Source organism: Schistocerca gregaria, chromosome 3 (assembly GCF_023897955.1).
Source record: "Schistocerca gregaria isolate iqSchGreg1 chromosome 3, iqSchGreg1.2, whole genome shotgun sequence".
Classification (NCBI taxonomy): Eukaryota; Metazoa; Arthropoda; class Insecta; order Orthoptera; family Acrididae; genus Schistocerca; species Schistocerca gregaria.
Genome location: NC_064922.1, coordinates 399660935 through 399733023, shown reverse-complemented (window position 1 = coordinate 399733023; position 72089 = coordinate 399660935).

Sequence of the window (72089 nt, the reverse complement as noted above, 5' to 3'; positions counted from 1 at the left end):
TCGGAATTTACACAATATATCGGGTTTTAAAAGGTACTGAGTCGGTACAACATGTCAAACCATTATGGATAGAGGTGGACAAAATTTAAATTGCCTTTTTCGTCTCCTCTGATTTCCTCCAACAGCGCACAGAAATCATCTTAGGTGGTGTCGAACGTCATGTCTAGAGACAATGTTCCATTTCAATATTGTTGTGATTAAGAGATCGGATATACTGGCACCACTCTTCTCCTTTGACACATGGTGACATCCAAATAGCGGACCACTCACTGAAATGCATTTTGCGGAAGATGGTGTCTTTGCACGATTGGGGATCTCGCACTTGGTCAGCCACTGGGTAAGTTTCTTTACCTCTCATTTGTCTACGGAAGTCAGTATTACTGATATCGTGTTTCTTTAGTATAGCCTTCTGTGTTCCTGGACAAGACGGCTGAAGCGATCATTTGCAATGGTGAAGTCTGCTTAAGAACATCCACAATATTTACCAACGAGGATATGTTCTCAGCTTACGGTTTCGGCATTATGATAATGGGGCCGCTACTGAAACAGAATACCGAGAAATTTTCTGCTATTTCAAGTACTTCAACAGAAACGTTACAACCCACGCATCGTGTTGGTCGAGCAGGACATGCCTCAGATCGTGAAGAAGAAATTCTTGACACTGAAGAAGCATGTCCATTTATGAGGACAAGGCATCGTGGGCGGTGTAGCTTACTCCCTCGCTCATTTATCTGGTGGGTGCCTCATCGCATGGTCTTCATCCGTACCATCGGAACCCTGGGGAAAAATTAAAGCCACAAGATCATGGAAGTTGTTTGGAATACAGTCAGTCATTATTACATAAGGTTAATGACCAACCAGATTTCGTGAACCATGTCTCATGGTATGAGTTACAGTTCACAATATATTGTTTTATAAACAGACTCAACTTACACATCTGTGCTGTCGAGAATCCCAGTGCAGCTCGTTCCGCCTTATGCCAGACGAGATTCAGTGGTAATACATAGGCAGACATACTCGGGGCATACTGTTTCGTCCATTCATTCTGGAAGACAGAGTGGGAGGTACTGATTATCTGCATATCTTAGAAGATACGCTTACAACAATACTGTATGATATGCCCCTAAAGACAAGACAATAATTTTGGTATCAACTAGATGGTGCTTCAGCACATTTCCGATAACGAGTACAGTGGTTTGACGACAATTTCCCTGCTACATGGATTGGAAGAGGTGGTCCCATCCCTTGGCCAGCACTGTCTCCCGATGAGACCACAATATACTTTCTTTCTGGAGATTCCTCGAAGAGGAATAAATACTAGTTACAAAGTTTCACACGGTAGCAGTAGCAATGCGTCATCAGGGATTTGGTTACTTACAGCGAGAGAATAGGCGGCGTGCTGAAGCTTGTATTCGTGCGCTGCTTCGATAGGACTGACGCAGACCAAGGAAAATGAAATTATTAATGTAATTATTAATGGAATTAGAAGTTTAAAATGAAATGAATGACATAAGAAATGCTTTAATTGAGCCTGGCATTGAAAGAAAAGAGAAACTTCCCGTTTTGGGGTTACATATCTAACTACAAAACAGTGACAAATACGGAAAAATAGAATAAAGTTTTCTTTGTGTTAATGAAACCCTCTATCTTCTCATCAGTTTTTGATCTTACCTGTTGACACACAATGTGTACGAGTCTGAGTCCACAAACCTACAATTTAAATGACAATATAGAAGCAAACGTCATTGCGTCACAGCTAAAGTAGATTTAGATGAAGATCGACGTCGGGTTTCGGTAGTTTTAATCGGTCCAAGACATGTTGCTGTCCGTGTATACCGAACCAAGCTCAGTTACGATTTATTAATCACACATCCAGCGTCGGGTATGTGGTGTAAACGCGCTAACCAGTATAGGCTGCGGAGTATGTACCAGCTATCGTTCTACGTGTAGCACCGCTTCTGATGGGTGATCCTCTTAGCGCGCAATAGTCATACCGCAAACTGTTCAAAATTCCCATGGTGAAATGGAACTTCTTGGCAGAGTAAAACTATGTACTAGACTGGGAATCTAACCCGGGACCTTTGCCTTTCGCGGAAAAATGCTCTACCAACTGAGTTAATTGAGCATGACTCCGCCCTACGTTCACAGTTCTACCTCTTCCAGTACCTTATTTCCTATCTTCCAAACTTCACCTGCGTAACTTGCAGGACCAGCACTTCAGAAATGAAGGATGTTGTGAGGTACGCTGTAGTCACAGATTTGGGGACTATATCCAGAATGATTTTTTGCCTCTGCAGCGAAGTGTGCGTTGCTATTAAACTTCCTGGGAGATTAAAAGTGTGGACCGTACCGGGACTCGGAAACCGAGACACTTGTCTTTCGTAGGCAACTACTATTCCACTGAGCCACACTATCACAAGAGAAAATGCAAAAAGCGGCCAACTGGGATGCGTACAAGGGGTGGAGGGTGGGGAGCAAGATGTGTCGACAGTCAGGCATCCGGTCACCCTATAGTAGTAACGTTGTCAAATCCGGATTAACATGTTGAAGAAACGACATAAATGTAGGAGAAAGAATAACAGTGAAACACTTCCATTCTGGCATACTTTGAAGCAGATCTGTAAGTCATTTATCAGTTGTTCCCAGTAGCCGTATGATGCTTTCGCACTTCTAAGACTTGAAGAAAGAATACTTCTTAACGAATGATTGCTGAGAGGGAACGCAGCCAGCTACAGTTAGTTTTAGGTAGCTTCATTTCACTTGTTCAATGGAAGTATCAGAATTGTGAGCTGTATGTAATCTGATCCATTACTGCATAAGAACATTTAAGTACCGGGTGATCAAAAAGTCAGTATAAATTTGAAAACTGAATAAATCACGGAATAATGTAGATAGAGAGGTACAAATTGACACACATGCTTGGAATGACATGGGGTTTTATTAGAACCGAAAAGAAATACAAACGTTCAAAAAATGTCTGGCAGATGGCGATTCATCTGATCTGAATGGCAATAATTAGCTGGCTCTGAGCACTATGCAACTTAACTTCTGACGTCATCAGCCACCAGCAATAATTAGCAATACAAAGTAAGACAAAGCAAATATGATGTTCGTTACAGGAAATTCTCAATATGTCCACCATCATTCCTCAACAATAGCTGTAGACGAGGAATAATTTTGTGAACAGCACTGTAAAGCATGTCCGGAGTTATAGTGAAGCATTGGCGTCGGATGTAGTCTTTCAGCATACTTAGAGATGTCATTCCGTCACGATACACTTGCAACTTCAGGCAACCCCAATGCCAATAATCGCACGGAATGAGGTCTGCGGACCTGGGAGGCCAAGCATGTCGAAAGTGGCGGCTGAGCAATCACCACCAAATGACGTGCGCAAGAGATCTTTCACGTTTCTAGCAACATGGTGTTTTCTTGGTTCTAATAAAACTCCATGGCATTCCAAGCAAATGTGTCAATATTTACCTCTCTATCTACATTATTCCGTGGTTTGTTAAGTTTCCAAATTTATACTGACTTTTTGATCACCCGATACTACATTACTTTGGACATAGATCCTTCTGTGGGTCCGTGACCACGATTGGCTCAAGTAATTTACTCTTTTCTCAGTCACCAGATTTCTTCTATTTTTATTCCTGACAATATTCGTTATACAGCACCATCCGATATTAATGAATACACAGTATCGCGTCAACGCTGAACATCGTAATTTTACATCACTGGATGCGTCAGGAGTAACAATGAAAGAATCCTGGTGATAATGACAAGTGTAAATTATTTGAATGTTTTGGTAGTTAGTGCTACTTACTGTGCACATATTACTTGTAATTAAACCTTGCGGTTCGTTCTAGGAACGCATAACGACTGGGAGAAATGTAAGTGCACTGCACTGAAGAGTGTTTGAAGTTGTTGACGGAGCCACGACCTCACATCTGATTGCGTTACTTCACACTGTCGAAGCGAAGTCCTCGAAGGTGATCTTTAAGTTTTGTAAAGAGGTTAAAATCAAACTCGATGAGGCCGGATCGGGATTGTAATGAGAATGATGGTGAAATCAGGGCGTCGGATTGCCGACGTTGCAGCATGCATGTGTGGACTGCGCTCATCGTGTGAACGAACTCTTCGAATTCAAAACTCGATTACAGCACGCTGTTTCTTTAGCACCGACATATGGTGGTGGTGGTGGTGGTGGTGGTGGTTAGTCTTTAACGTACCGTCGACATCTAGGTCATTAGAGACGGAGCGCAAGCTCGGGTTAGGGAAGGATTGGAAAGGAAATCGGTCGTGACCTTTCAAAGGAACCATCCCTGCATTTGCCTGAAACGATTTAGGGAAATCACGCAAAACCTAAATCAGGATGGCCGGAGATGGGATTGAACCGTCGTCCTCCCGAATGCGAGTCCAGTGTGCTAACCACTGCGCCACCTCGCTCGGTAGCACCGACATAGTTACGTTACACACCGCCATATTAGACGCAACAATTCGGAGCCCTTTAGCGGCAGAGGGCTGCACATATCTATCTACAGGAGGAATAAAGATGTAGAATTTTCTCACTAAGAGAAAAGGGAATCTGTTTTAGTTTTTAAAAACCATTCAAAAGCCAAGGCAGCACAAAATATTTTTATGGAAGACAACCAGTTTCAACCGTCTTGGCTGACACCTTCAGGTCTTAAACATATTTCTTGTACGAGGTTCAGCGTAGAACATGTTTTACTACAAAAAGTGTTTAAGACCTGAAGATGACAATTAAGACTTTTGAAACCGGTTATCTTGAATAAAATATTTTGTGCTATCCAGACTTTTGAATGGGTTTTAAGAATGATAATCATTCCTTTATTTAAAAGCCTTAAAAATTTTCACACAAAATTTCGGAGGCATTACTTTTCAGCACGACCTCGTAAAGTGACTATACTTCTGTACGTAGTATGGAAGGTGGTGACGATCGTGACATTAGTGGCATTAGAGAAGCCACCTGAAGATCGGCATTGTTGGACTAAACCATTCATAATAATAGAATACAGCTTCTTAAAGATATCTGTGGCAGGTTGAGTTGTCACTTAATCGTCCTTAACAATCACAGATTTCTACAAGATCTAGAATGGATAAAGTAGCCTTGTAGCTTCCACGTATCACTACAATTTTTCGTGACGATGGCCCAGTTGATCAGTTCAGTCACTGGCTGACTATCCGCTTACATCCATTGGAGTGGCAGGCGGCCCAGGCAATACTCACGGAGCTTGGATCCCGCCGGCTCAGGGCTCACAAAAGGTCGGGCGCGCAGCGCCGCACCAAATCTCGCGAGAACAATAGAGGGCGCGGCGAGGCGGCGGCAGGAATCCGGCGCCGCGTTTCATCATCTCATTAAAGCGCCGGCCCCGTCGCGGGAATTAATCGGCATTCCTCTTGCTTATAATTCATGGCACAGCAGGATCTGTTGCGATTGGTGACGTCACGGGGTGCCGGCAGGTAGCCGGGAGTAATTGCCTGCCGCGGGCCAACCTTTGCATTAAACATAGCGCGGCTTGCATGCGGGGCACCCCTCCCGGGGCTACCTCCGCGTTAACCACCGCACCGCACCGCACCACACCACACAGCACAGGCCGCCTGCCTCGAGCCCTCTGCTGCGTAATTCGCGCCCCCCCCCCCCCCCCAGGCAGTCAAGCGTTGTACAAAATGCATTTTCCAGAACACATGTCGAGCTGTTCTTCGTGATGGAAACTTAGTATATGGAGCAGTCAAATGGAAACGAGACTGAAGGGAAAATCTATTACAGTTTGGTATGGCCGACTGCCTCAGGTTCAGTGTATGAATAAACGTATTTAAACGAACTACTAGTCAGTAAAATAATACTGAAGAAAAAAAATCGCAACGCCAAAAAGAGTTGCGTGACACAGGCGAAAGTTTCTACATCTGAAAAATGATGTTAACTCAAATTTCACGCCAGTTGAATAAGAGAGGCGCTCGTAGCGCCATTATAAGCATGCTAATAGGATTTCTTTAAATATAAGATGTAACGTTCGTGGGCGTTAGTTAACTTTGAGATTGACTGTGGTGAGGTGATGTTAAGCAAGAACGCCTTTAAAGCGATGGAGACGATATTATCAATACCTCACTGAACTGAACATCATTGTGCAATAGGACTACGAGAAGCTGGATGTTCCTTCTGCGATATTGAACAAAGAATTGGCAGGAATGTTGTCACTGTAGATGATTGGTGGCAGCATTGGTCACGGGAATGCAGAGTCACAAGAAGACTAGTCTCTGGACGGTCACGTGGCACTACCGAGAGGGAAGATCATCGCATTCGCCTCTAGACTTATTACGTATTTGTAGACGCATGCGATGGCGACGTTGACGATACACACGTCGACAAGGCACAGTGCTTCACTGCTGTTACAGATATAGCTCACAGCGGAATGATTCCGCTGGTCTGCGTTGGCCGCTTTTATACTGAGCGGATTTTTTCCGTGGATGTCGAGTTAATTTCCGTCTGGACGTTGACACAGGGAGTACTGGAAGTGGATGGCTTACTCTCGCTATCGTCCGATATGGGAATGCCTCTTTACCTGGATTGGAATCATTTGCTGACCGAGATGTCATCGCTTACAAGACCTGGCATTGTGGAATAGATGTTAATACCCAATCTAGACCTAGTTAAGTATATAGTAAAATGCCTTTTACATTGTATACCCGCCCCTATCGTAAAGTTAGTAATTATGAAAAAATACATGTATGCATGAAAGGACTTGGTGTACTTGCTCAGGGTGTAACTGTAACTGGTGATGTAACCCTGTACTATAATTATTAATAAAGTCTGATCTGTAGCGTCAGCCGCCAATCGCTAGATGTACATCCGGTCAACGGGGGCTCAACAATTTGAAAAAAATCGTAAACGTAGTGCCGCGTTGGCCGCTGAGCGCCTGCGAGGCTGCATGATGCAACCCGCTTGGGCCGGTTCGCCAGCGGGTACACGTGCAGCTAGTGAGACTATAGTACGCATACGGGATAACGTGCCAGCGTCGGCCCTCGCAGCGGCTAAGTCCGTTATCGGCGCAAGTATGTAATGAAGGTCACGCGCTCAGTATAAACGAGAGCTCACATTGCTGTGAGCAACTTGACTGGGACCACAGCGATACAACGAACTGTTACAAATAAGCTACAACGACAGCTCCGAACCTGCCCTGTAGCTTGCATTCTACTTACCCCAACCACTGTCATTTGTTACTTTAGTTGTGTAGAGCGAGTGATCACTGGAGAGCAAGGTGGAGGTGGTTGTGAAGTCTCACAGCTGGTTCTGCCTCGGTGACAGTGGTGGCCATATGTTGGTTAGAAGCCCAGTTGAGGGCCTGCAGTCAACCTGTCCGCATGCTGGACACACTGCACTTGCACCTGTAGTTATGGTCTGAGGTGCGATTTCATATGACACGAGGATTATTCTCGTGGTTATCCCACGAACCCTGACTCCTAAACTGTGCGTCAGTCTGGTGATTCGGTCTGATATGCTGCCGTTCTTTAACAGCAATCCAGGGCGTGTTTTCCAACGGGAAACACTCGCCCACTTACCGTTGTTGTAACCGAACATGCTCTGCACAGCGTCGACATGTAGCCTCTGCCTACTCGATCACCAGGTCTGTCTCCAATTGAGCACGTATGGGACATCATTGGACGACAACTCCAACGTCAATCATAAACAGCATTAAGAGTCCCTTTATTGACCAACCAGGTGCTACAGGTCCATCCCTCAAACTGATATCTAGCATCTTAGAACACAATGCAGGAACATATGGACGCTTGCCTCCAACATTCTTGCAGTTACGCCGGTGGTTAATACACCACAATCTCACATTTACATTGACTTATCACGCACTTACATTATCATACGGTATTGCAATGGAAATCGCTTAAATATGTTACCCAGACAAAAATATTTCCTACATTTGTTCTATTTTAACTACTTTTGGTGTGGCAATTTTTGTTTCAGTTATTGTCTTTCGTTATTCGTCGTACACAATACCATTTCTTAGTTTATTTCAGTACAGTAGCAACTAATTTACATTAATGGACATTAATTACTCTAGGTGTAGATTGAAAGAAAATACCTATCACTTTATTTCTCGCAGTTGTACTTCAAAGTTGGAGAGCGTTTCTGTTAAGCCAGTGTGGTACAACATTCATGTTTACGTCTCTCGTGGTATATAGGAGCCCCGAGACGAAAGGCCCTGTATCGTTGAGTTGTGCAGGGACCATACAAATAACGTACAGAAAGACGTTACGCATTACTCCCCGAAATGTGTATTACACACACATCAAAAGAAGTTTTGCATCACCACGGTTTCCCGAAGTCCTCAAAATAGACGTTGACTGTAGATACTGTACCACAGACACAGACCCTTTGACTGTTCAGAGTGTGACTACAGCCCCAACTCCCCCACCCCCAAAAGATATAAACAACCATTCATGAGTAGCGCCTATTAGACAGACCGGGTCCGACAGCCGACCAGCTCCAGTCATTCCACCAGGAAGAAGGTACATGGCTCGTGTTGTGTGTAGTTCAACCATGCCTAGACGGTCAATACCGCGGTTCGATCTCGTCCGCATTGTTACTTTGTGCCAGGAAGGGCTCTCAACAAGGGAAGTGTCCAGACGTCTCGGAGTGAACCAAAGTGATGTAGTTCGGACATGGAGAAGATACAGAGAGACAGAAACTGTCGATGACATGCCTCGCTCAGGCCGCCCAAGGGCTCCTACAGCAGTGGATGACCACTACCTACGGATTATGGCTCAGAGGAGCCCTGATAGCAACACCACCATGTTGGTTAATGCTTTTCGTGCAGCCACAGGACGTCGTGTAAAGACTCAAGCTGTCCGCAATAGGCTGCATGAGGCGCTACTTCACTCCCGACGTCCATGGCGAGGTCCATCTTTGCAACCACGACACCATGCAGCTCGGTACAGATGGGCCCAACAACATGCCGAATGGACCGCATAGGATTGGCATCACGTTCTCTTCACCGATGTCGCAATGTCACATATTCTCTCAACCAGACTAACGTCGCAGACGTGTTTGGAGGCAACCTGGTCACGATGATCATCTTAGACACACTGTCCAGCCAGTGCAGCAGGGTGGAGTTCTCAGCTGCTTTTGGGGTGGCATTATGTGGAGCCGACGTACGCCTCTAGTGGTCATGGAAGGCGCCATAACGGCTGTACGATACGTGAATGCCATCCTCCGATCGATAGTGCAACCATATCAGCAGGATATTGGCTAGGGATACATCTTTATGGACACAATTCGCCCCCCCCCCCCATAGTGCACATCTTGTGAACGAATTCCTTCAGGATAACGACATCTGTCGACTAGAGTGAAGTTCTCCAGACATGAACCCTATCGAACATGCCGGGATAGATTGAAAAGGGCTGTTTATGGACGAAGTGACACAACAATTACTCTGAGGGATCTACGCCGAATCTCCGTTGAGGAGTGGGACAATCTGGGTCAACAGTGCCTTGATGAACTTGTGCATAGTAAGGCACGACGAATACAGGCATGTATCAATGCAAGACAACGTACTACTGGGTATTAGAGTTACACGTGTGTACAGCAATCTGGACCAACATCTCTGAAGCTCTCGCTGTATGGTTGTACAGCATGCAATGCGTGGATTTCATGAGCAGATAAAAGGACGGAGATGATGTTTATGTTGATCTCCATTCCAATTTTCTGTACAGGTTCCGAACTCTCGGAACCGAGGTGATGCAAAACCTTTTTTTGGCGTGTTTACTATTCACAGTACGAATACCCATATTTCCATTTAAAATTTCAGAATGTGAATCTGTTATCCATTAGAGTATGACTGATAATGAATGATGTCACAGTCTCGTGAACTGTTAGTTCTTTTTATGAAAAGTATAAATCAAACAATGTGTGAGAAAAGGAGTTATGACAGACAATGGTAGGGAATGAGAACGTACTACTGAGATGCGGGTGGTAGGTTAGTAATTACAGACAACCGCTATATTATAACAGGGTATTTGATTGCTAGTGTTTAGCAGCAGACATTTATGTAGACAAGTACGACAAGGAAATTAACAATCAATAGCAAACAGCTGACCAAATGATTGTGAAAAATCTATGGCACAATTGCAGACACAAGTAAATCTTATTCTAGGTAAGCAGAGAGAGGTTCATGAAATATTCAAACGAATTGTCATCATGCTGATGTAATAAAGCTAAACAAAGCCAAAAAATAATGATAATAATATACAATAAAATAAAAAAGTGTTCATACGCTCACAAATTAAGTCAAAGATATCTGTCTAGCTTATTGCTGATCACGATCAGTCATGTACATGACACTTATTAGACCCCTGATGACGTACGCAGCCCCTGTCTGGGGATACGCTGCGCCAGCTCGCCTGCGCCGTCTGCAGCTCATACAGAACAAAGTGCTCAAAATCATAAGCAACGCTCCGCGCTACACACGTATCGCGGACCTTCATCGGGAATACCGGGTAGATACCATCTTGCAGGTATTCCAAAAACTCTCCACACGACTGTACAATAACACGAGACACTCGCGCAACCCGTTTATTCTTTCTCTGGGTAACTACGACCACAACCATAGATGGAAGCATAACAGACCAAAGACATTACTGGCTAGGAACTAAACATCTATGGTTCATAGAACGCTAACACGACAGTACTGGCGACCCCCTGCAACACAGTTATTACTGGTAACCCAGATGTGCAACCAGCCTAAAATCAGGCAACAGCAGGGAAACCATACTGTACACAGCACGCAAACCAGCCACACACACCGCCTACACCGTCTGTGAGCCGATCTATGACCAATCGCCCACTAATCTACAACGACCTTGAAATGTTGCAGGGACGCAGCAACCGCAGTAAGCGCCGCAACAAGCTCCAACAACGACAAAGGTAACGATGCACGATACCTCGAACTAACACAACCACACCTTGCACGCACTGTCGCAGATAGCAAGCCGCTACTGCCCTTACTACCCGTCCTACTGTCGCAGAGGTTTTTTTTTTTCCTTGGCTCTTGCCTAGGCACTTCTTTTCCTCTGCCCTTACAACCGCTACCCTTCAATCGTTTTCGACCACTTCTATCTCCCGATGGACCATGTTAATGAGTAATCTTACCGCATGGACAACATCACAGCCCTCATCCTGTGACGCCTGATTAAAAAAAAAACTAACATGTTTACGGAGATGACAGTAGAACTTTTGGTCTGGTCACCACGTTGGTGTGGGCGTGGAGGGGCCCCATCCTTTGTTTAAAAAAAGAACAGTCATAGAAATAGAGGAAGACAAAAAACGTAAGGCTGAAATACTCCCTCCTAACATATTTTCACCTACAGTGATCACATTGTTTCCGGCCGTTGTGGCCTAGTGGTTCTAGGCGCTTCAGTGTGGAACCGCGCAACTGCTACGGTCGTAGGTTCGAATCCTGCCTCGGGCATGGATGTGTGTGATGTCCTTAGCTCAGTTAGGTTTAAGTAGTTCTACGTTCAAGGGGACTGATGATTTCAGATGTTAAGTTCCATAGTGCTCAGAGCCATTTGAACCATTTGATCACATTGTTATTAGTTTCGACCGTCCGTCAGTGGTGAAAACGGTAGGTTTTGAAACAAGTCGCTTGGTACAGAAAATTTCACTTGACATGAAAGGTTCGTAGTTTAAATCAGTAAAGAATATTTACAGAAGAATTGCTTCCATGAGTAGGAACAGTTTGCCACAGGTCACTGAAAGTGTTCTCCGTGACATGAAAAATGGCAGGTAGTTTCAGTGTATAGTGAGGCACCATAGGATAAATGCGTAAAGAAATAAAGCACTATAAATGACGTCCGTATGTCGTAGAATATAGTTTCTATAACTGCCAGAGATGAGAATCTCAACTTATTCTCTTCGTACATCCATATTTAAATTCGATGATGGGACATCAACTGGTATTTTTTTTTATTAAAAATGAAGTTCCCCATCTGTACTTCAGATTTCATGTTTATTTGGCTACTATTTTCTACGTTGCGTCAACGCCATCTTCAGGCCCGTACACTTTGATGATGTCAATTGTGTGTGGTTGAGTACTAGAAGTCCGCGGTGAGACCAATACGTGCTACACATGGGTGGCTGGCATCTTGACACACAGCATCACCATTGGGAAACAAACATTGTATTCTGGAATTCGCTTGATGAGCCAAAATAGGTCACATAATTCTTCTACCTTACGTAGTAACCACGAGGCTCATGGAATACCACGATATGGCTGCCAAAATCATAACCGAACTCCTTCTCCCCTTCCAATGTATTACTGTTGGAAAAGAGAAACATGGGAAGATTAAGTAGTGTGCAAGCTTAGGGACCGATGACCTCAGCAGTCTGCTCCCATAAGATCTTACCAAAAAATTCCAAAAAATTTCCACGAATCCTGTAACCACAAAAACATGAAAGGAGCTCCATAAGCTGAGAACTGCAGGAGGAGCTGTAATTTTAATATCATTCCTCAGTGATCTAAATGCCCGTAACAGTAGAACGTGGAGCCGAAGCTATAAAACATAGACATTGGAGCAATGGATCTACGTCACTTCAATGGTTGAATCTGGCATCAATTTCTTTCCAACTTTTCCAAGACTGAATCATGGGAAGGGGAGAGGGAGTTCGGTTATGATTCTGGCAGCCATATCGTGGTATTCCATGTGCCTCGTGGTTACAATGTAATGTAAAATTTATTGCCAAGAATTATGGGACCATTTTGCCTCATCAGGCAAATTCCAGGGTACAATGTTTGTTTCCCAATGGTGATGCTGTGAGTGAACCTTTCAGAGCTCCTGTTCACACAGCTCGCATTGTCCAGGACTGGTTTTCTGAGCACGAGGATGAATTGTCGCTATCTCCCCTGACAACCTCAGTCACCAGATCTTAGTGTTACTCAGTCTCTGTGGCAAATTTGTAGATGGTTCAAAAGGCTCTGAGCACTATGGGACTCAACTGCTGTGGTCATCAGTCCCCTAGAACTTAGAACTACTTAAACATAACTAACCTAAGGACATCACACACATCCATGCCCGAGGCAGGATTCGAACCTGCGACCGTAGCAGTCGCACGGTTCCCGACTGCGCGCCTAGAACCGCGAGACCACCGCGGCCGGCGCAAATTTGTAGAGAAGGGTACGTTAGCATTTACCTGAAATAGCCTCAATTCTGAATAAATAATGGTATAACGTTCCCTTGAATATCAGTACGCATATTTATTCATTACCAGACGACTGGAAGGTGTTTTGAATGCCATCAAGCTTCCGAAACCATGTTACCCACAATAACTTGTTGTGTTTGTTATGTCTCCGTATTTTTGACCAGCCACAATACACCTCGTGAATAGTATACATCTTCAATTTTCAAAGGATGTCACTACCCGCATTGGTGCATGAGGCTTTACTGCCAGCCTTTCATCAACACTGCGCCTACCACGACATCCTCTGTGAAGGATACTGACAACATGGACGATACATGTCTGAATCTGGTAAAGGCCTCCGACAGAAGTCAAGGTCAGTGACCCTGTTGGGTTCTATTTTAGAAATTCAGTCCCATAAGGAAGACATAAAAATCAGACTCGGCTACATTTTGTGTTGCCACTCTAAGCAGGCGTTCCTACAGAAAGCTATGTCAGTCTTGCAAACGAGGTCTCTAGATCTGTTAAGATGTTATACACTGGTTGGTCCTTGCCGTTATCTACCGCCTAGGTAGGTGTGATGCCTGGGCCTCTGGTTTCCTCCTGCAAATGGAAGACGCCATCTAACACTCCCCACCTACTTGATTAACATGAATAATTATTGTTTATGATATGTTATTTCCGTCTCGCTCACATGTTGCCGACAAAAAGTTATAGGGGCAAGGTTTTTAATTCTAATCTACAACAGTGGTCCAGTTTCTCACCCATTTTATTTAATATGGTAGTCTTTTACTTGCATTTTTGTATATATCCCTTACAAATTTTGCACTGTATTCTGACAAACATTTTTAGTCAGTCATAATAAGAAGTTAACCTAGAAATCAAACTAGTGCCTAGAAAGACACGTTTAAATACTGTACTCTTTGCTCATGACCAAATAATGTTACGAAAGACAGATTATGACTCATAATTTGGTCTGCCTCTCTTGGACTCAATAGGCAAAATATAATTTGAAAATCTCAAAATATAAAATCAAACTTATGGTTTTTGTTACAAAATACCCAGTACATTCTAAAATAATGCTGAATGGAAAATCAGCTGAATAGCTATCTCTCTTTCAGCTATTAGCATGTTATATAACCTATGAATATGATAATGACATCTCCAAAAAGTCAAACAAGTTTCAATTTATGTCTGTCACTATACATAGAACATCAGCCAATAAAATCAGGAAAGCCACGAAGATAAAATTCTATGAAGTGATATCAACACGTATTTTCACATACGGAAGTGAGACCTGGATAATACCTAAGAAAGACGAAAATATGATACATTCTGCTGTAGTTGAAATTTTAAGGAAAATAAAAGGATGTACTCTGAGAGGTCAAATAACTAATTCGGAAATAAGGAAAGAATTAAATACATTTTACACCAATGAAAGGAAAGAATACAGGGGAACAAAATTGAACTATACTGAAAGAAAGGGGCAGAAATAATAGTCAGATGTGTACTAGACTACTGACGTAAAGGAAAGAGAGTTACAGGAAGAACACGAGAAAGGCGGTTTTCGTGAAGACAGAACAAGCAACTTCATCGAAGTGAAGGGGATGAAGCAAAAGAAGAATAATAAGAACAAGTTAATTCCACAACGAAAGAAATACACTGTCACGCCAGTCTAGAGGCTATATTTTCATTTCAAGGAGTATGTTTTTATTAAGCATTCCAAAAGACGAGCAGTAAACAAAAGTTCAAGAAGGGAACAACGTCAGAGCGTTAAGTTTAAATATGCAAATAACTTCAAGAGATTATCTGTTTGAACCAGAGCATTCATGTTATTTCATACAATACCTAATTAAGCTCCTGGTAGAGGAACATTCGTACTGACACATTCGTGAGGGAAGCCCACAGCAGCATATCCCCAGACGTCGAGACACTGAAATTCTCGCCGTTGGTCCCTTTTTTCCCCCCTTCGTGGAAACAAACAATAACAAAGGGGAGTTATCGGCAAGTTTGTTAAACGGTCCATTTGGGAGGACATTGGCCCAAGGCGGCCTACAAAGAGGTCCCCAGTCGCCGGCCGCGCTGCGATGCAAATGTCTGCCGCCGTGGCACAAAAAGCGGCGCCTTAATCAGCCGAGCACACGTCGCCGCCGCCAATTAAGCGTCCAATATAAATGTAAAGAGGGGACGGCGCCGCCCTCGCGTTCATAAGCGACGTAAAAACGAAGCGGCCTACGAAATTAAAACGCTTTCGGGATACACGAGCCGCGAATGTCCGCGTGTACAATAGCACTCTTTGTCATCATCCGCCAGTATTTCATTAATGTTTGCCCTTTCCACAGTATTTAAATTAAATACCAATGGATTTTTGTCATACACTGCAGCCATGCAGAAACGTAAACACGCAAAAAAACCTGTGTTGACAGTAGTATCTGCCTCGGAGGGTCATTCGGAAATAAGGGACACTGTCGTTACCCACCTATTTGTGTTTAATACCCTGTGTTTAAATTTCTGGAAAGGAAATTGATAGTAAATGAAAGGAAAATTTCACATTAAATTCTTGGAAGAAAGAAAGTGTTAGGTATATTATTTCAGCAAAATCCTCAATCGACTGGAATAACGTCTGACCAGTTTTAGTGTGTTTGAAGTCGCTATCACCTAGGCATGACTGCAAATATAAAATTGCTAACCGAACTCCACTGCCAAAATTTCAATGGTTGCTAACGGATATTTTGTTAGACTTTTTGTTCTAGGAAACCACGATTTCTGGTGGCTTGTTGGAGTGTACTAACGTACAGGGTGCTTAATAAAAATGACTGCGTTGCGAGGGCTGTTGTGCGGGATGCGTACATCACAGGAACCTCAAATATGATACCTGCGTTTACTAAGCGGTGTACTCGCGGAACATGGTAAAAATATAATAGTGTCACTGTAAGCAATTATAATGTGACATGTTTCTTGTTTTGACGTAATTTTGCCGTCTGCGCTTGGCTACTTTTGTTGATTTCTTTTGTGTGGAGACAGTGTAAAGGGGTATGAAGGTATAAGTTTTCCATACGAAACGCTGTGCTGTTGAGAAGAAAGATCGTGCATTATCGATAAGTTGTTTCAGCAGAATGGCCGTAGTAGCAGCGCTGCATTGCGAGAATATCGCCGAAAGAAACAGCAGCAAAAAGGCGTGTGTAAATAAATGGGCTAAAGCATATGATCAGTAAATATGAGGAAACAAATTAATTAGATGGTGGAGCAGGAGTGAGGCAGTCAGTTCCCATGGTTGTTATTGATAAAGTTGTTGTACATATAGCCGACCAAGCAACACAGGTATCATATTCTGCAGTCAGTGCTCGAGCTCTGTCACACGAACTCACTCTCCTCCGGTCAACAGTTCAAAAGATTTTTTGGCGCCAGCAAATGAAGCCCCAAGATGGACAGCATCGTTGTGACTTTGCCTAACGTTTGTGGCACGTATGGAAATGGATGACATGTGACTGGGAAATTTTATTTGGATGGAAGTGGCACATTGTACTCTGCACAGCGGTGTGAACGCACAGAAATGTCACATTCAAAGTTGTACTCCCCCGCATGTGCTTGAACATCCACTGAACTCAGCTTATGTGACTGCATGACGTCGTTACCCAAGCTCTTTTTTTTCCCGGTCCATTCTGCTCCGAGGGTATAACACCTCGCGGCCCTGTTAACTGTACAGAGGTATCTGCACGTTATAAGGACGTCCTTGTGCAACACGTGATTCCACCTTTGGAAGAATTCTGTCCACACCATCTAGGTATTTCAAGATGTATGGTGTTCAAGATCCCCTGAATAAATCCATGTGACACCTTCTTGTGGTGATATCTGAAAGATCGTGTCCATCAGAGATGTATCCATACTCTTCCTGATATGAAAGGTAGTATATGAGGAAACATCGCTCTGATGACAACGGATATACTGCAAGCAAATGCCGAAGGTAGTATATGAGGACACATCGCTCTGATGACAACGTATATGCTGCAAGCAAATGCCGACTATGCCGTGTTACGGATGCAACTTGTTACTGAGTCGAGAGACCATATTGAACATACGTTGTAACTTGCGACTATATCCTAATGAAAGCGTCAGAACCACCGTCCTCCCCTTTCCCTGCACCGACACCTCTGTCTAACTGTTTACAGCGCCATATTTTCACCTGATGGCAGAAAGTAGAACTATGATTAGTTCTGTATACCCTCAGAGCGTAACATTTAATGAACATACCTATACGATGTTTCAGTGCCCTGCGATGTATACAGCCCGCACTGCAGCATTCGGAACACACTCAGTTTATTTGTAGCCACCTGGCTATTGTGATTTATTTGATGTGTTGTCTCAGTATAACCTTGGTATAAGCACCTTCACAACAATGATAAGCCGGCCGGGGTGGCCGAGCGGTTCTAGGCGCTACAGTCAGGAACCGCGCGACCGCTGCGGTCGCAGGTTCGAATCCTGCCTCGGGCATGGATGTGTGTGATGTCCTTAGGTTGGTTAAGTTTAATTATTTCTAAGTTCGGGGGCCTGATGACCTTAGAAGTTAAGTCCCATAGTGCTCAGAGCCATTTGAACCATTTGAACAATGAAAAAAATTACACTCCTGGAAATGGAAAAAAGAACACATTGACACCGGTGTGTCAGACCCACCATACTTGCTCCGGACACTGCAAGAGGGCTGTACAAGCAATGATCACACGCACGGCACAGCGGACACACCAGGAACCGTGGTGTTGGCCGTCGAATGGCGCTAGCTGCGCAGCATTTGTGCAACGCCGCCGTCAGTGTCAGCCAGTTTGCCGTGGCATACGGAGCTCCATCGCAGTCTTTAACACTGGTAGCTAGCCGCGACAGCGTGGACGTGAACCGTATGTGCAGTTGACGGACTTTGAGCGAGGGCGTATAGTGGGCATGCGGGAGGCCGGGTGGACGTAACGCCGAATTGCTCAACAAGTGGGGCGTGAGGTCTCCACAGTACATCGATGTTGTCGCCAGTGGTCGGCGGAAGGTGCACGTGCCCGTCGACCTGGGACCGGACCGCAGCGACGCACGGATGCACGCCAAGACCGTAGGATCCTACGCAGTGCCGTAGGGGACCGCACCGCCACTTCCCAGCAAATTAGGGACTCGGTTGCTCCTGGGGTATCAGCGAGGACCATTCGCAACCGTCTCCATGAAGCTGGGCTACGGTCCCGCACACCGTTAGGCCGTCTTCCGCTCACGCCCCAACATCGTGCAGCCCGCCTCCAGTGGTGTCGCGACAGGCGTGAATGGAGGGACGAATGGAGACGTGTCGTCTTCAGCGATGAGAGTCGCTTCTGCCTTGGTGCCAATGATGGTGGTATGCGTGTTTGGCGCCGTGCAGGTGAGCGCCACAATCAGGACTGCATACTACCGAGGCACACAGGGCCAACACCCGACATCATGGTGTGGGGAGCGATCTCCTACACTGGCCGTACACCTCTGGTGATCGTCGAGGGGACACTGAATAGTGCACGGTACATCCAAACCGTCATCGAACCCATCGTTCTACCATTCCTAGACCGGCAAGGGAACTTGCTGTTCCAACAGGACAATGCACGTCCGCATGTATCCCGTGCCACCCAACGTGCTCTAGAAGGTGTAAGTCAACTACCCTGGCCAGAAAGATCTCCGGATCTGTCCCCCATTGAGCATGTTTGGGACTGGATGAAGCGTCGTCTCACGCGGTCTGCACGTCCAGCACGAACGCTGGTCCAACTGAGGCGCCAGGTGGAAATGGCATGGCAAGCCGTTCCACAGGACTACATCCAGCATCTTTACGATCGTCTCCATGGGAGAATAGCAGCCTGCATTGCTGCGAAAGTTGGATATACACTGTACTAGTGCCGACATTGTGCATGCTCTGTTGCCTGTGTCTATGTGCCTGTGGTTCTGTCAGTGTGATCATGTGATGTATCTGACCCCAGGAATGTGTCAATAAAGTTTCTCCTTCCTGGGACAATGAATTCACGGTGTTCTTATTTCAATTTCCAGGAGTGTATAATATGGAATTACCAAAATGTATGACACATAACAGAGTAGTTCAACAACTCTTAGTCGGTGCAAAATCAATTTAGTGTTGTGTTTTTCTTCGATTGTTTGCCGTGAACCCAGAGCCGAGGGGCGTAATGGCCGACTATTCACCAGTAAATCTTGCCTGTAATGGTAGTAGAAACGTGTGTAGACTTCCACATACAAATAAACGTCAGACGCATGCAGTCCTTCAATTGGGCTTTGTGCCTTATCATGCATGGATGTCGGTCGCCTTACCGACCAAGCAACACACCTTCAACGAGGGTAATCTGAAATCATACAATAACGGGAGATCATGTTTTCACATGTATTAACATGTATTTGGAACCGGTAATGTACAATAAAAAGGAGCCCATATTACGAATAACTTCCTCCAGGCGGTATTCGTCAATCGAATGTGACGATGCACATGATGGAGCAACACTCTCGAATTTTACCTGAGTAGATTCATACTCCAAAGATGTGCACAGATGTGTCTTTCCGAACAGGCTGTCTTTACCTGGTTTGTTGTTTTGTTTTTATTTTACAGTGGAGTATCATTTTTTTATTTTCATACGATATATTCCTTCATAATTTGATTCCCTCCAATCTAAGTCCACATTTGTATTGTATGAACAGGTTGAAAGCTTTGCTACCTCTTATTGTTTCCCCTAAGACTGGGTAGTAGTTATAACTATATGTTCAAATCCATGAAAACATTCTCCTTTCCATAAATTTACAGCCATCAGTGAATATGAAGACAATCTTGCTACTGTAAATGAAATATGAGATGATGATTATGAGGTCCCATACTCCGAGGAGCGTAAGGGACGATGCGGGGAAACCCGCACCGCCGACTAGGCAACGTGGTTTGTCTTTGCCTTCCTCCGACCATAATGGAGATGAATGATGACGATGACACAACAACAGCCAGTCATCTCGAGGCAGGGAAAATTCCTGACCCCACCTGGTATCGAATCCGAGACCCAGTGCGCAGAAATCGAGAACGCTACAGCAAGACCACGAGGTGTGGCTATCATTAGAACAGTTGAGGGTTTTGGTTGTCATTTGGTTCCTTTCATTCACGTTAAAGCAAATATGAGGTAGAGGTCCTTTAACATGAATTAAATGAACCAAATGACAACCAAAACCCTCAACTGTTCTGATACTAGCCACATCTGTAAGTGCGCCTCTTTTTGTGGGAAAGAGGCGTCCAAAACGGATGCGACTGCACCTCGTATGGCTTATCACCTAACGACAAACGTGAATCACAAGAATACAATACCTTGATGCACTTAGGTCTGAAACACGTGATTTTAAGCTCTCTGCCACACAAACGTACCTTGTTTGACTGGAATACGTTTTTTACCAAATTCAGTTTATAGGACTGTTAATTCGCCTGAGCGCAGATCATTTGCGATAAGTTGTGAGAACATTGGCTTCTCATATGAAGAAGGGCTAGACTAGCACATGTGCCACAGAACATTAATGGTCGAAAGTTTGAGAGATGACTCCAGGAGGAAATAATTCGTGGCATAAATGAAATTAACTTCACTTATTATTCAAAAACTGTCATATAGGTTCACGAACAGTACATACAAATGCTCTCCAAGGAACTACATTGATTTTAAATGAAACTAATCTGCATTAGTAACTTGTCTGAGCTTCGAAATAAAAACCTGCAGGCGATACCCACTCATTGGCACAATAAAGATTTTTGCATGTTATGCAACATTCCATTAACAATTCGGTTACTGCATACAATGGTAACACCACTGATGGAGCAACTTAGTGTATTCTTAAATATACTTACTAAACAGATGTTCATAAATGGAAGTTGATGCCACAATTACCGATCATTTACTCAAATATATTCCTTGCGTGAGAACTATCAGCAAACACGCAACAGTCAGTACTGTCTGCTTAATACTGCTTAATACATGAAAATGAAATGTAACTGTACTAATACAGGTACACGATACGTTCACAAAATCAAAAAATTAATCGCATATGCTCCCAAATTGTTACGGGATACTTTTCCCAACACTGCTCCATGACCTAATTAATAACCCACTATTCAAATTAGACTTACAAATCAATTAAAATTACTAGAAACACATGAAGGCATAGGTATATTTGAAACAAACACCAGTGACTGCGACTCTAATAAGTAAGTTTTCGTTTCACTTTAGTAAGGTGAAGGATACGTGTAATATTTTTCTGTAAGCTGCGGTCACTGGCTGTCTGTGGAAGACTGAGGACAGCACGTGTGCTACTGCAAGCGAGCCGTAAAACTGTTAAACACTGAAAGGCAGAGTCCCTGCCTCACATTGAGAAAAGTGTATTACTGGTTAATCACAGCAGATCCTTCAGGAGAAAGGAGATTGTAACTAGTGTTATAAATCCTTCATTGGCCGGAACTCGGAAGGTCTACAGTGATTGACTAACGAGAATCTGGTGCTGGCAGAACCAGCAAGAGTTCGAGAAGGAGGGCAGGTAGACCCTACGTCTTGGATCGTCAGATGGAGAGGTGTCTTCTTCTGAGGAGGAAGACTTCGTCCTAGAGCTGATAGTAAATTCTGGGATTGAACTTGTGACTCCCAATTATCATTTCAGGCATTCTATGCCTTTGAGTTTCAGAGTGAGCCACATTGTGTATGACGTGATAAGGCGACCTCAAAACCATTTGTTTCGGGTCACAGTTCCGCTTCTCCGGCGTAATTTACGCATTCGTCCAGTTGAACTCACCATGCACTTAGGCAATAAAAGTAGCTCTTAGGTGTGCTTTCCTGTGTTTTTCCTTCAACCTACTCACTAATTGAGCCGTAATTGGGAGTTTATCCGGGCTTAGCGTATTGTATCATTTCGTTTAGAATTCCACTCACTTGTTCCAAGATATGTTTAATGATCTGTTTGAAACTTTGTGTAATTTTTTTATTATTTGTACTGCTTATTCAGTAATTGGAACCAAGATAATGCATCTTCGTAATAAAAAGGATTTTATTGTGACCTTTAGTTTCACACCATAGTTAGATTTTTCATTACATCGATTTTCGCTTTGGTACCCACATATCATGTGTAATAGGGCCACATCAGATCAAATTCAGATGATCAATAGTGTCCGTTGGTTGAATTCGTTATAACATTTCACATGACCTTACGAGGAGCAGTTTGCTCACTGTACAGATCTTGTTAATATCGCGGGGGTATGCTAAGGGCTCAACTATTGGCTCACATATCCTGTAACACAACATAGCGACAGGGACAGTAAAAAAGAAAACTACTGATATCTGCAGATGACTCAACCAAAAATGGATACTATTCCTTGCTAAGTCGGACAAAGACGTGAACCAACCAAAGGGCTGACCTTGATAACACATATGCAAATCCGAAAATATTGTAATAGATGATCACGTTAGCGCAACGGCTGCAAGCAATGCTTTCACGATAAGTCCTTAATATTTCAACACAGAAATGCCGATCTCACTTATACACAAGTCAAAACGGCCGAACTTAACAAATCATCAGCAAGCAGAACAGCTCCAGGTGGCGAACATGGGAACAGTGACTCCAGATATCCCTATTCGAACACGAAACTGTGCAACAAGCTACACTATTGTCTGACAAGGCTCCAAGCTCAACGTTCGGCTTACAGGTATACCGCTGCTAGAACCCAGCTCCCTCTGAGCAGCCAGCAGCCAGCAGCTCAGTCCGTCAGTTCACCTGATGATGGCAACATGTATGATCGCCGAAATATTGTGCCCGTTCGACACTGTAGACCGGCAGTACACCCGTGGATATTTTGATTAAGACTCTTTTGATTGCAAAATAGAGTCTCAAATTTGGCTCTTTCGCCCAATCAGGAAGGAGTAGGTGTTACATAAGAAATCAGTCATTAATATGTTGTTACTTCTTGAAACGACAGAAATTTTTCTATGGATTCACCCATAAAGGTGTATGAGTTTGCTGAATTAAATTTTGGTGATCAAAATAAATTGGTGAAACCTACGTTGAACGCTTTTTCGCCCCAATCAACATGCAACATCAACAGTAAGGTCCAGTAGCGCTCCAATATAAAAACTGCAAACTGTCAACAGCTAAAAACTGAACTGAAAACATTTTGAAAGAACGTACTTTGTTGCTAAATGTGTGTTTTCCCCCCACGAAACTTCACCATGACTGAGTATGGCAATTTACCGATTGAAAGAAGTTATGAGTTCAGGCGTGGAGGGCCCTCGTTTGAAGGATTTACCGTTTGTTTGCCGGGTGATGCTGGGGACAGCGCCAGTGGTTTGATGGGAGGGCGGAGACGCAGCTACGCCGAGTGTAACCCATCGACGCCGAAAACAGTGTGCGCGCAAATTAGTCACGCGGAGCGAGGGTAAACAACACCATTAATGCGCGCGGACTTGTCGAAAACAAATGACGAGTGGCCGGCTGTGCAGGAGGTGCCGCACTCGATAGCGGGTGAGAGGATAAAAGGGGAAAGGGGGGGGGGGGAGGAAGAGAACATTGCATCCGCAATGAGGGGGGGCTGCATCTGTGCAAATACTGCGAGTCACAAAGCGTACGCGTACAGCTTTTGTCTCTATCTCTTTTTTTTTTCGGAAACACGGCTGTTCAAAAGCGAGCTCCAGAATTTCGGACAGAACCAGTTAGCAGACAGAAAACTACAAATATTTTACAACACTCAAAATAGAGAGCCGTAGTTTATTACGCACCGAATACGTGGAACAGGATGTACTAGTCGAATTTCAGACTGCGTAAATAATCGAAATTCTTTTTCGTTGTTAGTATAACGATGATTTCTTTATTTAAGCAGGAATGTAAAAGTAAGGAAATTGCTGTTAAAACAAACGAGATTTTTTAAGAAAATTGTTAGCTTTCGAGGTGTGCCATCTCAACAGTGGAATGACAGTTGTGACGATACAAACGATAGGCCAACACAACACCCAGTCTCCGGGCAGAGAAAAATCTCCGATGCTATGGGTAATAGAATTCGGGCCCTTCGCTTGGCAAACTGCCGCGGTGACCGTACAGCTACACATACCAAAATTAACTTTATTGCAGTCGGGGAAGATGAAAGATCAAAACATTTACATCTCACTTTCGGCGTGCCAGCCCTCTGTCTTAACCTCCATGAACTCACTGGGTGTGTGGTACATTTAATGTCAGAGGTGGGTCGTAGTTTCATCTAACAAGGCAAGGGACTGTATGCACAACACACAAATTAGAAAACCAACATGAAGGTCTGTTTTTTCGAACACTGATTTTTGTGCTAGACGTAACAGAAGGATATGCTTGAAACTGACTTTTAGGGAACTGTTTGACATTAGCAAATCCTACATTCTTTAAAGAAATGAAATAACAGATATAAAACAGCTTAAACATCTGATTACTTTACAAAAGAGTTAGTCTGTTAAATATTTGATGTTTAGCATGTAAGGGAGAAAAAATTTAGAAAAGCTATGAAGTTGGGTTTGATGTTTACTGGAAGTCGGTCTGTGCTCTCGGTGCCAAACATACGACGAGTATATTCTGTTTGCACCCCCTTACAAGGAAAAGATAGTTATCCACGCATATAAATAGTTATGACATTACATCTCATTAACTATTTATCCTACAGCGATATAACTTTGCACATTCATGCAGTGACATATTTGGATACCGTCTGTAAAATGTGTTGCTAATACAGATAGTAGTAAACCAAACACTTTTTCGCACTCAATATTTTGTAGGGGGTGAGGAGTGGTGACAGTGAGAAAAGTAATAAAGGTTTGAAATTATGTGTAAAATTTGTTAGAAGCAACTTATTCATCTCATTCTGAAATAGTGAACGAATATAGTTCAAAATGGTTCAAATGGCTCTGAGCATTGTGGGACTTAACTTCTGAGGTCATCAGTACGCTAGAACGTAGTACTACATAAACCTAACAAACCTAAGGACATCACACACATCCGTGCCCGAGGCAGGATTCAACCTGCGACCGTAGCGCCTAGAACCGGTCGGCCACTTCGACTAGCGAACGAATATAGTCTCGATAATATGAGCGGCGTACGTTACGTTAACTGAAGACACAGTTTCCAACTGTAATGACTTGGGTATATGATAATAGCATTTAAATTTTTTAAGTCGGTCAAATATTATATGAAATTTTTATTGCTCTGGAAGCTGTTCGATAGGGAACCTGCAACTGGGACTGTGCACCACAAACCATGAACAAAGAAACGGGTCAGCCATTCACTAACATGCACGGTGAAGAGAACATGCCACACTTGCAGGTCGGCAGGAGATTTTTCATCCAGATTCAAGACTAAAAATCACATCAGGTGCATCAAAGGAGGTGTTGGCAACACTGTCCCATTGTACAACGCATCAGCATGTAATTTTTTTATGACAAACGAGTACCCCCGCACTACCATACCAGCCATCGTAGCTCAGAGCAGACTGCTGGGAGAAGAAGCCCACATTCACCATGCAACTATAGATCGAATGCTCGTCAGGTTCCACTTTTACTTTTTAGATTTCCGTTACCTACGTTTATAAGCAGTGCATCGTTTTGTCACGTGACAGTAGCCTATCACATGAGAGTGGAATCCATTGAACTGCTTGCATGTATCTACTAACCTCTCAGTGTACAAACAAAACTTTCAAATGGCTCTGAGCGCTATGGGACTTAACTGCAGTGGTCATCAGTCGCCTAGAACGTAGAACTGCTTAAACCTAACTAACCTAAGGTTATCACACACATCCATGCCCGTGGAAGGATTGGAACCTGCGCCGTAGCGGTCGCGCGGTTCCAGACTGTAGCGCCTAGAACCTGTCGGCCACTCTGGCCGGCTACAAACAAAACTGTTCCTATCTAGTTCATGTAGGGCGGCTTCCCAATTTAGTAAATAAACGGTGAATATGTCGCTATACTTTAGGTGCTCGGTGCATCCGATGACAAGGCTACTGCTGTTGGTCACACGTATGCTGCTTGGTACCATCAGAGGCGCCATCCCGGTAAGTATGTGTTTCGGCACGTGGAGCAACGCCTTTGGGGAACCTATAATCTCCGTCCTCAGGTAATGGATAGAGGTCGTCCGAGGACTAGACATGCTCCACAAACCGAGGACGCGATTCTAGAAACTGATCACTCATCATCTCGGTGAAGTACCAGTGACACTGAAACGCAGTTCCAGTTATCTTAAGGACTGGTTGTTGAGGTGTCGCACGTTGAAGAACTGCATCCATATCATTACGCGTTAACTCAACACCAACGGCAAGAAGACCGCATTCGTTGAGCACAGTTTTGTGAACAGCTTTTGCACCAAGTGGAAGGCAACGAATATTTTACAAATAACGAGATATGTACTGACGAATCTATCCTCATTCATCAAGGTGTTTTCATCCTCCACAACATCCGTTACTGGTCGGAACACAACCCACGTATCACTCTTCAACGAGGCTTTCAGGCAAGCTTTCAAATAAAAAAAAGGCAGGAATCGTGAGAGGAGTGTTTTGGGCCCTAAGCTATTACCAGGGAAGTCGAATGCCCTGTATTGTACGCTTCCTTGCAATACTTTGCCTGACACATTTGGAAATGTGCCACTTCGTGTTCAATGACAGCTATCGTTTCAGCATGTTGGTGCACCGCTATAATTTGGAAAGAATGTACGTAACTTCCTAAATGAAGCGTTTCTAGGCAATTGATTGATTGTGGAGGTGTAGTGTTCTGAGCTCCACGTTTCCAGGATCTTAATCCACTAGAATCTTATTTATGGGAACACTTAAAGCAAGAAGCTCATTGTACTTCATCCATGAATGTAAATGACTTACCAGCTCGCGTGCATGCCTCTTCGGCAGTGGTGAATCTAGGTGTGTTGCGTAGGGTCCAGCAAAGTATGATCCAGATAGTTCGAATTCAAGGTTGTCCTTTGAAAATATCTAAAATGAACGTTGCTCATTCGTGTACGTACCGATTCTGTGAAGATAAGACTGCAAGTTAAACGTACAGAATGGAATTATTGTGTGTAGCATAATGTGCAACCTAGTGTAGCCCACCTATTGTATTTTTGTACCTCACTGGATACAGATGATGTTACTGTATCCACTATTATTTTATATTGGCTTTATTTGTGTCATGGACGAACCAACGAGGTCGTTTAAGTATGTAAGAAGTTAATGTTATGTCTTATTGTTGGAATAATGATAATAGTAACAGAAAGAAACACACAATATACCACACTGTGGAGCTGCAAAATGGTATACCGTTTGATGTTTTAAGTGATATGTTTAGTGCGAAAGTGACCGGATCATCGCAGAGTATGTATATCCGTTCCCTTCGGCATTTCCGCGTCTCACTCAATTAGAAGGACAGCTCCAACACAGCGACTTCTTGCTACCTATTCCTGGTCACGCTAGGGGCATTTTTATCAAATCATTTGAGGGACTAGGTTTTGCTAGATATACTTTGTCTAAAACTGAGATGAGGAATCGCATGCCGATCACCAAATGTTGCATTTTTTCTTGATATAAAATAGTAGTTGCACATGGACTGGGGCAATGGAATGAAAGAGCAATCCACCTGGTAGAATTCTGCAGAGAGCTTAATGTAATCATCGCTAACACTTGTTTTAAGACTCTTGAAAGGAGGTTGTATACGTGGAAGAGACCTGTCGACACCGGAAGGTTTCAGATTGATTCTATAACGTAAGACAGAGATATACGGATCAGATTTTAAATTTTAAGACGTTTCCAGTGGCATATATGGATTCTGACAGCAGTTTACTGTTTAGGAACTGTAGATTAAAAGTGAAGAAATTGAAAAAAAGAACAATGTACTAAATTAAGGAGACGGGGCCTGGAAACGTGTAAGAACCAGAGGTGCTGAGAGTTTCAGAGGGAGCATTAGGCAACAGTTGACTGTAACAGGGGAAAGAAATACAATAGAAATGAATGGTTAACTTCAAGAGATGAAACAGAACCTCCACATGATGCCAGAGCCATTTTGTAAAATTTCGTATCAGCTTCTAGAGAACTTTAATTTACGTTAATTTTATGTAAATTACATCAATCTCTGAGAGTAAATTAAATTCTACAGGCAGTGCTGACTTAGACTTTAAGACCTCTTATGGTCCTACAACGTTTTCATGGTTAGGCGTTCAACAAATAATAAATATAACCTACTGTATTCCTAAGCTGTTGACCAGTTACTTAATCACTCAAAGAAGCGAATGAGCTCTGCACTCGTTCGTCTTGTGTGATTATTCAGAGATTTCCTCATCAGTCTGAAACGTGGCATCGTGGTGTTTCACGATAATACGGTTAACGAACAATGTGACATTCATCACAACATTCCCAATATAAATAAATATCCATGTGACAGAAGTCTGCTACTGTGTGTGGTCTGTGAGAACAAACTAAAATCCCCTTCTTACTGCAAAAGGAATGCAGGTGCTATATTCGCTTTGAATTGGTGGGTAACTGTTAATTGATGTTTAGAATTAATTTCAAAATTTTTTATAACAAATACGGCTTTGATAAATGACAGTAGATCATCGAATTTCTGTGTTCTCTTATTGTAACGAAGATTAGCGAGAGAGTTGATTTACGCTGCTACACGCTGACGACGCAATTGTCTCGTTCATACCCAAACATGTGTACCTGTAATAGTCATCATATATGTAACCGAAGTAAACATCTGCGCTACGGAAAAGTATCCGACATCTAGCACTATCAAGTTTACAAAATGAAACAAATTTGTCACAACATTTGTTAATATTAAACAGGCGTCCTGATGCAAAGTTACTTCTAAGTACCTCTGTGGCCTCGGAAGACGGCTAAAAATACTAGACATACGAAAAAATTACATATGTCAGTGGAGATAGCATCATTTCAAGTTTCGATTCGTAGCACGCGTCATGACCTAACTGCTCTACGGAGCAGTCAAGTCAGACCATGCAGACAAATCATCCCCTCAGGACTATAGCATCGAATTAGTCGGCACCTGCATTTTGGCAACCCCAGAACAGCTTTAAAAACCAGCTACTGTCACGCTGTTCCAGGCGATTAGTGCCAGCAACTTCATTGAACTGGACACACGTATTGAAGTTTTCTGCATTACAAACGGTAATTTGAGTTAATAAGCTGGAGTAGGTGTTATTTCCACTGTTATCGTTATCACTCACTCGTCTTCTGAAACGCTGTGTACCTATTAGTAGTAGAGCAGTGCTTTTGGAAATTTCACAGTTTCCAAGCAGTGGGTCACGGACAAAGAAAATATGAAACGCTTATATCACTCTTGTGTATACCACCTAAGGGCAACTTAGTGTACATTAAAAAAGTTCACAGGCATACGTTTAAGTGGAAAGGAAGAGAAGACTCAATTGAAATGTATACCTTACTGCCATACGAGCACAATTCTGGTTTTGGAAACAATAGATCGTCCATGAAATGGATGGTTTGTAGTATTCTACCGGTTTCTTAAATATGTTGATACCGATTATTTTGCAATAACTTATTTCAGAAATTCTAACTTATGAACTCAAGCTGTTTTATAGAAGATATAGACAACGATCATTTTTCAGTTATGTGTTAAAGATGACCTCACGTGTTACACATTGTGTAATGCGAGAAAAAATATTTGACTCAACCGTGCGAAATATTCAAAGATGACGAGAACGAAAGAGGCTGTAGGTTGGTAATGTATGGTAGTGAAATTGGATTGACAGAGGCAAACGGAAAGAATGACAGAGATTTAAAATTTGGCATTTTGTTAAAAAAATATTCAGATGTGTGTGATATCTTATGGGACTTAACTGCTAAGGTCATCAGTCCCTAAACTTACACACTACTTAACCTAAATTATCCTAAGGACAAACACACACACTCATGCCCGAGGGAAGACTCGAACCTCCGCCGGGACCAGCCGCACTGTCCATGACTGCAGCGCCCAGGCCGCTCGGCTAATCCCGCGTGGCGCACTTTGTTTTTCGAAACGTTACATTGATATGAATTTCGTAGTACGATAAAGGCGTTTATTGATTTGCTTTGCCGAGAGGATATGATTCATGTACAGAAATGCGCAATTGGCATCGTTTGAGATGTGAGCGACGACTTGGCGTCAGAGGTCGGTGGCACGGTGCTGGGAGCGGCAGGTGCATGGCCGCCCTCACGCCACCCCCTATCTCCCGTGACCATGACACTCGCCCCCTCTCTTCGCTGACGTCAGCCTCTAACAAGCAGCCCGGAAGCGGCGCGCTTTTCCAGCTGCAACTCCCCGCTTGCTCGACTTTTAATGACGGCAGAGGACTGCCGTTGCTGTTGTGCCTTTGCAGCCGACTGAACGCCAGGATGTAGGGGGGACTCCCCAGTTAGCAACTTCATGAGATCAGTCTCCAAGATCCGGCGAGCTGTTGCACCCAGTTTTTAGAACGCGGAGCTGCCTTAGATAAATACCATTACTGTTACTATGACAATACGTTTTATCCACGCACATGTAAATAACTATTTAGATAAATCTAAATACAGCTATTACAGTAAGAAAGAAAAGAAAACGAAACTGGTCAGTGACGTAAGGACATTTAGAGGTTATGGTACTGTAGTATACATAGGCAAGAGAAAAGGAGCGCTCTCTGAATCGGAGAAGGATAAGAAACGATATCAAACATTACTCACTCTAAGCAACCATCCGTAGATTTCAGTTTTGTCCGCCTGTTCTCCTACAGCTCGGAAGTATTTAACTGTGTTAAAAATGCGATCTACATGACAATTTTTGTTATACATCTATTTTTCAGCAAAAAAGGAAAAAAAACACCGCCAACGTTATCCCAATGGGATGGAAATCAGCGTATGTGATGTATATATGGTCAAAACTTCACAATAATTTGATGATTGACTCAACAGAATGAATTCTACAAATTTAACAACGCAATAAAGCCTTGACTTATCTCTGGCCATTATGCAACCAGTTTTTCGGAGTGGTATTGCTTAATAGATGTAATATCTCTTTATATTCTACTAATTATCCCTGCACAATTCTATGAGTGAAGAACGTTTCCTACTTGACCATCTAGATACACGCAGAATCGATGCGAAAAGCAGCACAGTACTATTACTATTCCATGAGCGCATAAGTACTCTTTGTAATATTCTGTCTGGTGTGTTGAGAGGGCTTCTAGATTCTTCTCCGTGCCGAACAGCCGCATTGAATAATTGTAATTTTGCTATCGAGATTACTGGAAGAAAGAGATTGAAAATATATTGTTTGCTACACAAGAAAGTATATACTGAGCATTTACATCAAAGGTGTGTAATGAATTTCGTTATATATGTATTCTGTAATTGGAAATTTGCACGGAGGTGTCGTTTCGTTGGTAATCAGAAGGGAACTTCCAATGAATTGGAAACGAACCTGCAATTATTAGATCCAAGAGCTCCATTATTTCTTCGGATAATTAAACTCTATCAAAGCAAACTTTCCACTAAAATTTGAGGTTTCCGGATTGACTACGCAGCGCAAGAAACCAAGACATTTTATTTACACAGGATTGCAGATCGCTTCGAATCATCGAGACTGTGGACAAAGATAGTCGCCGTCCGATTCTGATTAAACAAGAAAGGTTAATTATAACTTTCTTGAGCGACTGTGATATGGCTGCTTATGAATGAGATCATTATAAAATACTGATAAATAACTTTCCTCCTCACCAGCAACCAGTATAAACACAAATATATTATTTAAAATTGTGTGTCCTAATGAGGGATATCGTGCCAAATTCTGTTCAATGGATCTTTAGATTGTGAAAAATCTCAAGCTGATTGGAGGACCGCCGCCCTTTATGTTCACAGGTAACGATACATCCAGTGACTTTGCTGGCCAAGGTATGGTTTATAAAGCACAAAGCCAAGCAGTAGAAACTCTCGTGGTGTGGGGCGGGCATTATCTTTTTGAAAGGCAAGGCCAGAATAACTCGCCACGAAGGGCCACAAAATGGGGTGTAAAATGTCGTCGACATCCCACTGTGCTGTGAGTGTGCCGCAAGGTTCCGACTACAAGAGTCTTGCTATGACGTGATATAGAACTGGAGACGATCACACCAGGTTGTTTGAACACGCGATCTAGTGTAATCAAAAAGATATCCCACCGCTGTCCGGGTCGTCTATAGACACGTCTTCGCTGGTCGTCGTGGCTCGCTCCGAAGCGGGACTAATGACTGAAGACCATTCTAATCCACACAGCGGGGTTCCACGCAGAAGATGCGTCTGGAGACTCCCTGGACAGCAGTGGGATACCAATCTGACTGTCGCCAGTAATTCTGCCCGACAGCCAGGAGTGATGGTGTTGGTTGCCATTTCAGTTCATAGCAGGACCTCTTAGGCTGTCATCCGCGGCATCCTTACAGCACAATGGTAATGGCAAGCCATCCTGGGCTTACATTTCAGCAAGATAATGCCCTTCCACATATAGCGATGGTTTCTACTACTTATCGTCGTACTTGCCAACTCCTATCTTGGCCAGCAGGCTGCCGGGTCACACCCCAATTGTAAATGTTCAGAACATTATGGGCAGAACCCTTTGACCATCTCGGGAATTTGACTATATAACTCGCAATTTGGGCAGAATCCGGTACGATAATGCCAAAGAATTGCGTGCATAAAAGCCAGAGCGTGTTATTTACTTGCTCAATTTGTAAAGTATGTCTTCTTTCCTAAATCATCCTCTTTTCCTCAATTTGTAATCAGTTGTTTGTCTGTACATGTGCGCGTACATCACATCTACCGATTTCTGATCCATTCGGGAATTCCTTCGTGGTGAGTCGGTTTTCATTTTGTCGTAAAGTATATTTGAAAAACGGTATAAGCTGTGTATTATGTAACAAAATACATCTTCCAATAAAATGGAATTTTGTGCTGTCAGCTTAACTATAAGCTGTTTCTGGATGACAAAACAAAGTAAAAATTACGTAATTTGTCATTTGCGTCGTTGAGAAAGTGTAATGGAAAACTACATCTATAACGAATTACATTTCTTTTTCCCAGTTAGTTTCATTACAATACAGAACACATGAAAAATGTAATTCAGATATTTTAAAAGGTGTATATTTGCAAAACCCATCAATTACTGTACTTGGAACTCCAAATTGCATCCAGTACAGTTTTAGGATTGAACACCGAAAGTAAATCGAAAATAGTAGTCGGATACTTTAATACGCCGCCTGCGGCAAGAGCGGTAGTAACTGAGTTCTTCAGAGAAAACTTAAATAATTTCTTGAATAAGAGAATAACAAGAATGGGACAGTCATGTGAGTAACACAGGAGCCAGAGACAGGGCATCTTGAGACATTCTGAATATCTTGCCTGAAAAAACTCCGAGCAGACAGAACCAGCTTGTAAAAGTAACGTCATAGACCTAGCAACAAACAGATATGGAATTTTCGAATCAGTTATCGTAGAATCAACATCAAACATTCAAATGCGGAGCACAAATGGAAAAACTTCGAAATCTTGATTCAAATGCCATAGACAACCTGTTCTGAGTAACATCATAAGAAATGGGAAAAATTCATGGTCGTTTCATATCCGTGCTACAAAGCTGCGATGTGAACAAAGAGGGCTTCATCACAGATGGAAGAGAATTCAAAGTCTAGGTGACTAAAAAAAGCTGAAGGAAGCAAGATTAAGCTAAGGAGAGTACTGAGAGAAGCGTTCAATAACTTTGAAAGTAAAATTTAGCAAACCGACCTGACTAAAATACCTAAGAGGATTCGGTCTTACGTAAGATCAATAAGCGCATGGAAATATTCCGTTAAGTCACTTAGAGACCATACTGGTACCAAAATGAATGGTAACAGTGAGAAGGCCGAAACACTGAATTCGGTATTCCGAAATCGTTTCACCACGGAGTGTCATAATACGACCCCTCCTTTCAGTAATCGTACGAAAGCTGAAATGGTAGATACTCAGATAACCAATCGCGGAATAGAAAAACAACTACAATCCCTTAGTAGTGCAAAGGCATCGGAATCAGATGAGATACGTATAAGAATCTACTAAGACTATGCGAAAGAACTAGCTCTCCTTCTAACAGATTTTTATCGCAGGTAACTAAAGCAACGAAAGCTACCTAGCGACTAGAAAAAAAGCGAGTCATTCACGTTATCAAGAAGAGTTGTAGGAGAGATGCATATAATAACAGGCCTATATCATTGACGTCTATCTGTTGTAGAATTATGGAACATTTTTTACACCTACGTATTGTGACGTTTTCGGTGGCCGAAAATCTCCTCCATAAGAATCAATATGGATTCTTCACACGGAAATCTCGCGAATCTGTCTCGCTATGTTCTTCCATAAGACCTAACATCGCTTCATACGTCGGCGCTCAGGTTTATGCCACATTCCAAGACCTCAGGAATGCATTTGGTACTGTCCCGCACTGCCGTTAACGAAAAGCAGACCATACGAGCTTATAGAATATCATATCAGATTTGCGCCTGATTTCAAAACTTTCTTGCAAAGAGGACTAAGCACGTCGCTCTTAACTGAACAAGGTCGAAAGATATAAAGGCAATTTCAGGATTATCTCAAGGAAGCGCGGTAGAACCGTTACTGTCTACAAAATATATATAAATGATCTATTAGAAAATATCGGAAGCTATTATCAAATACCGCAATAGTCTACAAGAATATAGCCATGCCAGAAGACGGAACAGATTTGTAGGATGAACTGCAGGGAGGGTCATGAATGGTGCATGTTGTGACTGACAATTCGCAGTTTTTCGCAACACAACTTTTATTGATGTAAGTTCACAAGACTGATGACTGAACATACAAACGTAAGTTATCAATAACGATAAAAGTCTGCAAATTGTGGCAAACAAATGTTCACTTCTTATTTTCCACAAAGGTTTATGGTAATACACTCACACACTAGTAACAGTCCAATTCCGAGAGGAAGACGTAATATTCGACGGTTGCAGTACACGACGTCGGCATCCGGCGTGAACTGAACTTCTGGCCTGGTTCTAGCCCCTAAATAACTGTCTCCAGCCAACCAGATTTCGTCATAGTGACACTTCCTGCACGCAGTGGCTTGAGCTCCCCCTACACTAGGTAGGGCTCGGAATGTCTGTTTCCATTACCCTGTGTGTAAATATCCTGTGTTTACCTTTCGTCTGTGGTGTTATATTGGTTGCCGGCCCTCAGGGTCTACCTTGGCTCCGGTATTACAGTGCATGTACTGGAAGATGACCCTGAACGTAAATAAATCTAACAAACTGCACTTACACAGGAGGAGAAATCCACTACTATACAACCATACGACTGGAGACAATTTGCTGGAAACAATATCTACCGATCTATATCTGGGAGTAACCATCCTCAGCGACTTGAAGTGGAATGATCACATAAAACAGAAACAGGAAAAGCATATACTAAAATGAGATTCGTAGGAACAATCTGAAGAAAATGTAGCTCAACCACGAAAGAAGTGGCTTACAAAACACGTGTTAATCCGATTCTTGAGGACTGATTGTGACTCGTGGACCTTGATAAGTGGGACTAACAGAGGAAATAGAGAAGGTCCAACGAAAACGAAGAGCAGCGCGTTTCGTCAGAGGTTCGTTTAATCGGCGCTAGATCACTACAAAGATGCTCAAAAAACTCCAGAGGATAGACGCTACAAATGAGGCGATGTGCGTGACGGAGCGATTTACTATTGTATTTCTGAGAGAGTACGTTTCGTGAAGAATCGGACTACATTTTACTTGACCCCATTCAAGAATCTAAAAGTGATGGAAATGAAAAAAAATAGTAGAGAAACTGGAACTAACACGGAAGTTTACAAACAGTCATTTCGCCCACGTGGTATTTCAAAGCAGAACAAGAAAGGGCGGGTCATAAAGTGGTACAAGAAATGCCCACGACCACACACCACTGCTGGCTAGCGGACTACTGATGTATACGTTGTAGATGTACATTAAAACCTAATTTACAGAAAAGTAAGGTCATATTATAAAATAAAATAAAAATAGTCCAAAAAGTAAATAAATAAAATGTTACAGCAGAAAAATGACATTATTATCTTTGTACGGTTCACTGACCCTACAGCCGGCCGCGGTGGTCTCGCGGTTCTAGGCGCGCAGTCCGGAACCGTGCGACTGCTACGGTCGCAGGTTCGAATCCTGCCTCGGGCATGGATGTGTGTGATGTCCTTAGGTTAGTTAGGTTTAAGTAGTTCTAAGTTCTAGGGGACTGATGACCACAGCAGTTGAGTCCCATAGTGCTCAGAGCCATTTGAACCATTTGAACCAACTCCTGAGGTCATTGGTCCCTGGGCTTACACACTACAGAAACTAACTTAAAGCTTAGGACAACAGTCACTCCCATGCCCGAGGGAGGACTCGAACCCTCGGGGGGAGGGGCCGCACGATTAGTGTGACATGGCGCCTCTAACCGCGCGGCCACCTCGCGCGGCATGTCGGGCGAACTGGGTGGCCAAATGATTCGCTCGGATTCTCCAGAACGTGTTTCGAACCAATCGCGAACAATTGGGGCCCCGTGACACGGCTCATTTTCATCCATAGAAAATTGCATCGTTGATTTGGAACATGAAGTCCATGACTGGCTGCAAACGGTCTTCGTGTAGCCGAACATAATTATTTCCAGTCAATGATCGGATCACTTGGACCAGAGGACTCAGCCCATTCCATGACAACACAGCCCACACCGGTATGGAGCCACCACCGTCTTGTACTTCGCCTCGCTGATAACTTGGGCCCATGGCTTCGTGGGGTCTGCGCCACACTCGAACCCTACCATCAGCTCTTACCAATTGAAACAGGGACTCATCTGATTAGGCCACAGTTTTCCAGGCGTCCAGATTCCCACTGATAACGCCATGAGCAAGGAGAGGCACTTCAGACAACGTCGTGCTGTTAGTAAAGGCACTCGCGTCAGTAGTCTGCTTCCAGTGCCCATTAGCGCCAAATTTCGCCGCACTGTCCTAACGGATAAGTTCGTCGTACATCCCACACTGATTTCAGGTTGCTTGTCTGTTAGCAGTGACAAATCTGCGCAAACGCCACTGTTCTTTGTCGCTAAGTGAAGGCCGTCGGACACTGCGTTGTCCGTGGTGAGAGGTAATACCTGAAATGTCGTATTCTGTCACACTTTTGACACTGTGAGTCTCATTACTGATTTACCTAACGATTTCCAAAATGTAATGTCCCATGCGTCTAGCTCTCTTAGTTCCCATCGTTCGGCCATAATCGCTTCGTAAAGCTTTTCACGTCAGTCACTTAAGTACAAGTACAGTGCACTGTTCTTTCACACCCTGTATATGCGATACTACCGCCATCTGTATATGTGCAATTCGGTTATCCCACGACCTTTGTCGTCTCAGTATAATATCGAAGGTCGATTAATGCTTAAGAATGCAACTGCTTCTTTGCTCACAGGTCATCGATGAAAAAGTCATGTCTGATTTCATCGTTGTGATATCAGTCTTCCCAAAGCACGCCAATCAATTGAAGGGGTCGTCAGAAGGCTTAATCGTTTATTTTTGTAAGAATTAAGAAACCTGGTGAACTATCTTCCTTTACGGACGAAAAAGAGAGGGCGTTACATTCGTCTTCTATGAGTGGATTTGCCATCCCATCACGTAGTTACCTGAAGGTAAGTCTGACGTTTGATGGATGCAGCCTTCATGCTATTGCAGTTCGAATGTCTAGAGTATAGAAAGAGATCATACATTTATTCTCCATTAGCAAATAAAACTGTTTTCATAAAAACTGGGAAGGCAGCTCTCGTTCATAAGGAGCATCGGGCTGCCTGTGGACTTGTGCCTCGCACAGTGGTCCCCGCAGAACCGGCCGCCGTCCGCACGGGCGCTAACCGGCGGAGTTGAGCCGTCGGAGGAACGGTCGGAGTTTTTAATGACGTCCGCAGGAGACCGCGGAGTCGCGTCCGCACCAGGCGACTCCACGCCAGGGCGCCCACCGCACTCCCTGCCGTCGGCTCTCGCCACGCGCGAGAGCCGGGTCAGCCGCGCGGCCCCTGCGTGGATAATGACCGCCGGCAATCACTTGCTGCGGCCCTTAGCCCCACCTCTCGCCTCGTTTCTCTCGCACCACTTCCTCTCGGCTGCGAGTGCCAAACTCCCGCTCTCAGCGCCTTTCTCAGCAAACCACGTCTACCAGATAGAAGCACGATCGAGTTGAATCCAGAGTTGCACTTACAGTCAACTTCCTTGACTACTTGTAGGCTATATACCAGTCTCTGCTTCCTCTACAGTTTTGGTACTCCCTGAATTCATTTAGTTTCAACGGAATAGTTCCCTGACGTTTTAATACAACTTAGAGCCTGCCATGTGAAATGCAAAGAACACTGGCTCTTACACCGTATCCTCAATATACACAGGGTGGTAAAACCCATTTTGAAAACTGTGAAAGGATGTAGCATGTTACGTTGTGATGAGAAATAAATGTTTAAAAAAACACGTTACGTTGTTCCATTTCCGATTTAATAAGCACCGTAACTAGCTAATCAAGTCGTTGAGCGCTAATTCAAGCTGGCTTTCAGAGACGTTGTTGCCAAACGTGTTCCTCGCTTGGTCTTCTAAAACGGATTAAGAAGCGATTCAGAAATTGCGCATGGGACAATAGCAACGACCTAAACCGGACCAACGCATGAACAGTCTCAAGCGGTACCATCTACGGCATGAGAACAACTGACAGTAATTTTTATCTGGCGGGTCGCTTGAGTTTGTATACACTACGACCTGATTGGCTAATTTCAATGCTAATTAAATCGGAACCGGTGCAATGTACCGAATTCTTGTCTTAACAATTATTTCTCAGCACAACCTACCCTGCAACACCCTTAAAACCTTTTCAGACTGTGTCTGACAATGCAGTGATAGAAAGATTATAAAACAGACCGACATTTATATTGTATTTGCTGCCTCTCGCAGTTCTAAATGCACCAAGTCACCCAAAGCCAAGCCACAACAAAATTACAAACAAGCAACCAAGCCAGTAAGATTGAAAGATCAAACGAAAAGGATTTTTATAGGAAACATTCATCGTGAAACTTGTGTTCCACTGAAAGCGCTTAGGTTTCCGAATTTTACGAGATTGTAGTGTGGGGTAAAACATAAAATATTGTCTAGTATACACGCGATCTAAAATGCCTAGTGTACACAGCTCTTAAGGCATACACTTTCGAGTACATGTTTACTGGACTTTTTGGTTCTTGATCCACCCTCTGATTTTTTTCTGGGAGCAGAGGGGCGATAGCATGGGAGATAGGTGGAAAACTTGTATCAAAATGCTTTCGTTACGGTAGCGATTATTCCTAAGGTAACATTTTGTAATTTTCAAAATTAAACCATTTTCTTCATCATATACTATTTGTAGAGATCTCTTATTTTTAACATGTTACGGGAACGCTTTGGGAGACGACACTGGCTCACTGGATAGTACCAAAGAACAGAACACAAAACTACAGAAACAAGAAGCCAAAATAACGTAAAAAAACTCATTTACACTAAATAACAGTGAGGCACTCTAAAATTTTAAAATTAGCGAAGACAAACTGTCTAAAACAAATTATTTTAAATTACTCGGTTATTGGATAACGAACATTGCAAAAGGAAACATAGCAATAGAAAGTAGAGTACATAAAACGGCAAGAGGATTACATGCAACAACAACAAAAAACATATGATGTAAAAGATTTAACAAAAAACCTCTGTCCTGGAACACAAAACGGACAAACCACCAAATAATGCGGATGCTTGAAACACTCTATCAGCAGAAACACTCAAACTAACGGGAACTGCGGCTCTTGAAAAACCCGGAAAAGAGAAAACAATCACTCTAAAGAAAATAATAATACCCAAAGGTAACGATGACGCAAATTGCAAATGAAGTTCAAACAAAAAGTTCAATGTGAAAATGGGACAGCTAACAGTTGTAATGCGGAAAAGCAGACAACAATTTAAAGGACAGATTTACCAAATGGATAGCAAAAGACTAACCAAGCAGATCTTCAACTTACTGCACATTTACAAATAGAAAACCACATGTTTCACTGAAAGTCACGAAGCTAAGAAAAACACTGGAATTAGAACGGACATAACAAATAATGGAACAGTTGTTAGAGTAGCAACACAAAACACATTCGGGAAAGAATAAAGTCAGTAACGGGAAGCAAGAAGGAAGAAACATTGGTTTTTAACATCTCATCGATATCGAGGTTATTGGAGACGGAATACAAGGTCGGTTTGGGGAGGTGTGGTGGAAGGGAAACAGCCGCGCCGTTATGGCGACTTTTGTGTTCAGTGATTTAAGGGTATCTTGGAAAATCTAAATCTGGATGTCTTGGCTGGGATTTGAACTAATGTCCTCCAAATTGTGTGTCCAGTGTTCTAACCACTGCACCACTCTGCTCAACAAATGGAAAGCATGGGACACAGAGAGAAATGGACCGACAATCTCGAAGGATTAAAGAAGCCCAATTTTGACTACGTACCCTCCAAAAGGTTTAAAGGAATTACCAAATAAATTGTATCAATTCATATGCTGTACAAGTACGGAAAATTTTACGTCTTTCTCTCTAATAATTCAACTGAAAAATGTCCCTTACATGTCAAAAAAGCACAAATGCTTGAAAAGACATATGAAGTCTCAATAGTTTACTGAAACCTCGAAGTGTAGGAAGAATTTTGTCAGTCTCTATGCTGCACTTCACTTGCGGTTCTCTTAGCAGCTGGCGCCCTTTTTGTCTAAATTCCCTCTCCAAATTCTTTTTTTCCATCGTAATTTCTCGTCCTCCTTATCTATAATGCTCAGCACTGACAGCTGAAAATACTTTCTTTGCATAATGCACTGCAGACTGTGAAGCATGACGTATCCAGTCTACAGATGTTCAACCTTTACGTGCATTTTGTCCATAGTGATTACATACTTCGTGAAAATAAACCAACAATCAAAACATACTTGCACACGTAACCACAACCAATTAAAGGTTACAATGGAATTTATAAAGTCAGTTTTTAAGGATCTTTCAGATACCGACTTCCTGTCTTCACGGTCGTCCAAAGATTCCGGATGAGAGAATGAACAATGTGATTTTTCACTAGATTTCTGGTCTCAAGTACAGGAAATTTCCTCCCGCGGGGTGTTGGCGTTGATGTCTCTTCCCACATAGGATCACTACGTCTAGTAGCTATGTCCTTACTACCTGAAGAAACTGTCACTATTCTGTAACTTAAGTATGTTCTTGAAGATTTCTTCGGTTTAAATGTTCGAATACTAGGTTGCTCCATGACTGCACTGAACTGACAGTACAAATCAGAAAGCAACACCAAAGACATTACTTTATTCTTCAGGCGCTGTCTGAAAAAAAAAAAAAACAGATGCCTGTATTACAATGTTAGTCGTTTGTGGGAATGTTTACCACACTTGTCTTGTCTGCAGAATTTCTGGAAAATTGAATTAAAATTTTTTCATAGTGCATGACACGATTATTCTACTTCGTTATATTTTTAAAAAATATATTAAAATAATTAGTATTATACTAAACTCAAAACAGTCATTTCTACTATTTCAATATACAAAAAAAGAAACTAAAAACAAGCTACCATCATTTCCCCTTAAAACATGTCCTATCATTCAGACCCTTCTTCTGTTTAGCATATTCCACACATATCTTTCCTCGTCGATTCTGCAGGGAACCTTCTCACTGCCTAAATTATCAGTCCGCTTAATTTTGAGCATGCGTCTGTAACAGCATATCTCACACCCTTCGTTTCGCTTCTCTTCCAGTTTTGCAGCAATCCACCATTCACTTCCGTACAGTGTTGACACCAGCTATGCATACTCAGAAAATTCATATTCAGATCAAAGTGTTTGTTTGTGCTTATATCCTCTATACATCGCCCGTCACGTACATCGCTTGACACTGGAAGTGAAGCACCGAGAATGGGAACAGGATATGAAATGAAACTCCACGGGCTGGGAACGTATGTGAAGTTACTTCATTCTCCGCAGAATCGAGTAAAACTTGGCAGTATGATACCACTCATCAGTTTGACGTTGCAGCTCCCCTGGCCCGAATGCGTGCACTGATTCTATTGGGAACGGTGTCATGAGGCCGTTGAATCCTCTTCTTAGGCAAGTTGGCACTGGGGAGGGGATTGCGTTCGGCCTCGTCCCACACACGTTCCAACAAGGACAGATATGTTATCTTCCAGGTGACGAGATTACAACATGGTGCAGACAGTTCTTAGACATACGTGAATTGTGTGGTGGGCAACAGTCATGTTGAAAAATGACTCCACGATACTATCTTATGAGGGGTAATAATCCTAACGTCTGCTACTAGACGTGTTCGACCAGAGCCTTGATGAACAGTATGCCCGCTATCACGTTCCCATGCAGTCCATCATCAGCCCACAGTCACTTCCGAATGCACCACAAATCCAGATACAACATAGTTTCACCAGATGGCCAAATGGTGACCCATAAGGAAGCCTCTTTCAAACAGTGTCAGCTGGTAACTAGTCTGTCTTACACCCGTTCACGGCATCTCTGTGTCCTACACTGCGATAGGTTTTATCTGCCCTTTAGCAACAATAGACACTAATAGCACTTTTGCACTATTGTGGCCATTTCGTCTGTCACTGATAATTGCATCTCTAACCATTTACGAGCAGCTCGATAATGTGTACATGTACGAAGTTACATTGACATCCGCCCATGAATTCCAGGTGCTTCATTTTTTTTCTTTTACAGACAGTGTATTATTTGGCTTCTGATCAGCAGAATTCCTTCATTTACTCTACCACTTTGTAATATCAGACTTTAGGATTATATCAACAATATGTGGCTTCCATTTTCTGTACCGCAACTTCCAATTTGCTAAGTTTATAAACTGTGTCACCATCCTTCTGAAATGAGATGCTCAGATCAGAAAGAAGAGAAGGTTCTAGTATTGTATCTTACCGAGCTGAGGAAGTAACGTGTCCCAGAAGAGAAAGAACGGAGAAAGAGTGAGATAGTAGAATGACAGAGCATTTATTATTGGTGGTGTTGTTATTTACTTGTTGCATTATTTCTTGTCATTGATGTCTCTATCTATAATTTATGAACGACACGACCAAAGGTTCTCCCTCTTCTTAATACATAGTCATTACTTTCAAGTGCAGGACGTTCGAGCAGATGTTATGTCATTGCATCCTCGTTAATTTTATGCCTATCGGTCCATACATTTTGTTTAGAAGTATTATAGCAGAAAAAGTTCAATCAGTCAAAAGAATCTGAACTTAAAATTTTTTAAACACATTCTCCACTTTAGCAGGTCTCGTAATTCCTTCAGAAGATTTATAACTCCCTCGAATAAAACAGCAATGGGGAAAAGCGATCTGGAGTTAATATTTATACAGAAGTCAGTAAACAGTGTCATTCTGGCGCTATTATCCAAAATCAAACAGCATTTTCGGGGCCAAAAAATGTATATCGGACCTCCACTTGTTTTCTTTTAACTTCATTTTCTTCCCTGTTGTTACTTGGACCATCATACCGCCAAAGTAATAACAGCAATTCCGTCAAGCCGACTTAGACGCAGCCCTCTCCATGGAAGGAACGACTCGTCGACAGTGTGATAATTAGAGAAGGAACCCAAGTTCGTATAACGAAAGGACAGCAAAGTAAATGAGCCGTGTCATTTTCGAGGGAACCGTCCTACCATTTCCCTGGAGCGCTTTAATTGAATCACCACACGTCGGTGGTGACAAAGTACTGTCGCCACATTAGAATTAGGTTTGTTAGAGAATACATGACTGACTGTCAAAACAACACAACAGGTGTTTAAATGCAGGTATTAAAACTATTAAATTATAAAACTGAATAAGACGTCCAATATTCTGCTGTAGTTTTTAAGTCAATTAGAGATTCACACTGCTGGTTTCGCAGCTTTTAAGTTGCATCTTTTGGTGTATATCTGTACGAATTTTTTTTAAATTAATGCTTTGATAACGGGAAATTGAAGCTATCAGAGATAACAGACTATCCAATCCACAAAACAGTTACAATAATAATTAGTGGATATCAGTACATTAATTTATTGGTTTAATCACTAAATTTATTTTATTCTTCAATCACTACGGAGCCCAATACTTCCCTGGTTAACATTTATGAGGGACGGTTTGTGTTGCTTGACACAGGCCGACATGAACATACTTTAAACGGTAAAGTGATGACAGTTTTTGATTTTATCATAGGTAGGTCAGGTTTTTGGGAGTCTTGCCACGTTACATGGGGACGGTCTCCATCTCTTATTCATCTGAGTTACTCCTTCGCTGTTTTTTGATCAAGAATCAGTTTTTGATCCCTGATTCTATTCTTTAAGGTATGACATTCATCACTGAAATTGGTTTTTGTCAATTGAGGAGGGCTGAGAACTTTGTCTAACCACTCCAAATGTTACTCTTCGGCATTCTCTAACTATTGCCTGTACCATATGATACTGTATTTGTAAGTAACTTTCTTTTGGTATAAATTACGAAACTTATTTTTTAAATACACATAGATCCGTTGTCCTGGTGTATATGTGATCCACATTTAGGTTTCTACCGAGATGCGTAATATTTTATTCCATGTTTACTTACTTCAAGGTATCTCAGGTAACTTCAATACCCCATTACGGAAACACCAGAAGACTCAACTTAAAAGTTGGGTAACAGGTCATATGGGTTTCTAATCGACTTAAATAAATACAACTATAGTGCGCTTTTGGTTACTTCATTCAGTTGTATATTTCGATAGTCTTAACACCTGTATTGAAACACCTTGTGTACTGTATGAATAGTCAATCAATCATGTGTAGTTACTGTAGCATCGGGTTGCCCCAGTTTTAAAATTATCTGTAATTAGAGAATAAGCCTTTGAGGCTAGCAGTGACAGTACTGTATTAGTTAATTTTCGTTGTACATGATCCACGATTTATTTGTGTGTTCCGAGGGCAGACGAGAGATACCAAATAAACAATAGCGATGCCCCAATCTACCGGTATTGTCCATAATTTTTCCTATTTATTGCAAGTAATTCAGGAGTGAGTAACTTTAGACAAGATGGTCGATGCACTTTGCGCTAAGTGCTAACGTCCTTTGAGCATGGCAATACCAGAGAGGCACCAAAGAAGTGGTTCTGGCATAATGGGCGAGTCAGCACTCCTAGCATGCGGCCGATTTCTTCGAAAATCAACGTTTTCTGTAACCTTCTCGCTGGGAATCGTGTTGTTCTCTTCCCTAGAGCGCCTGATCTCCTGTTGCCGTTGGACGACGGTGCACATTTTTTTGGACTGACCCAACCTATTCGACCTGCGGTGGACTTAATCTCTCTGACTCACTACTCCTGGTATTAGGAGACGATGCCTCAGAGTCTGACTTAGTTTTTCGTTTTTTTAGGTAAAAGCCGCTTTTACCACTCTCTTTAAGGGAGAGTCACATATTATTATCGGCCCACTGAGATAATGGAAGAACACTGTATTTCCTCCTCTGTCCAGACCTGGCTGCGGCTGTCTGGACTTGGTGGACCGGCCTGGTCTTCACCCTACTTACTCTTTTACTCTTCATCCCCCTCTCGCGTGGTCTGTTAGACTTGTTCACTTTTTGGCTCTCTGTGCTTCGCTTGTCCTGTCCGTATTATTAATCTTTCCTAGACAATTTCTGAGTAGGGATCCTCTGGTAAGTGAAGCGTGCTAGGGGATGTATGTCTCCTCACCGCACTCTGTTTTCGTGGGTTTCCAACTGGTCCCTAAATAGGACACTTGCCCTGCTTTTCTCCCTATGTCTTTCTGTACCTTATGTCGCCTTAGCTGACCTTTCGTAGGCCTTGGGGTTTTCTTCCCCTGAATTTCGCGTGGTAGGCTAACTCTGATCTAGTCATGTAGCCTGTCTGTTCGACGAAAAACGGACTGATGACAAAGTTTGTCCCTTTAATCATCCAGCCAACCAGCCAGACGGCGAACCATTCAACTAACGTACCTCCTGTGGTCAAGGCAGACCATGGGACGAACACATGGTTCTTAACAATTTGGAGCCTTCCTCCAGGGATGGCAAGCCTTGTACTCTCCTCAAAAACAGCCAAGAAATGAGCAGAAAGACAATCAAATAACACACGGCAACAAGTCACAGTAACATAACAAATTATTTCAAATATCTTCATTCATTTAAAATACTGTAATTAATATTACATCTTAAATCACTTTATTGAAACTCCGCAAACCACGTCACGCACGATTTCTGGTAGAGAATCTGACCACTCTTTCTCGTTCCATTTGCGAATCTATATCTACATAATAATCCGCAAGACACCTAACATTGTGTGATTGAGGGTTCTTCTGGCACCACTGACTGCCTTTTCCCTGTTTGTGGGAAGAATGATGTCGATTATCTCGTAGCGGTCACTTCGCGAGACGTACGTTGAAGGATGTAATTGGTTCCCCGACTCTTCCAGGAACGTTCTCTCTCAGAGTTTCAAAAGTAAACTTTTCCGTGATGCACAACGCCACGCCTACAGCGTCTGCCATTGCAGATTTTTGGGCATCTCCGTAATTCTCTCGCGCCACCTAAGCAATGAGGTGACGAAACGCTTTGCTCTTCTTTGGACCTCGCTAATTTATGCCATTAATTACGCATGGGGTAAGGATCCTAGATTGATGTGCAACATTAAATAATCCGCTCAACTTCCGTTTTGTAAGCCACTTGTCATGGATGAATTATTTTTTGTGTGAACAACAGATTTTTTCCTTAAATTTGACCACATTTCCTCACTGGAAACAACAACATCACGCACTTTTCGCTTTTACAGTTTGAACACGTGCTGAGATTTTCGAATGGGACATTCCTTAAATTAACTGAATTCACACTGTTATTTTTTGTCACTGATACCCTGTAGTCGAAGACAGCAGCAACAATGCCACAGTGGCACGCACACACATGCACAACTCGCATACAAGCATTCCTTAAATTAATCGATTTCTCGCTCTCTTTTTTCTCACTGACACTCCTAGAGTCAAATACTGCACCAACAAAGTCACAATGGCACGTGCACAACCCACATACACACATTCCTTACATTAACTGATTTCTCGCTGTCTTTTTCCTCACTGACAATCCTAGAGTCAACGACTGCAGCAACAAAGTCACAATGCACACACGCACGTGCCCACATGATTTTCAAGTGAAAATTCCACAAATTAACTGATTGCTCGCTCTCATTTTTTCTCATTGGCACCCTATATTAAAAAACTGCAGCTACAAAGTCACACTGATATGCACGCACATACATAATTTGAACATACATTTGCATCGAATTTAGTGAAGTATATTGCCCTAGATATACATTTATTCAGTCCTGTCTCGTCCCTTTTTCCCTGACTCCGCTTCCCGGCTTTTATAGGCTTTCCTTGGGTGTCAGATGAATACTGGAACTGGTATACCCATCCCACTTATTCCGTGCTGGGACTGTATTAGTCCTGCTGTCAGCTGAATCAATTATATTAAAGTACTTTGCTGCTTTACCTATACAAATAAGGGGTGCCCCATGTTTGTTATCACGAAAAAAAGTGGTCATAGTAAAAATATCTAATATGTTCTATTGTTCTAATACGTTGCTTTCAATATTATTGACTTAAATTTTGTATCGACTAATTGAGATTATGAAAGTGTGTGTGTGTGTGTGTGTGTGTGTGTGTGTGTGTGTGTTCATATGGTTCAAATGCCTCTGAGCACTATGGGACTCAACTGCTGTGGTCATCAGTCACCTAGAACTACTTAAACCTAACTAACCTAAGGACATCACACACGTCCATGCTCAAGGCAGGATTCGAACCTGCGACCGTAGCAATCGCACGGTTCCCGTGTGTGTGTGTGTGTGTGTGTGTGTGTGTGTGTGTGTGTGTGTGTGTGTGTGGGTGTGTGTGTTTAGACCATCATATCAATCTAGAAGACTAATAGGAATAAAAAGGTGGCAACAGGAAGAAACTCTAATGGTTCATCTTGATCGAGTTTGATGCACTAAAGCCTTAAGTTATACGACAGGTGTTTACTTAACAGTCTCACCAGTTACATTATGTTTAATGAAATTAGAGGAGAATATGTCTCTCGGTAGGCGTTTACTTAGAAGCTGGAACGTTATTATCCGTTTTAAGACTGCATTATATTCGATTTAAGATCCTTTCCGAAATACTGTAACTAGCTAGGACCCTGGAGTAGTAAGTGCGACACGAAAAAAGAACATCGCTCTTTATTCACAAAAGGTAATTTATTAACAGCTCTCTGCAAAGTTCTTACGAACTTCTTTCTGAGAGGTGGAACTGGAGAAATTCTAGTAAATCGAACAAAATTACGAATGAATCATTAATGTTTGAGATTCAAACAATTTTCCTTTATTGTTGGAAAGAGTGCGTTCCATCGAATTACTGTCAAAATAATTTCAACAAGAAATAGTCTGAAAATTCAGCCATCTTAGTGTACAAAGTATGCCACGCACTCGGTCATGTAAGTAATTTTTCCTTCACTTTTATTTCGTTCCTCTTAAATCGATTCAACAGATAACGCATAACAAGCGGGTGTATCACTGCGCAGGGCGGAATCAAAGCTGACTGACAAAGAGCTTGTGAGGATACTCAACGAGGACCCAGAGTTCAACTCTGTACCAGTCAACTATAACGATGACGACTCTGAAGAAGAAGAGGAATTTATCACACGAAGTAACCACGAGTCTTATTCGGGTCAAGTACAAGATTCAGATGATGACTGAAAAGCCACTCTCCACTTGTGGTATTTTTATTGGAAGGTACAAAACGTGTAAATGGTATAAAATATGTCCTAATGTGACTTGGAAAACTAAAAGAAAGGATATTGTGAAAATATTCCCTGAGCCTTCACGTGTTGCCAGAGAGGTCATGAGCAAACAGAGGCTTTATGGACAATATATAGCCTGGGAATGAATAATGAAATTTAAAATACACGAACATATAAATTTAATCTAAGAAAGAATGTGTGCGATATTCCAGAGAAAGGGAAGTTAAGGAAGCTACAAGGTGTGAAATAATGGCATTGTTGGGACTGCTGTATCTGATTGGGACTAAGTAAGCAAACCACACAAATGTCAGTGAACTGTGGACAGCGGATGGTACCGGTATGGAGATTACGAGAGCTACGATAAGCTACAGGAGATTTTTGTTTCTTTTACGATGTATCCGCTTTGACGACAAGAGTAGAAGGAAAGAAAGAAGAGTAACGGATAAACTTGCCGCAATAAGGCAAATATTGTACGTCTTTGTAGAAAACTGCATGAATTCTTATAGTTAAAGACAATATGTGACAGTAGACTAAACGGCGGAAGCTTTCCGGGAACCCGAACAGGCCTGTGAAGTATACGTTAACTAGACTTGGCCACGGTTTCTATGTTTCGATACAGTGTATCTATACGTGGAACTGTCTCAGTGTTTCGCAACGGGTGTGGTTCACTGTTTCGAAACAGTGGTGTTTCATTCCGCCCCTGTCTCGGATGACCGGAGCAGATTTGATCTCGAACCAGACACAGAAACTCTATCGTTGTTTCAAAATAAGGTTGTTTCAGTCCACCTGTGCTTGGAACGGACTAATTGTATCGAAACAGTGATGTTTCATTCCGCTCTGTGTCGGACGAGATTCGGGATCATTACAGGTATGAAACACAACATACCACTTCATGAAACACTTTCAAGAGTGTCGAAATCGTTTTCACAAGCAATAATATGAAGGTTAAGATATCCGAAAATAAAGCTTCGTTTCTAGCTGATTGTCCTATTCCGAAATAGCGTAACATCTGCTTTATAAACACTAACCAAACAATAAAACAAAGCATACTATTCACATTCAAAATACTAAATATGTGAAAATCATTCAGTTAAATTACACTTTTTTATAACGTATGCTTCTCTGTTCATGTGCAGTAATCATATTAAGAAAGAGCAAGTAAGCCTACAACATTTTGAATAACAGAAGGCGTAGAGTGACAGTTATTAGACATATACATAAATTTGATGTAGGTATAATTGCAAGCAATCTGTTTGCCATATCACTGATAGTGTAATGGTGAACGACAAGGGCTGGGAAACATGGTGAATTTATAGTAACGGTTCGAAAAACCTTGCAAGGCAATTTTTTTCTGTTATATTTTGTTGTTTATTCGAATTATTTGGCGTTATTTGTGAGTCTATAGTCACTGTGCCTATTATCCACAATGATTCCCTTTGTGTGCATGGAAATTAGCAGGAAGTGTATATTACCCATACCAACGGAATGTGGGAATCCCAGTAGTATATCCGTTTTTTCTGCAGTTTGCTCCCACCTGGAGTTCCGTTCGTGGTGGTTCTTCTGTCTTCAGCTATGGCTGTCCTCAGCCAACTGAAAAGCATGATAGTCACACGACACGAAACAGCGCATTTGCTGCAGGAAATACGAAGCTGCCAAGACGCCTAAGTGATAGTTTCATACTTTCTGCGACATGATTAGTGCTCTCGCACCCAATTTGTGTTTATATGGACATACTTATACAGTAGACATAACATTACATCGTACTGTTTCACTTGTTTCGAAACAGTTACTTGTTTCAGTTTGCCCATATCTAACGTTAACAATCACACAACTAGAACATATTTCTGATACAACTCAGGAAATCGTGGAGATCAACAAACAGTTTGCAGCTTTCAGTTTTCCCATATCTAACGTTAACAATCACACAATTAGAACATATTTCTGATACAACTCCAGAAACTCATGGAGATCAACCCACAGTTTACAATTGCCATGCACCGTTTAAGGTGCGCCGAATTATTAATGCCAAGTGAAGTATAACCTGCCTGCGAGAATTGGACGTTCCGTGCTACCCACACATCTCACTGGAATAAGTAATCAAAGATGTATATTTGAGGACTCTGTGTGAAACGATTACTGAGATCGGACTTGTTTTATGTTGGAGAGATTTTGCTATTGTTGTGCGCCGCTATTAAGCTCCACTGTGAATGTTTAGTTAGTCGATGGCACAATAAACAAATTCAAGAAAAGAATATGCGTTCAAGGTGTGTATTTATCAATTTATAAAAGATCTGACAAACATTCTTCAGATACCACATGACGTAGATCGATCGGAGGTGCAGTGTGGTATGATATTGCGAGCCTGCACCTTTTCACGGTCAATATTCTTCGAAAGAATATATCAGAACCAATAAACCTTTCGCTTAAAAAAAATTAGACAAATCAATCCACTCACATCAGACAACATAGCACCTAGTTGCGGCGAATCATCTACGTGGTTTTGTTTAGGTTTTAGCTTCAGTCTTTTAAAAGCCAATCAATTTAAGTTTCTGTTTTTAAATAGACGGGAGAGCTAGATATATGTCCCGCAGAGTCGATCTCGCTGATACTCCTCGTCGGAACTGCTATACCTGAAATCTCTAAAATGTTTTATTTCAAAACATTTTAGAGATTTCAGGTCGAGCAGTTCCGACGAGGAGTATCAGCGAGATCGACTCTGCGGGACATATATCTAGCTCTCCCGTCTATTTAAAAACAGAAACTTAAATTGATTGGCTTTTAAAAGACTGAAGCTAAAACCTAAATAAAACCACTGAAAATCATAACTAAAAAATACCAAAAATGAAAAAGAAGCAGAGAATTTTCTAAAACAAAAATTTCTTAAATAAATAAAATACGATGTTTCTAAATCTCCCTGTGATGTTATAGGAACGCTAGTCACTCACACTGAAGGCTCAGGAAGAAACGTTACAATGGATAGTTGGTACACTAGCTATTCCTTAGCCGACTCCCCTTTGAATAAGATACTAACGTGCATCGGGACGTTGAGAAAAAAACAAATGCGAGATCTCACAAGAATTTTTTCCTGAGAAATGTCGGGCTATCCACTCCTCTTTATTTGTTTTTCGGAATGATGTGACAGTGTCGTATGTGCCGAAACTAAACTAGGCAGTTATATTACTTTCAAATACGCACGATTTTCGGGCTATTGACGAAGTTACATCTAAACCAGAGATAATTTTAGATTACAGTATAACAACGGAGGAGTCGATCAACTGGGAGGTGCGTATTTCGTCGCGCGGATGACAAGAAGATGGCCATTGGTTGTATTCTATGCTCTAATGGATGTAGCAGGAATCAATGATCACATTTTTCATGTAAATGACACAAATCGAAATATGACGAGCAGAATGTTCTTGAAAGTCTTTTATGAAGCCTCATCTAGAGGAAAGAGCTAATATTCTTTCACTTCCTGCCGACACTGCAAATTTCTTCTTGAATTACAAGAACTAAGGACTTACTATAAGGTGTAACTCATGCCATACCTTTGTTTACAATGGACATGTAAAAACAGTACATACATGTGAGAAATTTAAAGCGTTTCCCGAAAATGTCAAGACAATTAACTATGTATGTGGAAGGAACTTTATGATAACTGATCCTTCAATATATAAAGCCTTTGTTCTTTTATATTACAATGAAAGGGTATTTTTGTTCAGTATGTACTTAAAAAAGTGTTGGAAGAGTTAGATATGTCAGTTCAGGCAATATAATTTTATGAAAGATTCTTATTCGTTTGATCAAATAATAAATTAGCGATGTAATACACGTTTCTTGTATTGTTGTTCAAACAAGCTAAAATTAAACTCTGATTTAGCCCATACACGTTTCCCTTGGTAGCATAATGACAGCTTTTAGCTACATATGTACATAGTGCGCCACTCTCCCGCTCTGTTACGAAAATCGATACGCCTGCTCAAAGGATAATGATGACGTGGTCGCTTGTTGGTAGTCAAAAAGTTGAAAAAATTAGGATTACAATGCCAGGAAACATTCATATTTAATATAATCTTCTACAAATCATTAATCCAAAATTACACACATCAATAAAATTGGAATAGAGACCAAAATAAACATCATTTTCTCCGTTTTATTGTTCATGAAAACCACACAATGCATGTTGTAACACCATACAGCGAGACCTTCAGAATGGTAGTCTAGATTGCTGTACACACTATTACCTCTAATACCAGTAGCACGTCGGGGCATACTATCCACGAGTTCACGAAGGCACTGTTCGTCCACATTTTCCCACTCGTCAACGACAATTCGGTGTAAATCGCTCAGAGTGGTTGGTAGATCATGTCGTCCATAAACAGCCCTTTTCAGTCTATCCAAGGCATGTTCGATAGGGTTCATGTCTGGAGAACATACTGGCCCCTCTAGTCGAACGATGTTGTTATCCTGAAGGAAGTCGTTCACAAATGTGCACGAAGGGGTTGCGAATTGTCCATGAAGACGAATGCCTCGCCAATATGCTACCTATATGGTTGCACTATCGGTGGGAGGATGGCATTGACGTATCGTACAGCCGCTACGGTGCCTTCCATGACTAGCAGCGGCGTACGTCGGCCCCACATAATGCCACCCCAAAGCAGCAGGGAACCTCCACCTTGCTGCACTCGCTGGTCAGTGTGTCTAAGGCGTTCAGCCTGACTGGGTTGCCTCCAGACACGTCTCCGACGATTGTCTGGTTGGAGGCTTATGTGACAATCATCGGTCAAGAGAGCGTCGTGACAATCGTGAGCAGTCCATTTGGCATGTTTTTGCGCCAATCTGTACCGCGCAGTATGGTGTAGTAGTTGCTAAGATGGATCTCGCCAAGGACGTCTGGAGTGAAGTTACGCATCATGCAGCCTATTGCGTTTCTGCCAGGTTCCTCCGAGCCATAATCCGTAGGCAGCGGTCATCCACTGCTGTGGTACCCCTTGGACGGCCTGAGCGAGGCGTTTCATCGATAGTTTCTGTCTCTCTGTATCTGCTCCATGTCCGAACAACATCACTTTTGTTCACTCCGAGACTCCTGAACACTACCCTTGTTGAGAGACCTTCCTAGCACAAAGCAACAATGCGGACGCGTTCGAACCTCGGTACTTATCGTTTAGGCATAGTTTAACTACAGACGAGACGAGCCGTATACCTCCTTTCTGGTGGAATGACTGGAACTGATCGGCTGCCAGACCCCCTCCGTCTAAAAGGCGCTACTCGTGCATGGTTGGTTACATCTGTGGGTGGGTGTAATGACAGTCAAAGGTACTGTGTCTGTGATACAGTATTCACATTCAACGCCTATCGTCAGAAGTTCTGTGAAGTGGGGTGATTCAAAATTATTTTTTATGTGCGTAAAATCAGAGCCAATTTGATCGGCCGTAAAGATGACTTGTAATTGGCGTGTGTGGGAGGGGGTATTACCACTCTGTCTCGCCAGATGATAGAATCGGTGTTATGTTTAAGTACCGGTGACTGCTGGGATGCTGGTTTGACATTTCGATCTCCTGCCATCTCTCGTGGTGTCACCTGCTAGCTGGTTGTCAGCTGTCAGCTTTTATATTCATGTTCCACAGGTTTGGAGACTATTTTTACGAACAACTGTTTCCCAGTCCTAGATGTGCACTTCCTAACTAATAACTGTCCAGTTAATATGCTGCCCATTGTTTGACGTGGAGCTGCTGTCGCTGCTGTCAGCGGACACTCCCTGGTTCCCAATACACTCGCGGCGCCTATTGCCTACAGTAATTAGACCACAGAGGCGGTGTCAATGTTATATTTGTAAGTTGAGGTTGGACGAGGGAACGTTGTGTGATGCTTGAGGATTCTAGAATCGGACCATAAGGACGATCATCTGACATGAAATGAAAATGGTGATGTCACAAAATGACAAAGGGCAACAGAATGAATGTAGAAATCGAAGTAGACAATTGACTGGTAAATAAATTGATATGTCAGGGGGAAATTAAGGAACAACTTATGAGAAACAACATAACTCGTGATGTATGACAATCTCTGAAAGAGTCACTTCAGAATGAGCTTCAGTCATCTCTGAATCAGTTTCCCACTCTGGGTGGCCTACAACTGATTTTTAATCCCGCCACTAATAGAATCCTATGGGGGCCCCCACACTGATCGACTGATCCCGAAACTGCTCCTGTTCGGCAGTTCTCTTCCTTCCCGCCCTCCCAACCTCCCACACTCCTCCCCCCCACACCCCCATCTCCCTTGCTCCATCGGTATGCCAGCCAGGGAGCTGAATACCCTGGAGTATCGCCTTTGCTATTTGGATTGAGTGTGCGGTGTCATCTAATAAATCATTGAAGATGGGTAACAGCGTACAGCCTTCGTATAGTGTGCCAAGCTTTCCGATCTTGCTTTGACGAGATCCTGGGATGCAGCTAACGTATGACATGAGAACTCCTGCGTCGTTCTTACACCATCATCCATTACGGTGCCTGTCACTGTTGGTCTTTAGTTCCCGAGCAGGATACACAACAGATTTTCTTGAGAGAAAAGCTGTCCCTCAGTATTCCTGAACAATTCGAGGAGGTTCCAGCTTAACCTCAAGCCAATCTGCTTGTAACGGGAATAACTTTAGGCTCCTACACAAGTGTCTCATGGACTTTGAGTATGCCGGGGACTCTCAGGTGTCAGTACACCCCTTTTCAGAACGATTGTAGGTGAACTGTTAAAAGTAAACAATAAGTTGATTTACGGAAGTGGTTTCACTTTCGAGCAAATGAGGCATATAGTTTCCAAGAACCGACCACTTCATGTGATATACTTAACAGCAAATTCACATTTATCCTACACGAAATCGCACATCTAGAAACTTACATGAAGTAATAACGCATAAAAGAAAAAATAGTCCTAAATATCAGTAACGGTAGATCTAAAATTTAATAAAATCTGCATCGGACCTACGTACTGCCGTAGGTCTCGTTTCGTAACTACTCATAAAAGCAGTAGTACAGCTTAAATTTACGTCAAAAAATCACGTAGCACTATATCCGTGTCTATTTCATTGCTGTAAGTGACTGCTACAATGGACTAAATTCGTTGAAGTTTCCTGCTGAATCTGTGATACCTAAAAAAAAAAAAAAAAAAAAAAAAAAAAAAAATATATATATATATATATATATATATATATAATGGTTGGTTGAGGCCGAAACCACTGACGCTCAGAGGATTAAGTAGAGTCCAGTTGCCATGAGCGTAATTTTGTGAAGTATTGCAACTGTTTTGTTTGGTTCACATTGTTTGTCAGTCATTTCGCCCAGAAGGAAATGAAATAATGTAATACACTCCATTAGGAGAATAGAAAACGGTTGACAGTTGCCGATTTATCAGTATGAAAGGTCTACATTTTTTCAAAGAAAATTCCACACTGGCTGTTAGAATGATTTTTATTAAATCTGCGACCCGTTTATCACCACTTGTCGGTGCATCGTCAGGCAATATACGCTATTTATAAAATAGTAACGTTGAATATTATTATTTATAACATAGTAACGTGGAATATGTCATAAATAACGTATATTGCCTGAGGATGCACCGATAAGTTGTGCGAAAACCTTCGCAGATTTAATGAAAATCATTCAGTGCGGAATTTTCTTTGAAAAAATGTCGAAGTTTGTTGTGGTTGCCCGCCCTACAAAACAATATGAAAGGTTTACCTTGCAGCTTTATTCTTTAATGTTGCCTTGGGATCATAGGGATGCCAATATCTGGCTTGCATAAGGGTATTAGAGTAGCTGGTTACGAATATTTACTTGGTGTGCTCCATTATTTACCCCATCAAAAGAAAATGTGATCTATTTTTACTGATCCATAAATTTATATCCCTACCACAAAACCGAGCGATAAAGAGCACAGGTGCTTGTAATATTATTTGTGTTTAAATACTTTCTACCATATCCTTTGTAATATATTCCACCCAACTTTGACAGCTTCCAGCTGAGCTAACGCAGCTATTTACTACATCTCCATACTCGGAAGCGAAACTGTGCTGCCCACTACTCTTGCGGTAGAATGCTGTTCCCACTGATTACAGTAGGAGAAATTCCCATTTGTTAAGTCCTCAGTGCTTACCAACTACATCGGAGGCCAACCCGTCGTGAATGATCATATTCTGCGTAGGGACAGATTAAAATACTGTGTAGAAGTATCAGGCGGAGTACGGCCTAATACGCAGCCCGTGTATCACCGCCTCCACTTCTCGTGAGGGGTTATTCTCGTGTTGAGACTTTCTACCAACACACTGCTCTCGAAAAATCGACTACAATTGCACTAGGTATGCTAGCTCTCTTTGTAGTACTCCACTGTGTGCGTTTGATGAAGTGGCTTTGGGTGTATCACGAGGAAGGCGAGAAATGTTTAAAAATGCGGTACCATCCACCTAGTTCTCTAAAAGATGGCTGGTTTTTTTTATGGAACAACGGTTTCCACTGTAAACGTTCTTAGCAGCAGCGGATATTCACCGGATATCGATGAAGTTCAGTATGCGGACGTAATTTCACGGCGATTCGTTTTCGATAGTGCCTCGCAATCCGCAGAGAGTGGAGCAGCGCGATCGGGAACAACAAACGATGGCTGGTCTCAGGCAATCAGCTAATTGTAATCGCGGTACGCGCGCCCGCGAGGCTCAGAGAACAAAGCGTTTCCGCTGAAAGGGCGTAATCCGGCGGCAGCCGCAGCGGCAGCGGCCGAGAACGCAGGCAGCCCGCCACCGGCTGCGGCCGCAACTTAATCTGCGATAATTGTGCCACTTGCGACTCGACTCGCAGCCGGCGGGGGGCAGATAGGACGCGCTTCCTCTGCGAAAGGCCATTGTCGAGTGCTCTATCTGCCGTGCCACGCTGTGCGCATGCGCGACGCGGGGAAAGCGCCCGATCAAACGACAGCTCGACGTGGGGTGCGGCCGACATTCGAGCAGCGACAGCCGGTTCACTGTGTGTACCAGGCTTCACGACTGACACACAATCAGCCGCATTCTAACAACTCAGGTCTATATCCGCTTTCCAGGTTGTGTCGAACACAACTGCAACGACACTCGGCAGTCGGAAATACAACCAATACGATTTTACTACCGTGTTTGATACTGTGTATCGATGGAACAAGTTCATCGAAATTATCAACCTATGTTGAGGCAATACTGATCGTACGACTTATCTCAGAAGAAAGATTAAGGAAAGGAAAAAAAACGTTTCTAGCATTTGTAGACTTAGAGAAAGCTTTTGACATTGTTGACTGGGATACACTCTTTCAAATTCTGAAGGCGGCAGGGGTAAAATACAGGGAGCGAACGGCTATTTACAGAAAGCAGATGGCAGTTATAAGAGTCGAGGGGTATGAAAGGCAAGAAGTAGTTGGGAAGGGAGTGAGACAGGGCTGTAGCCTGTCCCTGATGTTATTCAATCGGTATATTGAGCAAGCAGTAAAGGAAACGAAAGAAAAGTTCGCAGTAGGTATTAAAATCCATGTAGAAGAAATAAAAACTTCGAGGTTCGCCGATGACATTGTAATTCTGTCAGAGACAGCAAAGGACTTGGAAAAGCAGCTGAACGGAGTGGACAATGCCTTGAAAGGAGGGTGTGAGATGAACATCAACAAAAGCAAAACGAGGATAATGGAATGTAGTCGAATTAAGTCGGGTGATGCTGCGGGAATTAGATTAGGAAATGAGCCACTTAAAGTAGTAAAAGTGTTTTGCTATTTGGGGAGCAAAATAACTGATGATTGTCGAAGTAGAGAGGATATAAAATGTAGACTGGCAATGAGAATGAAAGCATTTCTGACGAAGGGAAATTTGTTAACATCGAGTATAGATTTGAGTGTCAAGTAGTCGTTTCTGAAAGTATTTATATAAAGTGTGGCCATGTATGAAAGTGAAACATGGACGATAAATAGTTCAGACAAGAGGAGAACAGAAGCTTTTGAAATGTGCTGCTACAGAAGAATGCTGAAGATTAGATGGGTAGATCACATACATAACTAATGAGGAGGTATTGGATAGAATTGGGACGAAGAGGAGTTTGTGGCACAACTTGACTAGAAGAAATGGGCCTGGTCCTTCTTATTGTGTCCGGCTTGTAACACGTATCAAGGTACAGTTCTAGGTTTCCGCCTTTCAGGGTTGTCCTTTGTCGGCTTCTCTTTATGCAATAGCAACGGAGTCCTTTCGCCAGAGTTCAAAGACAACGCTGACTGGCTGCAGTACAAAAGTCATGAGACACCGCCTAACATCGTGTCTGACCTCCTCCTGTCCGGCGTACTACTGCTACTGAACGTTTCATCGATTGGAAGTCCCATGCAGAAATACTGAACCACGCTGCCGCTGCAGCCGTTCATAATCACGAAAGTGCTGCCGGTGCAGGAGTGCACCAAGTGACCTCTTGACTTTTTTCTTTTTTTTTAATCATCATTCTTCCGACTGGTTTCATGCGGCCCAACCAAACTATTCGCGTCAGATTAGCACTTGCAGACCTACGTCCTCAATTATTTGCTGAATGTATTACAATCTCCGTCTTCCTCAACAGTTTTTACCTTCTACAACTCTCTCTAGTACAATGAAAGCTATTAATTGACGTGTAATAATTATCTTATCATCCTGCCCCTTCTCCTTGTTAGTGTTTTCCACATATTCCTCCCCTCTCCGATTCTGCGCAGAACCTCCTCATTCCTCACCCTATCAGTCCGCCAAATTTTCAGCATTCGTCTGCAGCACCATATCTCAAATTCTTCGATTCCCTTTTGTTTTGATTTTCCCCCAGTTAACACATGTTCAAATGTGTGTCAAATCTTATGGGACTTGACTGCTAAGGTCATCAGGCCCTAAGCTTACACATTACTTAACCTAAATTATCCAGAGGACAAACACACACACACACACACACACACACACACACACACACACACACACACACACACACCATGCCCGAGGGAGAACTGTAACCTCCACCGGGACTAGCGCCTTCGATTTACTTTCAATCCATATCCAGTATTTGTTAGACTGTTCTCTCGATTATATCATACAAATGTTCGAGGGATTCATGTCGGTCGATCTGGGTGGTCAAATCATTCTCTCGAATTGTCCAGAATGTTCTTCAGACCAATAGCGGAGAGCTTTGACCCTTTGAGATGACGCTTTGTCATCCATAAAAATTCTATAGGTGTTTGGGAACATTAAGTCCATGAATGGCCTCAAATGGTCTTGATTCAAATGGCTCTGAGCACTATGGGACTTAACTTCTGATGTCATCAGTCCCCTAGAACTTAGAACTACTTAAACCTAACTAACCCAAGGACGACACACACATCCAAGCCCGAGGCAGGATTCGAACCTGCGACAGTAGCGGTCGCGCGGTTCCCAGACTGCAGCGCCTAGAACCGCTCCGCAAGTCAATGGTGGCCTCAAATGGTCTCCAAGTAACACGACCATTTCCAATCAACTAGTCAATCAGTCAACCAGTTGAACCAGAGGGCCGGCCGCGGTGGCCGTGCGGTTCTGGCGCTGCAGTCCGGAACCGCGAGGCTGCTACGGTCGCAGGTTCGAATCCTGCCTCAGGCATGGGTGTGTGTGATGTCCTTAGGTTAGTTAGGTTTAAGTAGTTCTAAGTTTTAGGGGACTTATGACCTAAGATGTTGAGCCCCATAGTGCTCAGAGCCATTTGAACCATTTTTTTGAACCAGAGGACCTAGTTCGCTCCATGTAAAAACAGCTCACACAATTACGGAGCCACAATCAGCTTGCACAGTGCCTTGTCGACAACTTCAGTCCTTGGCTTTGTGGGGTCTGCGCCACACTAGAATTCTAACAGCAGCTCTTACCCACTGAGATCGGAACTCACCTGACCAGCCCACGGTCTTCCAGACCCCTGGGGTCCAATCGATATGGTCACGAGCACGGGTGAGGCGTTGCAGGCGATGTCGTGCTGTTAGCAAAGGCACTGGCGTTCGCCGTCTGCTGCCATAACCCAATAAAGCAAAATTTCGCGGCACTATCCTAACGGATGGGTTCATTGTATGTCCCACATTTATGCCTGCTGTTACCTCATGCAATATTGCTTCTGTGTTAGCATTGAAAACTTTACATACATGCCGCTTCTCTAAGTCGTTATGTGAGGGCCGTCCGCCACTGCGTTGTCCATCGTGATAGGTAATGGCTGAAATATGGTATTCTCGGCACGCTCTTGACACTGTGGATCTCGGGATAATGGATTCTCTAACGATATCCGAAATGGAATGTCCTATGTATCTAGCTGGAACTATTATTACGCGTTTGAAGCCTGTTAATTCCCGTCGTACGGCCTTAATCACGTCGGAAACCGCTTCACAAGAATCACCTTAGTACAAAAGACAGCTCCGCCACCGCACTGTCCTTTTATGCCTTGTGTAGACAATACTATTGCCACCGTATGTGTGGATATCACCTCAGCGTATATAGGGAGAAGATCGCAAGAGAAAACACTGCAGCTGACATACTCAGCTATCTGACTAAATGACTGTATGTCATTATCATATCAGTAGCTGACGCCTCAAGCTAAGAAGTTATTTGAAAAAGTTTCTAAAACTTGGGTGTTTGTCATTATTTTCGAACGTACGTGCTATTTCTTTGTCTTTATGTGAGAAATATTACAATGGCCTCTCTTGTGTACCTAGTCTAGGCGACAGATCGTCCTCCTCCTTTTGTAGAGTTATTTTATCGTGAATTAAAGTCCTGGTAATTGTGCACTGTGGTCCTACTTTAACACGTCAATTGATCTTCTTTTTCCATTGTCTAACAATGTCACTAATATACAGGGTAAAGAGTGTTGGTGGTAAGTTACACCCTTGTCTCACACCTCTATTATTATGATTCCAGTCCTCTCCCTACTCGTGCTTCCTGCGATTTTTGTCTCTTCATAGAAGCATTCAGTTTTATTAAGTGTTTCAGGGCTCCCTCGTCTTTCCCAAATGGTCCATAAAGTATATCGGCTGGCATGATACAGTTTTCTCATACCTTATAAGACCACCATGTGTTTCTGTATTAAAATCCCTTCTTTTTATGATTTGGCTAACTACAGTAATATTCTGATTGCAAGATATTTTCTTCACAAACAATTTTCTATTCTAATGAAAGTTATTAGGGTATATTTTTAAGAAGAATGTTCGTTAATCATACGTATTTTATGTAAGTTTTATGCAGAAGATTTATTCCACTGCATTTTTCACAGTTATTACCGTAGCCTATCGTATACGGTGCTATTAATTCGGTTATTTTCACACCGAGAGAGGTCGCGCGGTGGTAAGCACGCTGGACTTGTATTTGAGAGGACGACGGGTCAATCCCGCCTCCGGCGATCCTGATTTAGGTTTTTCTCGATTCCCCTAAATCGTCTCAGGCAAATATCGGGATGGTTCCTCTGAAAGAGTATGACCGACTTCTTTCCGCATTCTTCCCTGATCCGATGAGACCGACCACCTCGCAGTTTGGTCTCCTCCCCCCCCCCCCCCACCCACATCAATCCTCGGCTATTTTCCTTGCGTGCGAAATTATTTCTCATTTTCTGCAACCAAATGGTTCAAATGGCTCTAAGCACTATGGGACTTAACATCTGAGGTCATCAATCCCCAAGACTTAGATCTAATTAAACCTAACTAACCTAAGGACGTCACACCCATCCATGTTCAAGGCAGGATTCGAACCTGCGACCGCAGCAGCAGCGCGGATTCCATACTGAAGCGCCTAGTACCGCTCGGCCACAGCGGCCGGCTTCCTGCAACCATTTATTGCATTTCGAAGCCACAGATTCGCCACCACGACCATAAAATATCATGTAACAACCTCCATTTGTAAATACATACATTTCTACTATTGTTCCATCACCTTGCAATTACGAATCTCCCGTCACCGTCATGATGCAATTTGAATTTCCCCCCGCAGCCTTCTAGGATGTTTCAATTACCGGTTTCGCTTTCAGCGAATTGCAGCGTCACGACTACAGTGCCGCTACTGCAGCGTTGACCGGTTTCCGGCGCTTGACCTGTGGACCAATGTCAGACCGAGCGACGTGGCCCAGTGGTTAGCACACTGGACTCGCATTCGGGAGAACGACGGTTCAACCCCGCGTCCGGCCATCGTGATTTAGGTTTTCCGTGATTTCCCTAAATCGCTCCAGGCAAATGCTGGGATGGTTCCTTTGAAAGGGCACGGCCGACATCCTTCCCCACCCTTCCTTAATCTGATGAGACTGATGACCTCGCTGTCCGGTCTCCTCCCCCAAACAACCCCAACCAATGTCGGCTCAGCTATAGAAGTCTTGCCTATTGGCATAGCAATGAAGGTTCTTACATGACAACTCCAATCCTGCTGACGAAGCTGTGACTGGGAAATGTACACTGGTGTAATAAGAACTCTACTGCAAAGACAATGAACGGATTTCCACTTATTTCATTGTCTTGATTCTGTGCAGAATAATCACCACGGTTACCACAAAAAATATATCGCTAATATTTGGAAAGTAAGTAATGGAAGGGCTAAGAAGCCACACACACACACACACACACACACACACACACACACACACATACACACACACACACAGAGAGAGAGAGAGAGAGAGAGAGAGAGAGAGAGAGAGAGAGAGATCGCCTCATTTCATTAGCTACTCGCGCTGCTCCTAAGGAGTCCGTTTTCCTCCGCGGCGGCGCCTTCTGCCGCACCTGCATCAGATCCTGGCTGGGCGGACGTCCCGCGGTCCATTTGTGGCAATCAGCGTTATTGCCGGAGTTGTCTCGCCGGGAGTGATCCCGCCCCGTCCCACGGGAGCGCCGCCGCCGGGACACGGGAAGCCACTCACAACGCGAGCAGTCGGCCGGGGCTCTCTGGCGAGGGCGGGCCGCGGTGGGCGCTGCAGGGCTCGCGCGCCGCCGTGCATCTCACAGTTCCTTTCGAGGACGCGTACCCAATCCGAGGTGCTTGTTTTCTGGCACAGTGGCTGCACTAGTCGCATAGAAGGCCCGCGCGCGCTGTACAAAACTTATTTCCGGACGGGTGAGAAGCTAAGTCTAGTGGAAGACCTACAAAGAGACCGTTGCAAATCAGTCTGCTTGGCACGAAACCTGTCGACGCGAGCGTCTGTGTGTGTGTGTGTGTGTGTGTGTGTGTGTGTGTGTGTGTGTGTGTGTGTGCGTGCGTGTTTGTGTGTGTGTATTCGTCTGAGAACTGGGAAGAAGTAAATTCTGTGACCGCTCAACAAGGCATGATGCCATATTTGGAATGCGAAGTAACGCTGACCCATATTTGTATCAACAGAGTGCGTAAGAAGTAAATGGCCATTGTAAATATGCAATAACCTTCATGAGTAGCCGGCCGCTTTGGCCGAGTGCTGCTACCGCGTTGCTGCTACCGTTTCTGTTTCTAATCCTACCTCGGGCATGAATGTGTGTGATGTCCTTAGGTTATTTAGGTTTAAGTAGTTCTAAGTCTAGTGGACTGATGACTTCAGATGCTAAGTCCCATAGTGCTCAGAGCCATTTGAATTCGATGATAAAAACACGAAACTTAGCCAATAAGCCAACGTTAGGCAGTCGTCAAAAAACTATAAGAAAGGACAATGACTTGTGAGCAGAAGGCTGCTGACGCAAGAATATCGGCTCAACAAGTTAAGGACGATGTGGAGCACCATCATGGACTGTATTTACATGTGTCTACTATAAATCGTCGGATAGTAACAAATGTTTTAAATGGCAGACGACCTTCAATTAAACCACTCACTAATTAAAAGAATAGAGAGTTCAGGATACAGTTTGCAAAGAAATACCAAACTTGTAATGCTGAACCATTTTTTTAAAACTGATATTAGTACGTACGTGGAAATCGAACACTTAGTTAGCAGAAGCACCAACAACATTATTTAATTTTGCTATTTATACCGATCTTTGCCCATTGCGTCTCATAGGTCATATAAGGACATTATTACACACTGAAGAGCCAAAGAAACTGGTGTATCTGCCAAATATCGCGTAGGACCCCCGCGAGCACGAAGAAGTGCCGCAACACGACGTGGCATGGACTCGACTAATGTCTGAAGTGCTGCTGGAGGGAACTGACCCCATGAATTTTTCAAGGCTGTCAATAAATTCGCATGGGAACGAGTGGGTGGAGTTATCTTCTGAACACCACGTTGCAAGGCATCCCATATAGGCTCAATAATGCTTATCTCTGGGGAGTCTGGTCACCAGCGTAAGTGTTTAAACTCTAAGACCGTTCCTGGAGTCATTCTGTAGCAGTTCTGGACGTGTGGTCTATCACATTGTCCTGCTGGAATTGCCGAAGGCCGTCGGAATGCACAATGGACATGAATGGATGCAGATGTTCAGACAGGATGCTTACGTGTGTCACAGTCGTATCTAGACGTATCATAGGTCCCATATCGCCCCAACTCCACACGACCCACACCATTACAGAGCCTTCACAAGCTTGAACAGTCCCCTACTGACATGCAGGGTCATCGATTCATGACGTTGTCTCCATACCCGTACATGTCCATCAGCTCGATACAATTTGAAACGAGACTTGTCCGACCGGGCAACATGTTTCCATTCAACAGTAAAATTTCGGTAACGACGGGCCCAGGTGAGGGGTAAAGCTTTGTGTTGTGCAGTCATCTCGAGTACACGAGTGGGTCTTCAGCTTCTAAAGCTCTTATCGATGATGTTTCGTTGAATGGTTCACTCGCTGCCATTTGCTGATGGTCCAGCATTGAAATCTGCAGCAATTTGCGGAAGCGTTGCACTAATGTTACGTTGAACGAATCTCTTCAGTCATCGCAGGTCCCGTTCTTGTAGTATCTTTTTCCGGCCGCAGCGATGTCGGATATTTGATTTTTTTATCGGATATCTGATATTCACGGCACACTCATGAAACTGTCGTACGGGAAAATACCCACTTCATCGGTACCTCGGAGACGCTGTGTCGCATCGTTTGTGTGCCGACTATAACACCACGTTCAAACTCACATTAACCACGATAACCAGCCATTGTAGCAGCAATAACCTATCTAACAACTACACCAGACACTTGACTTATATAGGCTTTGCCGACTGCAGCGCCATATTCTACCTGTTTACATAACTCTGCGTTTCAATACGCATGCCGGTACGACTTTCTTTGGCGCTTCAATGTATTATGTTGTAGGACCAAAAACGCTTATGTGTTTAATAGTATTATTTATTACTATAGGCCTATTTCAGCACGGTTGCCAACTTCAGGTTGCCTCTGCTGGTGTTAATATCCATGTGACATCAATGTCTTAGTTGTTTTTACACTATTTTATAAATTTGTTCCTTCGATGCTGTTGGGACTATATAGATGTTAAATTCTTTTCGATCAGTTATTTGTGTAATCGTTAAATTCCGGAAGCTTATTTCAAAATGACGTTTCGTGACTCAGATGTCAACACAGCTGCTACGAAATTTTATGTAATAAAGCAACAGCAACAAAGGAGCAAATATATAAAGCAGTGGGATATTAACTGACACATCGATATCATATGGATATAAAGACGTCCTGGAGATGACAATCCAACCGAAATAGGCCTATAGTAATACATAACCAAACACAGCTGGATCTTTGGTCTGACAACATAATACAATAAAGTCCTTAATATTACTATTTCCATCTTAGTTACTTTCAAATTTAGGAAAATAATGATTGATTTTGGACCTACACTGATCAAAAGTAACCGGATTTATGTATATTAACAAAGGATTCACCTCTGTAATGAACTCTGATAGAGTGGCTCTATCAACGTGGTGTGCGGGTGGGGGAGCTGCAGCACATTCTTCCTCCAGTGCCGAGACCAGGGGAAAGTAGTGATGTTGGATGCTGGGCTCTGGTGCAAAGTCGACGTTGAAATATACCCCAAACGGGTTCCATTCGTTTTAGGTCGGGACTCTGCGCAAGCCAGTGCATTTCAGGAATGCTGTTGTTGTGCAACTGCTACGGTCGCAGGTTCGAATCCTGCCTCGGGCATGGATGTGTGTGATGTCCTTAGGTTAGTTAGGTTCAAGTAGTTCTAAGTTCTAGGGGACTGATGACCACAGCAGTTGAGTCCCATAGTGCTCAGAGCCATTTGAACCATTTTTGATGCTGTTGTTCACAGTCCATTGCCTCGTAGATGCTGCTCTATCGCAGAGTGCATTTACATAGTCATACTAATATTCATCTTCTCCAATCTATTAATCAACTACATAAAGTACACAATGTTTTCACTTTCTGATGCACGTAGCGCTTTCTTAATTCTTTGCTGGTTAAAAATTATTTTGCATATATCTGAAAAAAAAATCAAAGACTTACTTATTTAGTGATAAATAATTCACCTTTACCACCAAACAAATATTAACCGACCCATTTCGAAAATCGGTGAAATGGCACTCACGTGTCTCAATAGTCGATAGATCCATGTTTTGGAGTTAACCTAGGATTTTCGGAGTTGAAGTTTTAATTTTACAATGATTTTATCCGGTTCGAAGTTTTAGAAAAAGTGTAACGAATGTGTACCACAAATAATTTACTCTCCTGACAGTGAAAACATGAAATAGTGCACAAAAGGTATTCGAAATAACATTTGAAGATGGCTTTGACATACCACACATCAATGTCTTACTTATTCTATAAAGTTTTTCGGGGCATATATATCCCACTTTACTAGTAAAAAAATAATGTCAGTACATAATTGCCGAGGTGTATAGCAATGATTAAAAACAATGGCTGTGGCGTACAAGAAAACACAATTACTTCATACATTCGAGGCTTCGAGAAGATGGTAATTTAATCTGATTTCTTGAAACAGACGCACTGTGCAACCTATAAACAAATGCTGTCCCATCAGACTTCTATACAGCCATCCCTTGGTCCGTAGTAAGTCCCAAGAGCGTCTTGCTCTTTCATAACACCATTCAGATATCAAATAGCAAAACTGCTTATTAATTTAGTGTGGCCTATGTATCACATCAACAACGGAAGTCCAATAAAGGATCACAGAGCAACCATCCACACCATGACACCACTTCCTCTATGCTTCAGTGTTGGCACTACACATCTTGATACGTGAAGTTTTCTAGGCTCTAGCCAAACCTAAGCACCTCCGTCGTATTGCCACAGACTGTATGATTCGCTTCCAGTAGTCCACTGTCCTTTGGCGTAGCGCTTCACACCGCATCTCGAATCACTTAGCACTGAATATAGAAATCTGTGGCTTATGAGAAGCCGCTCTTTTACTGTACGCCATTCTTTTTAACAGTCTATGCGTAGTCATTGTGCTAGTTGTACGACTGGTAGCACTCGATCTAGCGAACGATTCCGTCCGCTGATTTCATGCGATTAATTACAATGAGTCTCCGCGCTGTTCGCCGCTCGCTGTCCCTCAATACATTATACCTACCTTGTATTGGTTTAGCTTTAGTTGTGGCTTGGCGTTTCTTCACAGACACATCACTAACAATCGACATTGGTAGCTTTGAAAGTGTTGAAATGTCCCTGATGAACTTGACACTCAAGTGCCGTCCTATGGCTAGCCCACGTACGAAGTCGCTGAGTTCACCTGACATACGCATTATGCTATTACTGTTTCTCTACTGACAGCTCAATATGCTCCGCCTCTCTTAATTCTAGTGATGAATTCCGAATTACATAGGGGTGTCTTGATATGTAAAATAACGTATTGGTTCATTTTCAAATAATTATCTGACATTCTCATGTGGTGAGTGAAATGATTCCTTAGTACAACATTGACACATTTCGACCTGTTCTCATTCGTTCACATTTGAACACTTCGTGCCCTTGATGCTACTAGCTACTATACACTGAGTGACCGGTTACCTAACAGGTGTCTGTGAGGTTAGTGGCGCATGTAAAAATAATGGCACTGATGAAAGTCGTCGTGGCACGCACCGAACTAAATCCTCCGCTGTGAGTGGCGTGGACAGAAAGTTGTCCCGTGCCCTTGCTAGCACCCGTTCTTCGACTCGACGCTGGGGAAATCCGGCATATGTCTGGGAGAGGGGAAAACGAGGGAGAAGTTTGCAAAATCCAGTGACCGAGGGGATGGTGGAGTTCTGGATTTGTGCAAAGAAATGAGGTAGACAAGGCGGGGAAGAAGCTGACTGAAGATTTCGTTCTTCATAGTGTTATCAAAAATTTAGGTCACTGTGGTGCGGAATGAGTCTGTTGCATCTGGATGTTTAAGAAGTTGGGCTCCCAGGAAATCGAAGGAGGTAGACGACTATGTGAAAGTGTCTGAAAGGCAAATAAAAGCCGCCCTCCCCCCCCCCCCCCCTCCCCACCCACACCCTGTAGAATGGGATGACTCTAATGCTAACGAATCACTTCTCGCAACTGCCACGCTGTTCCACCAGATATTACTAAACATAAAACCTCCACAGATTTCCATGACTTCTAGGGCGAACACCAAAATAATGACGGAAATACCTTGATCGCGTTATCTTTTACTTGTAACCCGTTTTGCGCTTCACTGCGTTTATCATCCTGAGAAATTACTCCGAGAAAATGAACTTAAAGCAGGAATATCGCAAACAAAATAAAAAAAAAAACAATACGCAAAGGGGGCAGTAATCAGCATCAAAATGAGGAATATAAAACATAAACTTCGTCGTGACTGAGACAGTCCTACAATGAATATATCTTCTGAGTGTTCTGCCTGGGAGGCCGCAACTGCTCCTTGCCTTTGACTGGCTTTGTCAGGTACGAGCTCTAGAAGAGCGTCTGGAGGAAACTATAGTTTGTGTTAGCTACTATGTTAATTAAGTCTATTTCTCTTCCTCCTAATTTAGTAGATTTGTAATTTTCTCGAAACTAACTTGAGGTTTAGGCTTGATTTATTTCTTTATTGCATGTACCACAGATTCCGAGAAAGGTGAACAAACTGTAAGCACGAAAGAATAACAAACAATGATGGTCTATCTAAACTTTACATGGGGAATCCACATTAATTTATTTAATATTTCATTTACGTATTTCTTCTACTTTAACATTGCTTTTTTAATATAAATAACGTGTCTATTTTCTTTATGCTAAAATTCTTGAAAGCCTAAGGCGTTCATCGTCCAACGTAAGGATAGAACCCACGATCCTATTCAGTTATCTGAAGACAGTACCATAATTGAATCAAAATTTCGCCATCATTGATGTTTCAACCCATGATTTACAAAGCCTAGTGCCAGAGATCCTCTAATAGTGTGTGTTGGAATAGCATCGCAATGCGAACGGAATCGATGGAGCACCGTGAATTCTCCCACCAAAAATGATTGAAAGGATATGATCGGATCGAATTTTATGGCGATTGCAAATGATAAGTAGGAAATCTGGATTCTAATGCCAATCCTGCACGTATAATGTGTCCCAGGAAGAATGGTCAGCATATGACAAGAACGATCATTCGAAGGAAAAAAGGATAGTAAACATGGAATCTAAAATGCATACCACAGTAGCTCTCAGTATTTCTTCAATAGATGAGGTGTATCTCACAGCAGAGAAAATAAACAAATTCTCATAGCTCCCAATATATACACGTAATTAGAGCCCACGATTACTGGATACTTTTTCTCGTTTCTGGTCCATACTATCACGTCTTAAAATGTGGAAAGCTAAGAACTTGCAGCAGAAGAGATTTGTTCCACAGTGTTTAAGTAGATGATGTACTTATACCTCTCAAGGTACGCACTTTAGAGCCCATGTTTACCAGTCTTTTTCTTCAAATGATTGTTTCCGTCTTGCCTCCGATTACTGAACATGCCTCCTGGAACATCTTGTATTTTGTCACTACGGATTCATTGTATTGCAGGTTTACGAAATGTTAACGGTTTGCACTGATTCAATTTTATATTGTTACATGTTCGTGACTTCACCTTAATCGATCCTTTCAATTAATTTCAGCGTATTCACTTCATTTAAAAATTAAATTAAATCTCAGTTAGCTAAGTACGAATTCACTGTTGAGTAAAGTATGCGTTTGGTACATAAATCCCAATGAAGCCGTTATTAGAATCGTTGTTGATAATGTTATAGGTCGCTGTATAAAAATTCGTACATAAAAAGCTGTACTTCGAGAGTCTGACGTCCTGTACATAATGTGAAGGGGCGATCAAAAAGTCTCCTTTTTAGTTTGTTGCTGCAGCTTACACGTAACGTAGAATTACTCGATGCGGGTATGTAACACCAACATGTAAGCATGGTATTAGAGTGGCATTCGTTTCCTTTCGAATTGTGTACAATAAATCCGGAAGCGTGAACTATGGCAACGTTAATATCAAATGCATTCAAACAGTATCAACTTGCTGTTACACTTTTCTTCGCTGCCAATGGACAAACACGGTGGACATTCACAACCACCGTTGTGGAATAGAGCACCTAGTTCCATATTGGCATCGATTCGACATGAGAGGCCGGGCTATCTGGGAGGCCAACTCAAGTAGGAAATACTCGTGCACCCAGCCTATGGTCTTGATCTCTTGCCATGCGATTATCACGCCTTTGGGCACTAAAAAGCCCTTGAAGGGTCGACGATTCCGGTCGGACGAGTATTTCAGCAGGTAGTTACGGATTTCTTCACAGAGCAAAACACGGGGTTTTACCAAACGGGTCGATGGGATGATTGCTTTAATGCTTACGGAGATTTTGTCTGATTGGCGTACCTATTGTGGACTGTTCGGCCTGCAGAGGGGTACTTTGGATCGCCTCCTTATAATACATTTACTATCTGTTAGAGTCCTATAGCGTCATCGGCTTTTGTAGGCCTTAAGACTTTAGCTTAATGAGACTCCGTTCACATTTTCCTTTAATCACAATTTTGGGGTGGCCTTACCATTTTTCGACAGTTTCATAATTTTTTTGGACAGGTTGAATTAATTCAATCGTTTTT